Below are 72,089 nucleotides of genomic sequence, written 5' to 3'. Positions count from 1 at the left end.
CATCGATTGGTTCACTCTGGATGAGTAAGCTGTCGTTATTCATAATAGCATCATGAGTGAGGTATGAACACCTCACATTACATATTAAAAATAGTGAGGTCAAACATTTTTAATTTGCCTTTGTCGCACGTAAGTTTTCAACCTAGCAGTATACTGGAATTTTAATGCAAACAAAATATATTCGTAAACAATTCTAACCATATTACAAATACGAAGTACGGTAGTCACAAAAATATTTTAGGTTTTTTTTCTGAAATAATGTTTTTTTATATATTTAAGCCAATGTAGTTATTACATGTGATCATTTTGAGGTCTCGATATACTTATATATTACAATCATCACAGAAAACCTTGGTTTTGCGGTCTTTACATCTCGAGAGGCTTTCTACCCTGAGATCTAGAGGGCCACAGAGTTGGAGCGCCGACTATACTTTCTTTCCCTGGATACGCAGCAAATTTTGTTTTGATACTTCTTGATAATGTTTCGATCCGGAAACATTTTTCCATCTGTAAAACCATCAAATACTCTACTAATTTCAACAAAAATCTATTCTTTTGCTGACATTTGACGTTCTGATTGTAAGCTGTGGCGAAGGAGGATGTAGCCATTCAGACATTCTGGAATATCCAGGGAAGATATTACGTTGTTGAGTGCGACCTTGTTTAGAGCGTGTCCTGCTAGACGTTCTATGCCCATTTTTACCTCTCAGATTTATGGGTTCAGAAAAAAATACTGTGTAATTTTATTGCTGGATACAGGTATACTTACCGACAAAAGGTCTTCGTGTGATGAATTTTCTGCGTCCATCTCTGTGGGATAGTGGTTAGTGTGATTAGATGCCACCACTAGATCCCACGAAGTTTGAAAAGTGGTACGAGGGCTGGTACGGGGTTCACTCAGCCTCGGGAGGTCAACTAAGTAGAAGAGAGTTCGATTCCTTCCTTATCCATCCTCGAAGTGGTTTTCCGTGGTTTTCCAGTTCTCCACCAGGCAAATACCGGAATGGTACCTAACTTAAGACCACGGCCGCTTCCTTCCCTCTTCCTTATCTATTACTTCCAATCTTGCCATCCCCCCGTATTGTCCCTGTTCAGTATAGCAAGGTGAGGCCGCCTTGGTGAGGTACTGGTCCTCCTTCCCAGTTGTATCTCCAACTCACAAAGTCTCACTCTCCAGGACACTGCCCTTGAGGCGCTAGAGGTGGGATCCCTCACAGAGTCCGAGGGGCAAACCAACTATGGACGGTAAACATATTAAGAAACGAAGAAAAGAATGATCTGCACTTAGTTTTTTATTTCTACAGTGCATGTGTCCCATTACCAGAGGATGGTTGCCTAGTTGTACTTCCTCTTAAAACAATAATCACCACCACCACCACCATCCCATTACCATTACTATAATATCCTTCTGTTCTGAATAAGCTAAATTGGTATCCGATTCATCGTGCACATTACTAAAAATACCATCTTCAAATTCTTTTGCCAATAAATCGTTTATCCCAGAGTCAAAAGTTTTGCTTGACCACTGTATACCATCATTCTCTTGTTCAAGTAATTAAATATGTCATGGCATTCCGCATTGTCCCCTACATTTTTGAATAATTATTATTTTCAGAAGTGATTTGTATCCTTTTAAGAATACTGAATCTCTGAACTACTCTATTTCAAATTCATCTTGACCATGAGAATTGCTTGGATGAGATGGGTAATTTCGTTTGACTTGGGAAAACATCCTAGAGTCACTGTCGTGCCGGACGTTGACACGGAGACAAAACTGAAAACTGGTACCCTCCCGGCCAAATCGGGTCATCTTGTCACCTTATACCATATCATTAGTCCGGCTCCATGGTTAAATGGTTAGCGTGCTGGCATTTGGCCACAAGGGTCCCGGATTCGATTCCAGGTAGGGTCGGGAATTTTAACCATCATTCGTTAATTTTGCTGGCACGAAGGCTGGGTGTATGTGTCGTCTTCATCATCATTTCATCATCACGACGCGTAGGTCACCTACGGGAGTCAAATCAAAAGACCTGCACCTGGCGAGCCCAAAAATGTCCTCGGACACTCCCGGCACTAAAAGCCATACGCCATTTCATTTCATACCATACCATTAACAACCCAAACTTAATACGGTCAACTCGTACAGTACATTCCTATACATTTCTCCACCAAATATGAATGATTCTGGTGAATTTCACAGAACAGTGGTGTGACCTTCTAACTGAGTCGATCCAGCGCGACCCGACTGTAGAACTCAGTCACTGAAGCACTCCGCCAACAACAAAACAAAGACACCATGAACTTCCAAGCCTTTGTATACAAGGACAGAGATTTGGATGTGAGAAAATTTGATGCTCTGGTGCTTTTAAAATTTTGCTACTGTTGAAATTGAATGTCAGATTGCTGATACGAAGCTAGAACAGGTCGATAATTTCAAGTATTTAGGTTGTGTGTTCTCCTAGGATGGTAATATAGTAAGTGAGATTGAATCAAGGTGCAGTAGAGCTAATGCAGTGAGCTCGCAGTTGCGATCGACAGTATTCTGTAAGAAGGAAGTCAGATTCCGGACGAAACTATATTTACATCGGTCTGTCTTCAGACCAACTTTGCTTTACGGGAGCGAAAGCTGGGTGGACTCAGGAGATCTTATTCATAAGTTAAAAGTAACAGACATGTTAGTAGCGAGAATGATTGATGGTTCAAACAGGTGGGAACAATGGCAGGAGGGTACTCGGAATGAGGAGATAAAGGCTAATTTAGAAATGAACTTGATGGATGAAGCTGTACGCATAAACCGGCTTCGGTGGTGGGGTCATGTGAGGCGAATGGAGGAGGATAGGTTACCTAGGAGAATAATGGTCTCTGTTATGGAGGGTAAGAGAAGTAGAGGTAGACCAAGACGACGATGGTTAGTCTCAGTTTCTAACGATTTAAAGATAAGAGGTATAGAACTAAATGAGGCCACAACACTAGGTGCAAATAGATGATTGTGGCGACGTTTAGTAAATCCACAGAGGCTTGCAGACTGAACGCTGAAAGGCATAACAGTCTATAATGATAATATATGTATGTATGTATGTATGTATGTATGTATGTATGTATGTATGTATGTATGTATGAAATACTTCAGTGTTTTTAATCCATTCATGTGCTTCCTTTTATGACAATGAAAACATATCTTAAGGGTACAAGTCATTGCACACTATGCAGCAAAACGAACGGTACTGAATTTACAAACATGATCTGAACGTCAAAATACGTCATTAGGGTATGACATACAAGGTGATGACAGCAACACGTATCTGATTGTGTTGGTACAGCATATGTTCAAAATGGCACCCTAACGTCTCATGCATAGTTCATAATGGTCCTGTAAATTGTCGAACATGTTGATGAACGTAGGTTGTCACAAAGGCACAACAATTACTATATGCTCTCATAATTCGGGAACATTCCTAGGTGGGTTATTTGACCGGAAAACGGGTTCTTTCAGCATGCACCATATGTAGGCATCAGGAGGAGTGAGATCCGGGAAGTGGGAAGGATACAGGAAATTAAGCGATCTCCGAAGTGTTGTTGCAGAAGGGCAAGTTATCTCCTCGCGGTGTGGACTGTAGCTCCATCTTGCTTCATCCATTGTCGTTGCAGTGGCAGGTGTTTGGCGACTGTGTGATATTCAGATCATGTTCTTAATATCAGTACTGTTAGTTTTGCCACATACTGCATAATCAAATAAAAATAACACATTAATTATATAAAAAACCTTGTATCATTTTATTGCTCATTTGTTCGTGTGACAAAAGTAGTTCTGATCATTGATAATGAAGTAATATAGATGAAATGTGGTCATGGGGAGTCTTACTTCACCCTTACCTAATAAAATACTACAAACTATGTTCATGAATCAGTCAGCTCTCTACATGTCATATTGGAGGCCGTGAATCACGTTGAATCTGGTCTCTGTCTCCATCTTTGTATGTCATGAATTTTAGGAAAAGGAAGGAGACTTCATTTCAGTGGTAGACTAAGCAAATGCTTTCGCGGTTTTTACTATCTCTTAGTCAAGTCACTTAAAATTTTACTAAGGAAGGTAATACACTAGACGAATTTCAATGTTGATCGCAGCAGCGAAAAGTGACAAGCTGCCAATTTCTTGTGACAAACTTTGTTTTAATTTCTTTCTCTCAGTTTCTTCACTGTTTGTCTCCCGCTTTGCCACTCTGGGATAGCACGAGGAATATGGCTAAGTTACGTATCACCTGATATGAGAGTAAACATAACAGATCTTGAGGAGAGGTTCATATTTAGTGCTATTATTAACGTACGAGGGAGCCTCCGTGGCTCAGACGGCAGCGCGTCGGCCTCTCACCGCTGGATACCGTGGTTCAAATCCCGGTCACTCCATGTGAGATTTGTGCTGGACAAAGCGGAGGCGGGACAGGTTTTTCTCCATTATCATTTCATAGCATTTATCACTCATTAATAAATCACCTTGGGAGTGGCGACCCCATTGTAATAACAGCCTGTATATCTTTCATTCATTACATCAATGACTGGAAAACAGGTTGTAGGTTTTCATTAACGTACGAGGTTGGTTTGCATCGTTACGAATTCGTAAGTTGAGATTAGGGGGCAGGCTGATACTAAGTCAGTACTCCCCACGGGCTAGACCTCTCGACTACCTTCCACCATATTTTAATAACATAGTTCATTCCTCGACGGACTAAGTGGCTCAGGGTTTTCTGAGCCCAAATTCACGGGTTCGATCCCTGCTCAGTCCGGAGGTATTTCAAGGTGTACAAGTACGCTACCCTCGTGTTGGTAGACTTACTTATGCTTAAGAGAACTTCTGCGGGACATAATTCCGACAACTGGGCATTTCCACATACTGTTATATTATTATTATTATTATTATTATTATTATTATTGTACCGGGCGGTACACCTCTACCCCGTTTATTTAAAAGTTGCGCCTGTTGAAACTCCTCTTCTGGAGGAAGGTTGAACTTTATCTATTCTATTAATTCTCTACTTTCTCAGAAGATGTCACCACGTGGAAAATTTTGAGTTTTTGAACTGTGTCACTTTTGATGTGTTTTTGTTTCGCTTGAAGTAAGAAGTGTGAACTTTCTCTTCTAGAGGACACTACTGAAGATCAACAATAGTGCGACCTAGTGCGAAATCAAAGAACTATTTTGTTGGAGAAATTTTTATTTCAAGAGTTTGTTCTTTGTTAAATTTCCTTCTGTCATGGTTTAAGTTGGCTGTATACCCCTCTTTTTCCCCTTAGTTTGGATCTAGCCAATCCCGAATTTCTTTAATTAATTTTCCACCAATAATGTGTTTCTTTTTCCTCTATGTAGGGGTTTCTTTTCCCGAACCAATAAAAAGTTTGAGGGAGGGTGTTTTCTTTCCCCTAACGACTAGAATCTTCCGCGAGGGTATTTAAACTGCTGATTTTAGGGTCTCCAGGCCACTTTTGTTCCATCTCTCAGTGTGTAAAGTACATAGCAGGAGGCGGGAAGCGCCTCTTTCTTCACCAGCTGTTCAACTTCAGGTAATGGCCTCTTAATAACATCTTTTCTAGCTAGAGTTGGCAGTTTAACTCTCGCGGCGGGTTCTAGGTCTTCCACCATGTAACTTTCCTTTCAAATGTAAAAGCAACTGGTATCTATTCTATCTTTCAAACTACATATCGGGATAGAGAGTGCTTAACCCTCTCGAGCTCCCACTCACATTGTTTTGAGGTGAACTTATTTTTCGCAACCTATTCTTCAGTAATGTAATGTAAGTTTGTGTTTTTTTTTAAGTCACCTCAGTAGTATGGGATTAGCCCTTGCATCAGCGGCCTAAGAGCCAACGTAGGTCTTAGAAACAAAGTGTATTAAGGAGTGCAAGTTCGCCTCCTCTCAAATTGTGATTTTAGAGGTCACGTAATTAACCTTCTTTTCATTTATTAGACCTCAGTAGATTGGGTATTTCTCCCCTGTGTTTTGGTCCGTTGAGGACAGCTTGAAGGTAGAGTTTGGTGTGGCCTTTGAGAGGCTTAAATTTTGAGAGCGTGGGGCTCTTTTGAAAATCGAGTGTCATATGCCTCGTGGAGGCTTTTTAGTGTAATTTGGAGCAAGGGCTCCGAGGTATGAATGGGGTTTTCTGCCCCTCTGTTGAAACTAGCGTCTTTGAGGTAAAACTGGGCTGATTGCCCAAGCATTGTGTTTTCGGGGCTCGAAGCCCAAATCCTGTAAATATTGTGACTCCCCGTTGATTTGCTACATTGTACCTGCCATGTCTGTTATTGCTTGGTTTTTGAAAAGAAAATATAACCTTGTTAAATTTTGAAATTAATTTCTCTTTAGTAGCTTGAGATCCATTCACCACCCAGCACCTTTTTTCACGCCTACCTACCACAAAAACACGGTAACAAGTGGTAGCAGAGCGTGGTTGAATGGGTCTCGATTTAGCCCCTTTTGACGGCTAAACATTGCTTTGATTCGAACTCTAACAATTTTCTCAGTTGCTGGAATTTTTTGAGTTTTTCAAAATTGTTCTGTCATCATGCCCGGCCCTCGCGATGTTCTCCTCCTTAACTACTTGCGCAAAGAGGAGTTGATATATGAGTTAACTATCAGAAACGTTCAATCTGGAGGCACGGTTGCAATAGACACTAACAAGCTTAGAGAGTCCCTTGATTTGCCCATTTCCATCCCCAATTTGGGAGAGAAAGAAATTGATGACTCTCTTTCCACGATTGTCGAGAATATTACTGGGCTTGCATCGGTAGTCAGCTTTTTTGATGAAAACGATCCATCTCCTAATCAAATTAAGCGTGTGCAAGGCAGGCTGTATCACTTTGCAAATAGAGTTAATGATCTGTTGTCTCTAAAGGTGAATGACGTTCAGAGGAAGCAAGCTAATACGCTCCTTGAAACTATTTCTGAATTGTCTAAAAAGGTCACTCAATTGCTAACCGGCGAAGCTCCTCCCAAAACTGATCAACCCGCCACGGTGAATGTAGGTAACGAGGAAGAGCCTCCTCAGGGAGAAGTCAATAGGATAACCGTTGCTGCTCAAACTATCTCTGCCCCATCGAACAACGAATCTGAACATCGTGCATCATTGAGTAACATCCGTTCTGAATTGACTTCCTTGCCATTGAAACCTTTACCTACTATGTCACCCGGATTTAGTAGCTTGCCTCATCCATTGGCAATGTTGCTTAGAGGTATCTCTAAGTTTTCCGTAAACACCACCAGTGACGTAATTTCATTTTTAAGATTTCTAGTGGAATTTCAGGATCATGCCCTTGTGTTTTCTCTCTCCCCATGTCAAATTTTGCAAATTATCTATCCTTATGCTATTGGTGTTCTATCTGACAAAATAGTTAGAGCCATTGCCGAGCAATCATCTATTGAGGATTTCCATGCCCATTTGCTAGCTAACTTCATCCCGGCTAGGGCCAGGTCCTCCCTTATTCAGAAGTACTATTACCGTGTACAACGCTTGGATGAAAACTTGGCTGATTTCATACAGGACATTAAGTTTTATACTAGGGTGTTTGCTCTTCACTTCCCTGAGGATCAAATTGTACAGGCTATTGTAGAAGGTATTTCGCCATCCTATAGGTCATACTTGTGTTTTGCGGCGTGCCCGCAAACTTTCTCTGAACTTGAAGCATTGGCCGTTTCAGCGGAAGGAGTTAGATACGCCGATTCTTTGCGTGTCGCGAAAGAACCCCCGCCTTCCTTTAGTAACACTCGGCCTCCACCTCGCCGACCAGTCAATCCCCGTAAATGTTATGCTTGCGGGTCGCCTGAACATCTGCGGAATAAGTGTCCTCTGATCAAGTCAAGTGGGACAAGGAATGGAGCAGGGTCATCACAAGGCTGTTTTAAGTGTGGGGCCTTCTCACATATCGCCAAGAATTGCCCAAACTCAAATAGCACCCCCTCCTGCTCAACTTCTGGTGCAAATTCCAGCTATGCCAATAATAAAAAGTGACTAGTGGCGTCGGCTGAGCCGACTAATCCATCTTCCCGAGACTCAGCCCCTAGTAAACAGATTGTAAATGCAGAGAACGATCAGCCTTCAAGTTCATCTTTTGAATGCCCTAAAGAATGTCTTAGGATTGCGGCGGATACCCCCGCACCTGTTCCTTTTCTTAAGATTGAGGTAAATAACGAGCCTATAACAGCTCTCTTAGATTCAGGCAGTGTTTGTTCCATTATTTCGGCTGATTGGTATTCTAAATTGAAATCTGTTTGTAAACTCCCTGACTATGACTCATCTCCTGTTAAATATGTTTCGGCTAATTCATCTCCATTAGAAATTCTAGGTTCCTTACATGTCAAAATTCGGGTTTTTAAGTTTACATGGAAAATTAAATTGTTTGTGGCCAAGCAATTGTCTTGCCCCATTATATTGGGAGCTGACTTTATCTCTCACATTGGTCTTGTGCTCGATCTCAAGTCTAGGTCGTGCACATTCAAATTTGCTTCTAGTTGTAAAATACCACTATTAAAGTGTAATTCTGTGTCATGTTCTTCTATTTCGCCTACCCAGGATGAGATGTTGTTAGACCTTAGACATCTACCTGAGGAGCAGGCTGATAGTATTCGCAAACTGTGTCAGTCGTTTCCCGAGGTGTTCTCTGATACTCTTGGTGTTACTGACCTTATTGAATACAAAATTGAGGTTACGGATTCGATTCCTGTCCGTTTTCCACCGTATAGGCTATCTCCACCTAAAATGAAGGCTCTGAAGGAAATCATCGATCAGATGTTGAAGGACGGTATTATTAGGCCCTCTAAGTCAGCGTATTCTTCGCCTATTTTTCTAGTACCGAAACCCCAAGGAGGCTTCAGGCCTGTCATTGATTACAGGGCTCTCAATCGGAAGGTGGTGTTACAATCTGTGCCCCTTCCCGACCTTCATTCTTGTTTTTCATGGTTTCGTAAGGCCAAGTTCTTCACCATCTTGGACTTAAATCAGGCCTATAATCAAATTCCCCTTGCCGAAGAGTCTAAACACCTTACAGCGTTTGCCACGGACTGGAATTTATATGAATACAACCGCGTGCCTTTCGGGCTCCCCACGGGGGCAGCTGTGCTCACTAGGCTACTAGATAGGGTCTTTTCCGACATTAAATTTGAGTACTTATATCACTACTTAGATGATGTCGTCGTATTTTCAGAGACCTTTGAAGAACATCTAGATCATCTGCGAGAAGTTCTCAATCGCCTTCGTAAGGCTGGGTTAACTGTTAAGTTGTCCAAGGTTGCCTTTGCTAAGCCCTCTATGTCATTCCTAGGGCATATTGTGTCACCTGATGGTGTAGCTGTCGATCATTCTAGAACACAGGCCATCCGTGATTTTAAACCTCCTAAGGACATCAAAGGTATCGCTAGATTCATTGGTATGGTGAATTTCTTCAGGAAGTTTATTCCTAACTTCGCTAATAGAGCGGTGCCCTTAAACCTTCTTCGTAGGAAAGGCATCAAATTCGAGTGGGGACCTTCTCAACAAGCCGCTTTCGAAGATCTTAAATTAGCTCTCTGTAATGCCCCTGTACTTGCTATGCCTGATTTCTCGAAGAAATTCATCGTCCAAACGGACGCGTCGTCGTCAGCTGTAGCTGCAGTCCTTCTTCAAGAGACTGAACTAGGGAGGCGTCCCATCGCCTATGCATCTAGGACTCTATCGGCTCAAGAAGCCAAGTACTCCATATATGAGCTTGAAGGTTTGGCAGTCTTATTCGCCTTAGAAAAGTTCCGTCTCTATCTGGAACACGTCAAATTCGATCTGGAGACAGATAATCAAGCCTTAAGCTGGGTCTTAGGTAGGCCGCGTCGTACAGGTCGTATAGCCCGTTGGGCCATCCGTATTTCTGCCTTCCAATTCGATGTACGGCATATCAGAGGTACTGAAAATGTTGTTGCCGATGGACTCAGCCGTATGTTTCATAACGACGTAGAGACCCACGAACCGGTCGACAGTTCATCACCTTCTGAGTCCATACTATCTGGTGTTAATGCCATCTTAACAGATGCTCCCATGCTTTTTAGGGATATTGAGAAATACCAACGTGAAGATCCGACGCTGGCTCCGATAATGGAAACCCTTTCTTCTGGGGAACATGCTGTCCCTTATGTCCTAAGGAATGGTGTCCTATGTTGCCCTTCGAGGCATGATAAGTTGATGAAAGTTGTTGTTCCAGCGGTTCTTGTACCTATGATCTTCAAATACTATCATGAGGCCCCATTGGGAGGGCATCTTGGAATCTTTAAAACCCGTGAAAAAATTCGTGAAATGTTCATTTGGAAAGGTATGGACGGTGAAATCCGTGAACTTGTAAAAGCTTGTAAATCTTGTTTGCTTAGTAAACCCACCATGTCCACCAAGGTAGGCCTTTTGTCTTCGCATCAAGCGTCGCGCCCCATGGAACGCCTGTATATCGATTATGTGGGACCCTTCCCCCAGTCAAAGGGTAATGCCAACAAGTTCATCTTTGTGTGTGTAGATGGTTTTACAAGATTTTCCTGGTTATTTCCGACTAAGCTGGCTACCGCTCAGTCCACCATTACTTGCCTAAATTCTATTTTTGCTTCTTTTGGTCCGTGCCAATACATTGTATCTGATAATGCTAAAGCTTTTACATCAAATCTGTTTCGTAAATTCTGTTTTGACTTGTCCATCTCTCATGTAACTACATCTGCTTATTACCCTCAACCATCTCTGGCTGAACGGGTTAACCGTAATCTCAGGTCCGCACTTATTGCCTATCATCATGAAGATCATTCTAGGTGGGACACGTCCCTGCATTGGTTAGCTTTTGCTTTGAATTCGGCGGTTCATGAATCTCACAATTTTACTCCAGCTTCTTTGATGTTTAAGTTCGTTCCCAACACGCCGCTCTCTAACCTCTGGTCTCTGAATGACATTCTGCCCGAGACAATAGATCCGGACAACATTAAAGATCTTTGGAAGAAGGCTAAAGCCAATCTTAAAGTGTCTCATGAAAAGGCTAGGGAAAGGTATGATCGTGGACGGAGACCCACCACTTTGAAGGTAGGTGACCAGGTTATGGTCAAAAATTTTGTTCCCGCGGGCAAGCTTGCCCCCAGATTTCATGGGCCTTGTATCATTCTCGATTTTCTTACGCCGGTTACCTTATTGCTAAGTAATCCAGCCACCGAGAGGATATTTAGAGTTCACCTGTCCCAGGTGAAATCGGTGTAATTTCTGTGTTAACTTGCTTCATATTATTTTGAAAGGATATGAAGGTTATATTTTTTTTGAGTTTCACTTTTAAGGCATTCTGCCCCTTCTGTAATATTTTGGTTTTAGATGTAAGCCTTGTGTAAAACCTGCCCCGACCCGTTAAACTGCCATCCTGTTCTTGCCACGGCCATTACCACGCTCCCGTCTCCTGCTCCACCTTACACTGTGGCTTTATAATAGTAAATGCCATGGATATCTACACGCCGCTGGCCCCTCAACCTCTCCACAAGCCTGTACCCTCAAAGGAAATGATTGTCCAACACAATTCTGCCGCCTAGCTTTAATGTTTCAGCGCCCCCGCAGCCGCGCAGCGCCGTGCAGCGACTGGGGAGGGGGATGGGCCCCCTCCTCTCCAGCGAGGACGACATGTGCACGGCGAGCCGGAGCTCACCTCCCGGCCAAGGCTGATGTGCGGCGCACGACCTGCTACACGCCCGCAGCCTGTATCTGTTCACCGCGGGCGCGGCGTACTTCAACACCTCTGCTCCCCTCATAGTGCGGGCGAGCGGTATCTCAGGGTACTTGAGGGGTCCGAGCGGCCTCCCTTGGTCGCAAGCCGCAACGGCCGGTCTGGCCATCCGACTCAATCTACATCAACTACATGGACAGTCACCATAAGCAATAATTACATTTGGGAATTTAACAACAATATTTGGTGGACATTGCAAAACTTTTCTTCACTTTTAAGCATTAAAGGTTTATCTTCAGAAATTCAACTACTACAACAGAAAGACTTTCATTCACCTGCAACAACAATATTTTGAAACTGAATTAAGAAATCTTGTAAATGCTTCTGCTATCTATCTTCGTATCAACATCATTACTTGGACTTTGTTTCAAACTGATTTCATGTGTCACCCCTGGAGGAACTTTTGGGGGGGGAGGTCTGTACCGGGCGGTACACCTCTACCCCGTTTATTTAAAAGTTGCGCCTGTTGAAACTCCTCTTCTGGAGGAAGGTTGAACTTTATCTATTCTATTAATTCTCTACTTTCTCAGAAGATGTCACCACGTGGAAAATTTTGAGTTTTTGAACTGTGTCACTTTTGATGTGTTTTTGTTTTGCTTGAAGTAAGAAGTGTGAACTTTCTCTTCTAGAGGACACTACTGAAGATCAACAATAGTGCGACCTAGTGCGAAATCAAAGAACTATTTTGTTGGAGAAATTTTTATTTCAAGAGTTTGTTCTTTGTTAAATTTCCTTCTGTCATGGTTTAAGTTGGCTGTATACCCCTCTTTTTCCCCTTAGTTTGGATCTAGCCAATCCCGAATTTCTTTAATTAATTTTCCACCAATAATGTGTTTCTTTTTCCTCTATGTAGGGGTTTCTTTTCCCGAACCAATAAAAAGTTTGAGGGAGGGTGTTTTCTTTCCCCTAACGACTAGAATCTTCCGCGAGGGTATTTAAACTGCTGATTTTAGGGTCTCCAGGCCACTTTTGTTCCATCTCTCAGTGTGTAAAGTACATAGCAGGAGGCGGGAAGCGCCTCTTTCTTCACCAGCTGTTCAACTTCAGGTAATGGCCTCTTAATAACATCTTTTCTAGCTAGAGTTGGCAGTTTAACTCTCGCGGCGGGTTCTAGGTCTTCCACCATGTAACTTTCCTTTCAAATGTAAAAGCAACTGGTATCTATTCTATCTTTCAAACTACATATCGGGATAGAGAGTGCTTAACCCTCTCGAGCTCCCACTCACATTGTTTTGAGGTGAACTTATTTTTCGCAACCTATTCTTCAGTAATGTAATGTAAGTTTGTGTTTTTTTTTAAGTCACCTCAGTAGTATGGGATTAGCCCTTGCATCAGCGGCCTAAGAGCCAACGTAGGTCTTAGAAACAAAGTGTATTAAGGAGTGCAAGTTCGCCTCCTCTCAAATTGTGATTTTAGAGGTCACGTAATTAACCTTCTTTTCATTTATTAGACCTCAGTAGATTGGGTATTTCTCCCCTGTGTTTTGGTCCGTTGAGGACAGCTTGAAGGTAGAGTTTGGTGTGGCCTTTGAGAGGCTTAAATTTTGAGAGCGTGGGGCTCTTTTGAAAATCGAGTGTCATATGCCTCGTGGAGGCTTTTTAGTGTAATTTGGAGCAAGGGCTCCGAGGTATGAATGGGGTTTTCTGCCCCTCTGTTGAAACTAGCGTCTTTGAGGTAAAACTGGGCTGATTGCCCAAGCATTGTGTTTTCGGGGCTCGAAGCCCAAATCCTGTAAATATTGTGACTCCCCGTTGATTTGCTACATTGTACCTGCCATGTCTGTTATTGCTTGGTTTTTGAAAAGAAAATATAACCTTGTTAAATTTTGAAATTAATTTCTCTTTAGTAGCTTGAGATCCATTCACCACCCAGCACCTTCTTTCACGCCTACCTACCACAAAAACACGGTAACAATTATTATTATTATTATTATTATTATTATTATTATTATTATTATTATTATTATTATTATAGTTGTTTATTGTTCATGTTTTAAGAGGAAGCACAAATAGGCAACCATCTGCTCTTACAACTAATCAGAGGAAAATATGGACCGAGCAAAGTGGCTGCGCAGTTCGAGTCACATAGCTGAGCTTCTATCCAAGAGATTGTGGTTTAGAGCCGTACTGTCGACAGCCCTGAAGAGGGTTTTCCATTTTAACACCAGGCAATTGCTGGGACTGTAACTTAATTAAGGCCAATGTGCTTTTTTCTCACTCCTAGCCCTGTCTTATTCAATCGTTGCCATAAGACCTGTCTGAATCGCTACTACTAAAGAGTTCCGACCATTTCAAGACTGAGTTCGTCAGGAAAAGAAAGGGAAAGGCCAATAAGGGCGTGAAAATAAAACTCTTCCTAAGCCTCGTACGAAGGAAAAAAAGACTCCTTCGGGATAAAATTCTGAAAATCAGTGGGAGCTAAAACCAATACGGAACATTAACAATTTTTCTGACTTGAAAAAATTTCTGAGTGTTTGTCAGGGATTCTTTCTTCGTATTTAATACAGTTTTTAACGTTCTTCTTGAGGTTCATGAAGAAGTCCACTGTGTAGCAGACGGAGGAAGTAACCGTCGTATTGATATAATTGCCTTCAGTCGGAGACAAAACAATGCTGAAATCATTGACCCTACAATAAGGTTTGAAGACTCTTTTCCAGTCAGATGACGTAGATGAAGGGAAACAGGATATATATGCACTAAGAATAGCCTACTTTCAGAGAGCCTACAGCGCCAGTGCTTCTGGGTGCTAGAGGGACCATCCCAGGAAATTGTGTCGAATGGTGGCAGTCGTACAGACTGGACAGAAATATTGAAGACAAAATTGTTATCACAGTTATAAAATTCTCAGTGGCAATAATGCGGAACCTTTTGTATGGAAAACATAGTATTTAATTTCCTCCCGGAAGCACAGAGATGTTCATATTCTTGAATAGATTGATTACGAAACCAGCAATTCAATTATTTTTTCAAAGAACTTGTGAACTATTCTGTGTCCTTTGGCAAACACATATTGGTGTCAGAATGAATAAAAAAAAATCAAGTGATTAATGCAAAATGTCGCTTTGAATGTATTCTCTTCTTATGTCAAATTCGAAGTGGCCATATTCTGGCAAGAAGGCTAACTATGAATGATAAAATCGCAATAGTACATCACCAACTTTCCATTCCCAATTCAAATCAATTACGTTGCCAAAGCAATTAAGTTAGTGCTTTTAACGAACACCAGTTCTGGAGTGAGTTATTAAAAAAATATGAATGGTGTTTAGCGAGTGTTTCATGAACACAAAATGACATTTATTGTTGTAAATAGGAAGCGGGGAGGAAATACTATGTTCGGAAGTGCCTTCAGCAATCCATGTCCCTTACCTTGCTTGCATTTGCAGTAATATCGTGGTGTTATTAATGTGGCCTAATTCAAGAGTTCTTCGCATAATAAAGATGTTTGCTATTGTACGTCTTTATCTCCGAACAATAAGGTTTCTATCTATTTGCATAAGACTTTTCTTTGTGCTGAGTGTTCGGAGACGTTAGCCCTTCCTGTCTCACTTTCTCGTGCCCTCTTCGTTACGTAATGCGAAGAGGGACGACCTTCACGTTTGCTTTAGAAAGCAAATTGCCGCGCGTTTTGTAACAAGTCACAGCTAATAGAGGAATGAATTAACGAGCAGATTTCCTGTCCTGTAACATTTCCAATTTGTTGCTCCTTTCCTCTCATCTGTGAACCTAACTTTCAAATAGCAAGTGTCGTTCCCTACCCATCAGATATTTCATTATGTAATAATGCTTATTATTCGATCTATAGAGATTTACTTTCATAACATTGTCGTTTAGAACTGCCATACAAGTGACTATAGGTGAATATGTCATTGTAATTTTCCTCATTCTATTATCATAAACTTCCCACCCACCCATGGAATTGTGTATTTATGGTGGTCTTTCTTTAAAGGCGATATTATTTATTTTCCTTGTAATCCATGTACGTAGTTCCGCACGACAATTTTTCAAGGCACTTCTGACCGGCTTCCTGACAGTTCACTTGTTTCTTCCCAAGCAATTAATAGCCTACTAATTAAAACCATTCACGCACTATTACTAACACGACGTCCGACTCGTTGGCTGAATGGTCAGCGTACTGGCCTTCGGTTCAGAGGGTCCCGGGTTCGATTCCCGGCCGGGTCGGGGATTTTAACCTTCATTGGTTAATTCCAGTGGCCCGGGGGCTGGGTGTTTGTGATGTCCTCAACATCCCTGCAACTCACACACCACACATAACACTATCCTCCACCACAATAACACGCAGTTTCCTACACATGGCAGATGCCGGCCACCCTCATCGGAGGGTCTGCCTTACAAGGGCTGCACTCGGCTAGAAATAGCCACACGAAATTATTATTATTACTAACACGACAATAACTCCAAAACTATTATGCAAATTATATACTTCAAAAGATTGTGATCTTATTAAGGATGTCCGGCACCTTCACTCAGTTGTTAGCGCAGTGGCCTTAGTAAAGAGGGCCCTGGGTTAGATTACCGACGGAGTCAGGGATATTAATCATAAATGAGCGAGGACCGCCCTAAGTATCCCTGCAACTCATACAGAAAACACACAATATTATCTTTCACCACAATAAGACTCAATTTTACGTACACGGTAGATGCAGTCTACCCTCATTACTCGTGGAGAGACTGCCTTTCAAGGGGTGCACCAAGGTAACAATAGCTACACGAAATTATTATTAATTTTATTGAGATTATATTTAGGGAAATAAAAAATGTATTTCGTTAAGTATTACGTAGTTAATATCAAAGCATGGTTTCTAATTATAAGGTTTATTGTTTACTGGATAAGCCTCCATGACTCAGGTGGCAACGCGCCGGCCTCTCACCGCTGGATTCCGCGGTTCAAATCTCGGTCACTCCATGTAAGATTTGTGCTGGACAAAGCGGAAGCTGGACAGGTTTTTCTCCGGGTACTCCGATTTTTCCTGTCATCTTTCATTCCAGCAACACTCTCCATTAACATTTCATCTGTCAGTCATTAATCATTGCCCCAGAGGAGTGCGACAGGCTTAGGTAGCCGGCACATTTCGTATCCTTGCCGCTAGATGGGGGCTTCATTCATTCCTTTCCTGACCAGGTCGAATGACTGGAAACAGGCAGCGAATTTTCATTATTTACTGGAAACTGTAACACAAAAAACGCTTATTCAGTAATATATTTTAACGATAGGTAAACATTATCACTGGCTATTTTGTAGAGTTTATGCTCAACAATTTTTCCACACATACCGATGAGTATTTGGCCGTTTTGGTCGTTTTCTTTGACTCTTCGCCAAAATCATCACTTATTGAATTCGTTTTGGTGCGGACTAATGTTTTGCACACCTAGACCTTCTTCAATAAATGTTATACACAGTAGCAGAAACCACATCAAAAGCCATTCTTCGATTGTTTTAGATGTTAGCCCACAGAAACACGGACACCAACTAGGGACATTAATTATATTTATAGACGATATTTTAGATTTAATTATGAGGAAAATGACAGGAATGTACTCAGTTTCTACAACTAAACATCATCATCTTGAATTATTTATAGTCTTCGGCCGGGTCTGTTGGGAAAATGTCAAAATTCACAATTAAAAAGAAAATTACATTCAAATAATGTCGACTAATATAAAGTGTTATACCGTGCCAACGTGTGGGATAGGTTGTTGGAGTATTTAGTTTGTTCTTCAGTTTCTGTTAAATGTCGCCTCTCCTCTTCCCCCAGAGAGCACAGTTTGTGATTGTGATACCTGAGGGCGTCCGGTTGACGGACGAAACATTTCATTTTGTGCTTAAGAACATTTTTATTTTCAGTCTTATGACATATTGTTTGTATTATAAATTGGAAATTTTGTTAGCACTATTAACAATTCAAACAGAAAAATATGATTTCTAATCAAACATAAGTAGATACGTTGCTTCTAAGAAGAAACAAAAATGAAAGGGGTGGAAAGCGATCATTCTGATAATATAATATATGTTCAAGTAACTTGTTCTGATTTAACGTACACTTACTGTATTCTTCATTATACACTGACTGACAGAGCAAATGCAACACCAAGAAGGAGTGGTCAGAACTTTATGCCAGTTGCAGGGTAGACTGACGTCACTGAGGTATGCTCATGATGTGAAATGCGCCGCTGTGCTGCGCACGTAGCGAACGATAAATGGGACACGGCGTTGGCGAATGGCCCACTTCGTACCGTGATTTCTCAGCCGACAGTCATTGTAGAACGTGTTGTCGTGTGCCACAGGACACGTGTATAGCTAAGAATGCCAGGCCGCCGTCAACGGAGGCATTTCCAGCAGACAGACGACTTTACGAGGGGTATGGTGATCGGGCTGAGAAGGGCAGGTTGGTCGCTTCGTCAAATCGCAGCCGATACCCATAGGGATGTGTCCACGGTGCAGCGCCTGTGGCGAAGATGGTTGGCGCAGGGACATGTGGCACGTGCGAGGGGTCCAGGCGCAGCCCGAGTGACGTCAGCACGCGAGGATCGGCGCATCCGCCGCCAAGCGGTGGCAGCCCCGCACGCCACGTCAACCGCCATTCTTCAGCATGTGCAAGACACCCTGGCTGTTCCAATATCGACCAGAACAATTTCCCGTCGATTGGTTGAAGGAGGCCTGCACTCCCGGCGTCCGCTCAGAAGACTACCATTGACTCCACAGCATAGACGTGCACGCCTGGCATGGTGCCGGGCTAGAGCGACTTGGATCAGGGAATGGCGGAACGTCGTGTTCTCCGATGAGTCACGCTTCTGTTCTGTCAGTGATAGTCACCGCAGACGAGTGTGGCGTCGGCGTGGAGAAAGGTCAAATCCGGCAGTAACTGTGGAGCGCCCTACCGATAGACAACGCGGCATCATGGTTTGGGGCGCTATTGCGTGTGATTCCACGTCACCTCTAGTGCGTATTCAAGGCACGTTAAATGCCCACCGCTACGTGCAGCATGTGCTGCGGCCGGTGGCACTCCCGTACCTTCAGGGGCTACCCAATGCTCTGTTTCAGCAGGATAATGCCCGCCCACACACTGCTCGCATCTCCCAACAGGCTCTACGAGGTGTACAGATGCTTCCGTGGCCAGCGTACTCTCCGGATCTCTCACCAATCGAACACGTGTGGGATCTCATTGGACGCCGTTTGCAAACTCTGCCCCAGCCTCGTACGGACGACCAACTGTGGCAAATGGTTGACAGAGAATGGAGAACCATCCCTCAGGACACCATCCGCACTCTTATTGACTCTGTACCTCGACGTGTTTCTGCGTGCATCGCCGCTCGCGGTGGTCCTACATCCTACTGAGTCGATGCCGTGCGCATTGTGTAACCTGCATATCGGTTTGAAATAAACATCAATTATTCGTCCGTGCCGTCTCTGTTTTTTCCCCAACTTTCATCCCTTTCGACCCACTCCTTCTTGGTGTTGCATTTGCTCTGTCAGTCAGTGTATTATGCATATTAACCTACCGAGAGTGGGTGACTTGGACAAAGTGTAGAGAAGAAAATAAGCTCATGAACATGGCATAACAAGTTGATAGAAATAGTTAAAGGGTCTAGAAAAATCTGGGTTCAATTCTACATCGGATCAGGGATTGTAACCATGTCGGATTAATTCCTCTGTTTCATGGACTGAATGATCGCTTTCCATTTTAATACACTCCTTATTTACAGTAAATACACCACACTGCCAACGAAAACAGAACCACGTAATAATGAATACATCCTTCCTTGCAGGGAAGGCCATACATTCGATAAAACTGGGCCAGATCAGCGTGTATTACCAACCTGAATTAGTTGGAAACAAATGACATGAAAAAGGGATTATCAGAATTTTAAGAAATGGGCTGTCAAACCGAGGTGGAAAAAGCAAGCTCAGTTCACCTGGATGGACGTGTGTTCGATTCCCTGATAGGTTGATAGTATTACTTCCACTTCTAGAGAGGTAGGTGGCTCTGAGGTCATTAATCGCACATCACAAGTGAGTACCAGGTTAACTGATGGGGGGCAAAGTTGGCCAGGAAATGAGCTAACCACTCTATTCCACCAAGTAGTGAGGTTAAAATTATCGTTCATTCCTCCAAGGGCCATCATGGATTGTACTGTACAGAAGTCTATAAGAATTATAAGGAAGTATCATTTTGCCATCAGCTGCAACCACCCTGGAGTTTATGGAATGGGCCTGCAGTGAACCTCTGTCTTCACTACTATATTTTGTTCTCTTCATCAATATCAGATTACAGTGTATTTGTAGGTAATATTAATTACCAGAGGAAATATATCAATATACTTTGTAGTTATAAGGAAACTACAGAGCAGAGAGGTAATGAGTACTTCTGGAGAAAATTCGATGTTTCCGTAGTTATGCCACTAAATATCCTTCTCTGGGACATAGATCTTAATTTCATAAAATGGAGATCTGTAATAAAGGATTTTTCTAGAAATGAAATACTATATTTTACTTGACTAAATACTAAAATGAGCAAACTTATTTTCAAAAAATAAACATTTTGACACGACTTGTTCCTCTTTGTAGCAGACGAATTAACAGGTTCCCTTCTGTGCATGTATGTTCGTTTCAGGTTGCGCATCAAGATAAACCTGGTGCAAATAAGAACCGATGTATCTCCTATCTAGAAGATCAATCGACAACATTTATAGGATAATACACAGTACTGTAGTTATAGAGCATTCTATACTTGATTATAGTACGAACGTATGACACATTGTCGAGTTTCTACCAACTCCATGCCGTACATAAATTCATTTATCTCACTGAACGAATTAACAGATATATATACCATTTCTTTGGATCGAATCACCCTGCGGGCTAAATTCCTACGTTCTTCATTACAGACAGACGAGATGTTTTTGAAGGTGACAGGAAGAAATATTGTACAATGATGAAATAATTAATTACCCACACGCTGTAGAGGGCAGATTTCTCCGGAAACTACTATATTCTACTATTAGACATCGTAAGTTGCTCTAAAACTTACGGTTGCAATTTTCAAACATTAAATCCAAAATCCACTTAGACTTCCAGAACGGAGAGAAATAAATGCCTGAATATGCCACGCAAATTTATAGGGGGGATATGAGAAATTACTGCACTACAAAAAAAAAAGTTCTTCAAATCGCGTAAGTGAGTTACTGTTCAAAGGCGTTTAGTAAAAGTAGCTATTGTGGCTTTGCTGGTAAAATAAGAGTGAGATAAATTAATAGTCATCAGCCTGTGATAAACAGGGCTGATAATGGTCTGTCTGTATATACTTTCTACTTATTTCATTCATACCATTATTATCCTTGTTTCCAACAGGCTGATGAGCATTAATGGTCAATACGGATCTAATAGGAACCGAAAATGGTCAAGTTCATTGATAAATCAGTGAGAACGGAAAATTATGCTCATGTAAGAATTCACGCTGTCATCTACTATAGCGAAGTGCAAGTAGTGTATTACATCATCATCATTTATCCCCTCCAGCAAGGCGAGTGCGGTTGTGTACAAACCTCCTCCAGTTTGTCCTGTCCATCCACAGATGTTGTTCGTATATGTGACGCCAGTTCACATCTCTAATTTCAAGGTCCTTGAAAATCTGCTTCTCCCAAACATCACGAGGTCTTCCTCTTGGTCTCTTTCCAGGAACACTGTTGTCAAAATATGCTCTAGGAGTCCCGTGGGGATCTACTCTTTTCATATGACCATACTGTTGCAACCTCTTCACTTCTAGGCTGTCCAGAAAGCAAAGTTATATTTTCGTCATTTGAGCGTGGGTTTGAGTTGTGAACCTGTATGGCATATTTGATATCTAATAGTGCTTCTCCTTGAACTACGGTGATCTAACGGTTAAAGCACTGATCTCCTGAATGGAGGAAATGAGATTAAGTTTCTGGTAACAGGAGAGGGTTTGTCCTCCATTATCTCTAATGACATCTGTTCAACTCACCTTGCTACAAAAGCGAGTATTAGATTATTTCTTCTATTAAATAACTCCCTGTGAGTCAAAACTTGATACCAACGACATTACACGAGTTCTGGAAACTCCGAAGTCTCAATATCTAAGATCTCCATAGACTACTTGCTCAAAAGGGGTGCTTTATCTTTCCTTACCTACCAATTGTTTATTAAAAAATTACGGTTGCAATTTTCAGACAATAAATCGACAATCCATTTCGATTTCTAGAACGGAGAGGAACAAATACCTGAATATGCCACGCACATTTATAGGAGAAATGTAAGAAAAATGCTACATAGCAGCACGATTAAATGTTCTGCAAATCGCAAAATGTGAAAGTTTACGATAGTGTAGCCTCTTGGTTTTCTCTGTCAGATAACAAACAGTGAACGGAATATTTCAGATATAAATCCATGTAAGAAAGAATATTACATAATATAACATGGCTAACTGTTCTGCAAATCTTGACATCAAACGTCATCATTTATACTACTATAGCATCGGAGCATTTCAGATATAAAATTCTGTCAATGTCTTTAAAGAAATATTATATTACTTAAAAACAAATTTATTAACATAACAGATCATTTATATCTTGTTGTGTCACAAGTAATATTTGTACAGTCTGTGTGAATGTCTCTATGACAGTAACAGTGTCCACTACGATTTGATGGACCTTGCTACCTTCTGCGACTCCCCAACACCAAAATCACTGACGGCGTATGCACTCTCGTATTCTGGTTCCTTGTCATCATAGTAGGCATAGTCATAAGCAGCATCTGCCTTCTTAGGCGTTGGGCCACCCTTTACCTCGGCCCTAACAGGCTGCGACGTCGTAGAGGCGGTGAAACCTTGAGAGGCGGTCGGAGCTGGTCTTGATGTAGTCACAGCGGGCACCGTTGTGAAGAGTTTGGACGTGGGTGTGCTGTAGAACTTGTTGGCGACATTTGGAGAGTAATTTGCTTGCTGAGACCCAGTGTTGTATGATCTTGGAGTCACATTGTTGGCAGCCGCTGTGTAGTTCTTCGCCGCAGTTGTTGTTGGTTTGTTGTAGTTATTATTATTCTGGTATGAGTTGAAGTTGCTTGGCCTGTAGTTGTTGCTAGGGGCTGTTTTCAAAGACTCTCCATTGTTTCTCTCATTGTCGACATACTCTCCATTGTTGCCTGATGTCCTCCGGTAGTCATACTTGTCCCCACGGTAGTTGTTGTACTCTTCACTGCTACCTGTCTGGTAGTCGAGGGAGGTAGGCGCCCTCTCAGTGGTTGATGGTTGGCCACCTACTTTCCTCTGATAGTTGTTGTTGTACTGGAAATTCGCGGGTGCAGCAGTAGTCGAGGGATTGTACACTGTGGTTTGTGAGTTTGCGTTAAAAGCAAAGTTGTTATTGCTACTGAAATCATTGTTGTTGGTTTGGTACGAAGTTGTGGAAGGAGTTGGACTGATACTTGCTGGGGAAGATTTGTAATTGCTGCTAAATCTCTGATTGTTTGGGTTCCTTGCCAAGTTACTTCTCCTGTTGTTGTTGTTGTTGTTGTTGTTATTGGCTGACGTATATGTAGTAGGAGCTGGAGTTGATGATGGGGAATTGTAAGACGCAGCAGCTGTTGTTCTCTGAACGAAGTTGCTGTTTCTCTGGTTGTTGAACGCACTGGATTCCTGGTACGTGCTGCTGTAGTCTCCATTATTTGAGGTAGACGGAGCTAGTGTTGTCGAACTAGGGCTAACACTTCTCTGGATAGTGTTGTAGCGAGGAAGGTAAGCGTTACTGTTTCTGGAAGTTGGAGGAAGGGCGGTTGTGGAGGGAATGTTGTAACTGCTGGAGGCAGAGGGACTATCGTAGGTGCTTGGCGAAGAGGCAGAAGCAAAGCTTGTGGACACTGAAGGACTGTTGTATATGCTGGGAGAAGAGGGGTTGTTGTACGTGCTAGGAGAGGAAGGGTTGTTGTATGTGCTGGGAGAGGAGGGATTGTTGTATGTGCTAGGAGAGGAAGGGTTGTTGTATGTGCTATCAGAAGATGGACTGTTATAGGTACTTGGAGAAGATGGGCTGTTGTAAGTACTTGGTGAAGGCGCGTTGGTGTAAGTGTTTGCTCCTGCGAAGTTATTATTTCTGTTGTTATAGTTGTTGTTAATGTTGTTGTTGCGGTTGGTGTTATAGTTATTATTGCTATACGTGGAGGGTGGAGCTGAAGTGGTGCCTTCGGAAGTACTGACGTCATTATACTGTTGCTGAGGACGTTTGCGGAACTTGCGCACAGCTAACTTCTTCTTGTTGGCAGCAGACTGTGGAATGGTCTTCGGGCGTTCTTCCTCATCCTCGTTCTTGTTTGTGAAGAAGTTGCCGCTACTGCTGCTCCTATTACATTGCATAATCATACATTAGATATTTTACAAAATATATTCTTTCAAAATGGTTAAGGAGTTTTACAATACAATCGACTGGACATGATTGAAGTTACTGGGATTTACACAAACACTTTACCATCTTTTATTCATTGAGGACTTAACGTATACAATTGACTGATTACAGTCCTACTGATTACACATTTCTTCACATCATTTTCAGTCTGTCCAAGCATGGGATTGGGATTGTCATTCCTGTTTTAGAACATTATCTTGCATTTGCAACTTTCATATGTAAGTATAAGAGAAGTAATAAGGTTACACTTAAGAAAATGGATATTGCAACACCATGAAGGCATTGGTCGTTTGTGTTGATTTTTAAGGTATGGAACGATGCCATGTAGGTATGTAAACGATCAAAGTTTCAGATCCATTGGATTGTTGCTACAGGTCTCCCCACGTGATTTGTCGCGGAGGAATCAACTCCAGTATACGGACTCTGGTATAGCGTAGTTGACTTGCAGTCTGTGCAGTGAAGTGTTCCCCGTCAAACATGCCTCGACGACAGAGAATAGCACGCTATCAACCACTGTCGCCGTTTGAGAGGGCTCGGATAATTGGGCTGTGTGAGGCTGGATTATCGCTAAGGACTGTCGCTGCACGTATTGGCCGACAGGCATCTACGGTACAACGTGTATGGCAGCAGTGGTCAAATGAAGGTACCCACACTCGTAGACCTGGCACAGGTCCAGCGCGACAGATAACTGTGAGAGAGAATCGCCGCATCATTCGGATGGCCCGGATAGAACCCCATGCAACAGCAGCGCAAATTCGAGCAGCTGTGGCACCCCACGTTACACAACAAACAGTTGGTAATCGCCTCCGTGCAGCTGACTAACGAGCCCGTGTCCCTGCAGAAAGTATTCCATTTACCTCACAACAGCGACGTGTAAGGCTGGCCTGGTGTCGAGAAAGATCGACGTGGGTCGACGAATAGCATAGGGTCGTCTTTAGTGATGAATCGCGCTTCTGTCTTGCCCACAGTGATCGCCGGAATCGTGTGCGCCGACGTACCGGGGAGAGGGGCCGCCCAGATCATATTGTCGAGAGGCACACAGGGCTAACACCAAGCATTATGGTCTGGGGAGCTATTGGCTTTAATGTGAAATCACAATTAGTGCTTGTTGAGGGTACTATGGCTGCTCGACAGTACGTTGATAGGGTACTCAATCCAGTGGTTGTCCCTATGATGGCGAACATTGCTAATGGGATGTTTCAGCAGGACAATGCCTGGGTTTACATTGCACGCATCTCCAGAGAAGCTCTCCACGACATCACAACCTTAGAATGGCCCGTCAGATCCCCGGATTTCAGTCCTATTGAGCATGGGTGGGACATGATGGGTCGACAACTGGCCAACCGTCCTCAGCCACCCACAACTCTGGAACAACTGACCCGTGCAGTGCAGCAAGCATGGGCCACAATTCCTCAGGAAGCGATCCAGGGCCTTATTGACTCCATGCCTCGACGAATTCATCAATGTATTGCAGCTCGTGGTGGGCACATCCTGTATTGATTGTTGTCCAAACTTGCGGTCAGAGGGACCTGAAAGTTTATCAATCGAATCACAACCGAACACTCGTCCTGCATGTTCAATTGCAGCAATGTAGCGCCACTCCTTCTGGGTGTTGCAATTTCCATTTCGTTCAGTGTATGTGTTCAACGTTCGTTCTGTCAGTACGTTTATGTCCGTAGTGGAGTTGGGTGGTTGTTGTCCTTCTGTTCTCAAGATAGAGTATTCAATCCTGGCTGATGTGAGTGACATTTGAGGGTGTGCAACTCTATGTCATAGATCTCTAGTGTGTTAAAATAACTCAGAAATGGCAAAATTCTGACTTTGTGGGATCTCTTAACTCTTATACGACCACCAGATGATGTCCCGAATCGTGAATTTCCACCCTTGAGTAATATCGACAGATGAATAATGGCAGTAGTTACAATAGCTATAAAGACCAGCAGGCTATGGATGGATGGAATAAACACGGACACTTTTAAATACTTCTGGTATTCAAAGGCCTTTTTTGTTTTTTCTGTGAAACAAAATTATCGTTTTAAAATCACGAAGAAATTACACTCTGTGTTATGGATTTATGAAAGAAGAACTACAACACAATAAGTCACAAATACCTTAGTCGTTTTCCCTACACCACCTGATAAACAGCTGGTTATGTTTAGGCACATTCTTTTTAAATTTTCGCGGTTCCAGAATGATTAAAATCCATAGGAAATAAAGGAATTCCTTCTTCTTCGCCTTATTATTTATTATTATTATTATTATTATTATTATTATTATTATTATTATTATTATTGGCCTATTTTACTGTTACTTGGGATTGTCACTACCAGTGAATTAAGTCCATTTTAAAGGCCGGGTGCCTTTCCTAATGCCATCCTTACTTGCGTGTTTCTATGGTGGTTGTTAGTGTACTGTGTTGTATGTACAGTGTACGAAGATGTGTGAATTAAGACGAACATAACTATCCAGTCACTGAGCCAGACGAGTTAACCATACGTTAACCCTGTTTCTCTCCGGAATTAAATTCCGGGTCCTCTGGACGGAAGGTCACTACGTGGACTATTCAGGTAGGAAGGCGGGCATTTACAATTAAAGGAATGTTAAATAAAATACCGTCAAATGGAGCCGTATATCAGCAATTTTGGATAATATGAGTTTTTCACTCCATTTGATTGATCTCTGCAAGGAAAATGCATACACTGTGATGATTCAAAACAAACAGTCCATCAGTTTAGAATGAATCCTGTAATCCCCGAGGAATATTGTGAATTTCACTGCAGGGTTTTCCCCCAAAGATTACTGGTACAAAATGTTTCTTCACAACTCTTTCAGATTTAGGACAGCCAGTAACATATGTAGATTAGGAACTACGTATTAATACCATCGAAATGGTTCATAAAATTTTGATTAATTGGTCAGTAGTAACTAAAATATTTTATGTAACACAGGTGAAGTCAACAATATTGTATTTCTTTGTCACGATACTATAAAACATTGCATTAAAATTCAATGCTGATAGGTTTTATTGCTTGCTCTATCCGTCAGGGATGTATCCTGTCGCCATTACTTTTCAATCTTTATGGTGAATATACTATGATAACTACACTTTATGTCTGGGATAAAGCATTTTCCATTGGGGAATGCAAGCTCAAAAACTTGAGATTTGCTGCTGACACTACCTTGACAGCATCACCCGAGGAGGAGTTGACAGAGTTGAACAAAAGAGTGGAGGAAAACAAGCTTAGAAATTTGATTACGGATACATTGGAACGGAATTTAAACACATTCACATGTCATTCATCTCCGCTAATATCAAACCTGCTATCCTATGAACAGAAGACCAACTGACTACATAAAAATTGTGAAGTAATTTTCTCGGTGATGACAAACTCCTAGAAACTGTGTAAACTCCTACAGGATGACTATGTAAACTAATAAAACTTTTTGTTGCCGACCTTGTAAAACGGTCCAGTTATTCCGCATTTACTACAATGTAATCTCCGAGGAACATTATGAATTGCACTACAGAGTTTTTCCACAAAGGTTATTGGTACAAAATCGTTCTTCACAACTCTTTCAGGTTCAGAACAGCCAGTAATACTCGTATATATATAGATTAGATACTACTCATTAACACAAACGAATCAATACATAAAATTATGATTAAATGGTCAGTACTTGAATATAACACACGTGAAGCTAACATTGCTGTATTTCTTTGTCGTGATAGGATAACGCATTATTTTAAAAATACAATACTGACAGTGTTTTTTGCCTGCCGGAATGAGACATTCTATTCACATACGAAAATTGATTTACGGAATTCCTCTTATGTTTTTCCAACCCGGTATTTGTCGCGTCACATTTCATTTTCGGATGAGACGATCGTCTAAGAAGGGCCGGTCTGGGAGAAGTTCTCATTTTAATACACGTATCAGTTTGTAGTTATTTAAAATGTGTCTACACATATATAAACATTAGAATGACTGCATATGAATTCCGTTTTATTATTAACATTCCTTTGCTGATTAACAAGAGGTAGGAGTTTACGTACCGATGATGATACACATTTCTAGGAATTGACATGAACACTTCATCTCATAATTTATGAACCTCGGACAATTTCTAGGAGTTTGTACACGTCCAATTTCCTGTAACTTATTTGGTGATGTGAGAACGTACCTCAAATCGGCCTGTGACTGCTGCTGCTGCTGCTGCTGCTGCTGTTGTAGTCGGCGATCTCCTGTTTCGCTGCGCTGCAGGAAGTAATCTTCCTCCTCTTCAACCACCGGAGGGCGAGCTCGTGGTCTGTTGGCAGAGGGGCGCACAGGAGGTCGTGCGGTTGAAGGACCCAGAGGAATGGCTGTAGCTTTGCTCACGGGCAAGTTTGAAACACCGGGTTCATAGCCTGAAACAAGAGTTTCATTTCCAATCAGTCGCTGCAAGTTGATTTATGAAGATACGAGCAATATAATATTTAGTTATGATTGAGTGATGGTTTAGTTAACACTCACGTACTCATAATATCCATATGAGGTCCTTAACACGTGTCCTACTCAAAGTTCCATGTAAGAATGTATGCAAAATAATGACCCAACACTTTACTTTAGATCTCATGCCAGGTGTGTTACTAGTTCCACTTGAATCCAAGTCATGGAGACAGCAAACGCTGTGCTAGATATACAAATGGGCATCTAATTTGGATATTGCTGAATTAAACATTCCTACAGAAGTCGTCGTACTAAATCTCAATCAGATCGGTGACTTACAGATGAAAGGGTTTCCTTGTAAGATAGTCTAGTGTACAAAAATTAAAACAACGATCTTGTATGCCGGAATTTTGGCCACATGTTCCCTGAATGCCACTCCCATACTGAATGAATAACACTATAAGCGATCCTTTTTCACCAAGTTCCAACAGTATCTTTCGAAGGTGAAGGAACTCGGGAAGGTTTTCCAACGAGATGTCATTTTTAATAAGTGGGAGAAAAAATCAGAAATAACTTCAGAAGGGCAATATTGAAATCTACTTTATCAAGGATAAGATCACAGGAAATAAGAGAAAATTGGATTTATAAAGAACTGATGAAAAAGGATTTTAACCAGAGCGGACTCGAGATATAAGGATTGCCCGAATAAAGTGGCTGAGATGAAGACAATCTTAGATACTGGTCTATTAAATAAGAATAGAATAATACAAATAAGAATACGATGTAGAAGAATTAGAATAACAATAATTCAAAGAGGAAAAAGAAGAAGACTGCAGAGTGGGAGGAGTTGAAGGAGAAGACAAAGAAGAGTAATAAGGAAGAGGAAGAAGACATGAAAAAGAAGTATGAGGTTATTTTCTATGTTAACGTAAAAACTTCCTATAGAAAGAGCTAAAGATACCTTACAGTTTAACCTGTAAATATCTGATAATCTGCTCACTGATAAAGTGCCTTTCCAATGGAACCTGATAATAACTACAGAAATTTTGTATAGATATTTGGAATTTCGGTGAAAAATCTGCGCTTATTCCTGGTCATGAGAAATCAGCTTAAATTCTTCGCAAATGTGCAGTATATTTTACCTTTGACAATCTAATGACAGTTTATATACAACTATTACCATAATTCCCTAGTGGCTTCATGTGTGACTGGTGTCTTAGGTACGCTCATTGCTGTTTGAAATGAGATATTCTTAGATATTGGTGATATTAGAATAATTACCATAGTTTAAAATCTATGATATTCCGTCTCGAGTCCTGCGGGCATACAGTATAATACAATATTATCCGTTCAATCATATTAGACTATCAAATCAGAAAATTCAGTGATTAACAGCTGACTGTAAAGTTCTGAAAGTTCGGCAATTGTGAAGTTTAATAATTTCTAACAGTACCCACCAATACGATAGAGGTCGAAGTTGTCGCTGTAGTAGAGAGTGGCGGCTTCGCAGTCCACATCGTACCAGTCAGCACAGATCTGATTTTCCTGGTCAAAGGCGGTGTCGTTGGGACACAAGAATCTATAGTTCTGCACCTGTTTACAAGAAAAATACCTCACTAAGTAAACAAAACAGTAACGAAATGTGATACCTGAAATTCAAAGATGATTTACAAGAGAAAGATAATTAAAAAATCAGTACCTGCCCTGTAACCTTTCGGTTACTGCTTCATAATTAATTTTAAAGTACACTAATTAATTATAACTCTTGTCTCAGTCTGGGTAAAATACATGAAGGTATTTTACTAAGTGCAATTACATCTATCCTTAGAAGGAAGTATTGATTGCTCTTCGATGTAACTGTACAGATGATGGATCAGAATTGCCAACGAACTTTGTAGTATATGTAAAGGCTTTCTGGGCTGAAAAATCTGGAGGGTACCGGGCATGTGGCACAGGGTTCCTGACTCTAACCTATAGGATCCAGATTTCAGAATCATTCAATAATTCTAGTCGTTGGAATATGGTTAATTCAGCCTTTGATGTATGACATGGAAGATAAGGAACCTGGTTCAAAACGCTAGAGTGCCGTGAGAGACGACGTACATTTAATGTTATACCAGTATTAGATCGTAAATAATTTGTGTTGGCTGTTTCGGACTATGAAGTGCTCACGTAGCAGCACCTTTCAGTACAGTGTATTCAAGGCCACCCATCCAGTAGCAAGGGTGGAGGTGATTGTTAGAATAAAGCAATAGTGACTCTTAAATTTCCTTTGTTAGTGTCTTGGAACTGAGAAATGTATTAAAAGGATGGAAAACTACAAGAAGGCGAATATTTAATAAATTAAGTCTAAATTTCCACCAATTACCATGATTTGAAAATAAAAATTACAAGATACAAGACTGGAAACTTCTCTAAGAACGGTCGACGGGTTGGGTTCAAGATCAGTCATGGGTCATTTTATGCATAACTTGACAGCACTTCTCTTCATAGTGTATTTGTGTGTGATACGTAAAGAGTAGTCAAGATATATCCCAGTGAGTTGACCAACAGATGCTGTCAACTGAACATCATACTACGTAACTTGTTCTCCCCACGGCTGTAGAGCTTCTATTAAGTCATAAACTCACCCCGACACCTGGCACTTTCACGCACACGTGGAACATTTGGCAATCCGTCTCTATGTCAGCATAATAACCTCCCAAGATCTTGTCTCTACAGTCAAAGCTGGTAATGGGCATGTCATCCTGGCTGTAGTTGGGAGGTCGGCGTTGGGCCGTAGCTGTCGTGGCTAGGACACCTGTGAACAGAGATAACATAAGTATTATACAACAGCTATCTACGTAAAAAGATAAAGATGCGAATTAAATGTTGTGTATTATTTCTGTAATCTCTAGAAAATAAAACATTTATCATATTTAGTTACTGGAGTGTCATCCTGTTCAGGTGATCCTTTTTGTTAACAGGAACATCAGGAACTGAGTTGGTTCACTCACAGGAGAACAACTGAAGAGCTACCTCACAATACGGGTAGAGAATTTGGTCATGCTATGTATTTATAGCCAGACAGGGAAAGCAATGTTATTTCCTTAGGAAAGGCAACTTATTCTACAACTCACCACTATGGTACCAAAGGACAGTTACGTAAGATTCAATGCAATTTAAGAAGTCAAAACACCCACTGTTAGTGTCAAATATCATGACCAAATATGCCCTGCTGCTTCATTTAGCACTGGAAATAGCAGAATAGAAGCATATGACACATGTACTTGGCTGTGTTTATTCCATGATGACGTAAATACCTTAATTTAGATTATTTTCTAATTTCAATTTCTGTCTGAAGAGCAAGGAGGCTCCTATCTTATAAGGGTGGAGGTGGGGATGTGGCACGTGACCCTATGCACTTGAAGGAAGACCGCCACTGTACTTATATATCTATCTGGTGTATTTTTAACATCACAAAAACAAACAAAATAAAAAACCTATGCCGCAACAGCCATTAGTGCCTTGGTTTGTCAATCAACTTGTTGTCCACCATGATGGTATCATCAAAATTGAAGTTAATTGGATGCTGGTCTCGCCAGCAACAAAGGCGCCCGAATTCTACCGTTTATTTATATAATTCCTCAATTGACAATTCTAAACATTACTGTCGTAAAGACGTAACGGGAGTTCAGGTTACCCTGACCTTTATTAAACATCAGATGTGTTAACGCAGTTGGCAAAGACCTGCGATAGGTTCGGTCCTTGAACTGTATGCAACCCGCATAACTAATGCGTAAAAGCAGTTGCCTGTACAGTTTATGTCACGGCGCTCGCTGTTTCAGGTTGCCAAGAAATATACCGAAGGTGACGCGACTATTACTCTTCAGTCATAAGCCACGGACTATACGATTTTCCATTTCGAAATTTCACTAGCATTTACTAGAATTCGAATCAAGGCCACCTTAAGGAGAGGTCACTCATCTATCACTCTTCTTAGAGAAATGTTGACCTGCCTTTACAGGTACGTGCATATTGACCTGATCATGATGTTTCATTTCTTCCGAGCGTGAGTTCCCCGGTTAATTTTCCAGTCTATCGAACTATCCAGAGTCGCCTTCCCAAATATTACAGCGAAGGATCATAGAGTTATTTAAAGTTAATTTTGTGAATACTCTAGTCATCTTCTTCTTCTTTTCCTACCGCTTGTCCCACACGTGTGGGGTCACGGGTGCGAACTGCGTCGCACATGTTGATTTGGCCCTGTTTTACGGCCGGATGTCCTTCCTTTCGCCAACCCTGTATGGAAGGATGTAATCACTATTGTGTGTTTCTGTGGTGGTTGGTAGTGTAGTGTGTTGTGTTGTGTGAATATGAAGAAGAGAGTGTTGGGACGGACAGAAACACCAAATCCCCGAGACAGAAGAATTAATCAGAAGCGATTAAAATCCACGACCTGGCCAGGATTCGAACCCGGGACCCTCTGAACCGAAGGCCAGTACGCTGACCATTCATCCAACGAGTAGGACTGAATACTCTAGTCATCTTATCAAAACTGTTTACATCCCATCCTCCTCATCACCACTATAATAATTTCCGGCATACATATTGGTCAAAGCGGTCTCAGGTTCTATTTCCGGCTCGGTTAGGGATTATAATTTTCATTGGTTAATTCGTCTAGCTCGGGGACTGTGTATGTGTGTCTGTGTGTGTTTCGTCTTCAACATTAGATTTCATCCTATGTAGGACGCTGTCCTCACACACGAGCGGATTGTTAATGACTAATGAGCTTCAACTCGAAAGACGCGCACCAGACCTCTCTGGAGGCCATACACAATTAATTTTATCATAATCATAATTGTTATTATTAGTATTGTATAGTAGCTCTAATATTTTCATTCTTCAGTTTATTCAAAATTATTATTTGTAAAAATATATGAAATCTTGTATTTTTTGACTAGTTGGAAGTGAAGGCTTAATGGCCTTAATATTGTCAACAAAAATAATCTAATTTAAAGTGTTCTAGCACACTCCTGCAACTGTGAGCTTTCATTCGGGAGATAGTGGGTTCGAACCCTACTGTCGGCGGTCCTGAAGTTGGTTTTCCGTGGTTTCCCATTTTAACAACAGGCAAATGAAGGCTGTACCTTAATTAAGGCAACGGCCGCTTCCTTCCCACTGCTAGCCTTTTCCTATCCCTTTGTCGCTATGAAACCTATCTTCGCGGTGTGACGTACAGCCAGTTGTAAAAAAAAGAATGTGAAGTAAAGCAAAGCCGAACAAATCCGAAATCCCTGAGAAGAACGGAAGGTAGAGGCTTGCACTATCCGCAACCTTAGCACTAGGTTGGCTCTAGGTTCAATCACCCTTGTTACCAAGAAGTAGCCAGGTACTCATTTTTGTTGTAGGCTGAGTGGACCTCTCCAGAAGTGGGAATCCCATTTTTGAATTTTCGAATCCCTTATGGGAATTGAACCAGTTCCCTTCAGATGACGCAAGGAGGCGTCTATCTCCGCCGCTAAGCAGCCTTAGACAAGCCAAAGAGTGTCTAGGTGAGTGTCTGCTTTTGTTTCCGTGTTCTAGTGGTTTACACTTAGACTGTACGTACCGGTACTGTATAGGATAATGTATTATTTCGCATCACTCAATAGTTTAATATCGCATAACACATTTATATTATTAATACTCAAATGAGACATGCTGGACTACCTATGGTCGTTTCTACAGAAAATTACGGACTGAAAACTGAACTGTATAACAGTCTTGCGTTAATGAAACCATCTTCCTATGACTATTTGTGATCAGTTAGAAACGGTGCTATGCTGTTAAAACAACACCGTGGTATGCCTGCCTCTTACCTGGAGCCTCCATGTTGAAGTCCAGGTCAATCCAGCAATTTGAATTCTGGACTGAAGGCTGGAACGGAGTTTTCTAAGACTCGTGAGACTAACTGAGGAGTTGACTGGGATGAGAGGCAGCGGACTCGGGAAAGAAATAGTTCTGAGGATGTCGTCACGCTGACCACGTTGTTCTACAGTATTTTTAAACCATAATGCTGGACGGCAAGTGGATTGTTAAACCAAGGCACTAATGGCTGTTGCGGCATAGGTTTTCTATTTTATTTGCTTTTGTTATGCTGTTAAAAGAAAATATATCAGATAGATCAGGGGTTTCCAAATGGCGGCCCGCGAAGCCATTTTTGCGGCCCGCGAGAGCACTGTAAGAAATAATGTGTAGAAAAGTCACAAAAATATGTATTACCTCGTTCAGAAATGTGTTAATTTTTATACACATTATAGACCCAAGTCAGAACTAATTATTTTTTAATACTAGTTCTCCTTGTTCTAAACAGATTATTTTTGATTTTGCCACATTTAAAATCCAAATTTCAAGTAATAATGTTATTATTTTTGCGTCCCACTGACTACTTTTAACGGTTTTCGGAGATGCCGTTGTGTCGAAATTTTGTCCCACAGGAGATCTTTTACTTGCCAATAAATCTACTGGCACGAGGCTGTCGTATTTGAGCACCTTCAAATACCACCGAACTGAGCCAGAATCGAACCTGCCAAGCTGGGGTCAGAAGGCCAGTGCCTCGACCGTCTGAGCCGCTCAGCCCGGCTCCAAATTTCACTCTTTTATGCAATTTTAAAATAATGATTTAAGCAAATAAAATAATCAAACCCTCATTTCAATTGAATTATTCATATCATTTCATAATGGTGCCTCTGTACTATTTGCAGAATTTTACGAAAATTGGCCTAGTCAAGTGCGGCCCGCGAACATGACTAAGGTTTGCAAAATGGCCCTCGAGCCCTTACAAATTGGAAACCCCTGAGATAGATCAATAAATACAGCGGCGGCTGTCCTTTAAAGGCACAGGGTCACGTACCCCACCCCACCTAAACCCGCTTACAAGATATGAGCCTCCTTGCTTTTCAGGCAGAAGTTAAAATTAGAAAATAATCGAAATTAAGATATTTACGTCATCATGGAATAAACACAGCCAAGTACATGTGTCATATGCTTCTATTCTGCTATTTCCAGTGCTAAATGAAGCAGCCGGGCATAACTCCACTATGCTGCCTTACAAGGTCGGCCGCTAATGGAATGGTGAGAAAGCTGCGCTGTCATCTGGTAGGGATGGTTGGGGGATTCTTACGGGTCGCACGGATAGGGCCGGTCGTGTCATCAATGGGAGGGCGGTCTTTTTCTCACCAGGGATGATGACATGGCCGGACAGCAGTAGTAGTAGGACGATATTTTTTTTGTTATTTGTTTATTTATTTTATTTGTTTTATATCCAGCGGGGTCAATGGACGTGGCATATAGGAACTGAGGATGACTGCTGTGGTGATCCTCCCTAGGGAGTGTCACGTTTCCGGAGTATCTGATGGACCTCATGGCATGCCCAAAGAGTCTCGTGTTGTTTTTCCCTTTTTTCTGTTTTTGTAAGTTGTTTTCATTGTGAACATGTATTTGGGGCTCAACGCCTGTTATGTTCAAGAATCAATACAAATACAAAATAACTCGATTGTGACTGAAGAAGCAATATATAAGGAAACTTTTCCGGTATTTTGCCGCTGGGCATGTGGACACGGGAGAACACTTCAAACATTACAGGGGACTCGGTCACAAGCTCGATGTGCCCGGAGCTTACCGCTGGCACTGTGCGGGACGCGGGATTGGGGGGGTTCTAACGGTACTATCTTTTCACCCCGGAGTGCTGTTCGAAGGCTGCAAACTTGCTGTTGTAGTCAGTGTGTTAGTAAAGTGATAGCGGAAGCAAGTGCGAATGTGGTGTGTAATACTTATAAATCCAACAATTTAATCTTCATATTTAGTAGCTTCTTCGTAAGGATGAAAGCAGTCTGAATGATGTTGCTCTCTTTAATTCAGTGTTCATTATTTACTATAGGCCCACAATATGCTCTATTATATGCATTCCAATTCACTTTTCTGTGTATTCAAAACACTGTTGTAAAGTTAAACGATCCAGATAATAAATAATAATAATAATAATAATAATAATAATAATAATAATAATAATAATAATAATAATAATAATAATAATAATAATAATAATAATAATATCAGACTGAGTATTTCAGTCAGCAGAGTGCTGGCCTTATGAGCTCAAGATGACACTTTCTATCCCGGCTCAGTCCGATAATACTCGAAGGAGCTCAAATACGTCTGAAAATTTACTAGCGTGTAAAATAACTCCTTCAGGAGAAAATTCTGGCACTTTGGCGTCTCTGAAAACCGTAAATGTTCAGTGGAACCGTGTGAGGTATAAATTTGTTTAATTTAGTTTAGTTTAGTCGTCCGTGTGACCCCTTCAATTCATATCTCACGAGCAGCCACTGTATAAATGTATAAATAAGTAAATTCCAATTTTTGTAACTGAAGTACATCATACGTATTCTATACAAGCTCGTATTGTACATTCAGGCTGCAGGAGCTTCAAAGCCATGACCGCATTCTTAAGTTGGATCACAGCCGTAAAATACGATGGACCGGCTAGCCCATAGCGATGTTACGCAACCTGACGCTCGACCAACTGGCTGATGTGTATGACCTCCTTACAGGTGTCTTGAGAGGAGAAGAGACTGATCATCTTAGGGTACGGCGATATGGAAGGGGCATCAATACTGGTCATTACTAGGTCACAGGTAATCAATCTTGAGCACTGCAAAATTGCTCCATACAATGTAGAGCTGCTGACATACAGTACTGCAAATTTATAGGAAGTATATAATCAATAGAAGATAAGAGAAAACAACAAATATTAATGTCTAAAATGTTCTAATCGTCATATTTTAACAAAATTGAGTTAAATGAGTTAATTTCATGTAATGTACGCAGGTGACTCAATAGTTTGGGTTCTTAGATGAATGGTCAGCGTACTGGCGATCGCTTCTGAGGGCCTCGGGTTCAATTTCCGGTCGGGCCGAGGATTTTAACTGTGTAAGGTTAATTCCTCAGAACATAGGGACTGGGTGTTTGTGTTCGTCTTGGCATATTCCTCTTCATCTACATAGAACATACAGGAGTGTTAAAATACGTTAAGTACCTTTTTAAGGTGTTGAGGCATAGTAAAGATCCACTACCTTATACCAGAGAAATAAATAGATTAAGAAGGAGGTGCAGGTTAGAAAGAAACAAAGTTAGAAATGACTGTGGATGTAAGGAGGGACTGAAGGAGATTATTATTATTATTATTATTATTATTATTATTATTATTATTATTATTATTATTATTATTACTATATATTCATATTTATCCAACAACTTCATTCTTAAACGGAATTAGAAATATCTATTTCTCTTTGCTAAGGTGCAGATAACTTTGATTTAAACGATCTTAGAGAAAAACTTTTCTAGATGATCAGTTGTTGAGAAATAAGGTAATTATCGGCACAAAATTACTTTTAATAATAATAATAATAATAATAATAATAATAATAATAATAATAATAATAATAATAATAATAATAATAATCGTATGGCCCCAGCTACCGTGTGCAAGTGTTTTAATTTGACGCCATCTGGCTGCTTACTTGTCAATTTCGACATTCCGTTTTACTCTAAGCCTACTAGATGGCAGAGTTAGGAGAATCTGTTTTGTGCGTCTTTGGCTGAGTTTTAATTAAATTCGTCGGGTGAACATCAAATTTTTTGTTACCAGAGATCTTTTATATGGCGACATTTTACAACATGGAGTATCGAATGGACTTTTTTCCGCCCTTCAAAATCTACTTCTGCTGGGTTTGAACCCGCTATCTCGGGATCCAAAGGCTGACACTCTACCACTGATCCACAAAGTTATATCAAATGATTCATGCAACCGAAAAGGTGCTTGCTTGAATTTATTTCCGAAGGGACTATACATATAAAGTGAAAGCTGTGATAAGTATTTTGGCGGTGCTCGGTTTAGGAAATCTGACGTGACTCAGATGCTGCTTGTGGCGGTGGTTCCTGGACACAACTGGAGATATTTTGGTAATACTGTTGACCTCTTCTAACTGTATATCACCTACGCCCTTGTCAAAGTTAACTGGCTCTAGAGAGAGCGTACAGCAAGGTACGGTAGTTTCCGGGGTCAGAAGGTCATCTTAAGCAGTGAAAGTCGAGGCATCTTCAAATTATTGCTGCTACCTAAGTGAGAAGGTCGTGGGTACTGGATAGCCTTTAGGACAGAATATCACCCGCAGCGCACGAAACGCTGATTTCTACAGAGGGTCACCATGACGTAAGACATCTAGTGACCTTCATACTGTAAGTCTTGTGTAATTAAAGATGAGAAGTACCATGGATGGTGAAGTATCTATGAGTGGAAAGCTGTCTATTATTATCTGATACCCAAGGTTGAAACATTTTGAAACAATTACATTTGAGTATTGTGAGTAGCCAGGTAAAGTAAGAACTATCCTTCAAAATATAATTCCTCAGTAGACATGGTAAAGGAACTGTGAACGTGAACAACCACTCTGTGAAACAGAGTGCTGGCCTAACTTACACATAGTCCCACTGCGAATATTCATCCTAACTGTTCTAGTGTGTATGTAGAGTCCTCGGCCGGTTGAACTCTCAACAGATTCACCAGAGGTTGTCACTGGAGAAGACAAAATGCCTCTTGTTTACATGAGCTGCGGTACGTAAATTTCTCTTCATCATCTCTTCATCTGATGTGCTTATTTTGTAAAAATAATTCTTTGCACACACATTTTTTATTATTTTTGTACAAGCATCTAAGTAAGAGAAAGGTGTTACTTCGCATTTGTTTAAAAACTTCAGTGTACTTCTGGATGGCTGACATTGAAAAATCTTTTTTCTATGGAATGACTTGCAGTTTTTTTGCAGTATGTCAAATTGATTATGATAGTTCTGCTCACATTACAAGAAGAAATCTTGTGACTTCTGGTATATGGATCTCCAGTCCGGCTAAATGGCTAAATGGTTAGCGTGCTGGCCTTTGGTCACAGGGGTCCCGGGTTCGAATCCCGTCATCATCATTTCATCCTCATCATGACGCGCAGGTCGCCTACGAGTGTTAAATCGAAAAACCTGCATCTGGCGAGCCGAACTTGTCATCGGACACTCCCGGCACTAAAAGTCGTACGCCATTTCATTTCATTTATGGATCTCCAGATAGTAGTTGGTGAATTCTCATATTCCTTCGTAGTTTGGTTGAAATGCCATTATATCTAAGAAACATTCACCAATATCTTCAAGTTGCAGAAAGGGAAGCCATAAAAAATTACTTAAGACTCAATATAAAATGTTTAGTCCCAGAGCTTGAATTTTTCGATAACAACTCTGCATTATAGGAAGTCAACATACCTATTTCGGGACAAACTGCTTTCACAGCACTGTGAAGAGAAAATTCAAACCGTACGTACTGATCAAAGTAACTTTAAATTGTGTTTCTTCTTTCTTTCTTTCTTTCTTTCTTTCTTTCTTAATCCGTTTACCCTACGGGGTTGGTTTTTCCCTCGGATTCAGCGAGGGATCTCACCTCAACCACTTCAAGGGCAGTGTCCTGGAATGCGAGACTTTGGGTCGGGATACAAGTGGTGAGGAGGACCAATACCTCGCCTAGGATGCCTCACCTGCTATGCTGAACAGGTGCTTTGTGAGGGGATGGGAAGATCGGAAGGGATAGAGAAGGAAGAGGGAAGGAAGCGATCGTAACTTTAAGTTAGGTACCATCCCGGAATTTGCCTGGAGGTAGTGGATTCGAACCCCACTGTCGGCAGACCTGAAGATGGTTTGCCGTGGTTTCCAATTTTCACAACAGGTAAATGCTGGGATTGTATCTTAATTAAGGCCACGGTCGCTTCCTTCCCACTTCTATCCCTTTCCTATTCCATCTTCACCTATCTTTTTCGGTGCGACATAAAGCAAATTGTAATAATAATAATAATAATAATAATAATAATAATAATAATAATAATAATAATAATAATAATAATAATAATAATAATGTCCGCCTCTGTGGTGTAGTGGTTAGCGTGATTAGCTGCCACCTCCGGAGGCCCGGGTTCGATTCCCGGCTCTGCCACGAAATTTGAAAAGTGGTACGAGGGCTGGAACGGGGTCCACTCAGCCTCGGGAGGTCAACTGAGTAGAGATGGGTTCGATTCCCACCTCAGCCATCCTGGAAGTGGTTTTCCGTGGTTTCCCACTTCTCCTCCAGGCGAATGCCGGGATGGTACCTAACTTAAGGCCACGGCCGCTTCCTTCTCTCTTCCTTGCCTATCCCTTCCACTCTTCCCATCCCTCCACAAGGCCCCTGTTCAGCATAGCAGGTGAGGCCGCCTGGGCGAGGTACTGGTCATCCTCCCCAGTTGTATCCCCCGACCAAGAGTCTGAAGCTCCAGGATACTGCCCTTGAGGCGGTAGAGGTGGGATCCCTCGCTAAGTCCGAGGGAAAAACCGAACCTGGAGGGTAAACAGATGAATAATAATAATAATAATAATAATAATAATAATAATAATAATAATAATAATAATAATAATAATAATAATAATAATAATATAATATTTAGAAATTTAGAAAATGTTCGCAAAGCTCACAAATATTTCACATTTTTTCACGTACCTAATAAAATTCTCTTACGAATATTATTTCACAGATCGATAGATCTCGCGCTGATGAAGTGAACGACACCTCATGGTACGTGCTATCAAGTCCCACCCATGTGCTGGCCACGCCTAATATTGCTTAACTGAGGAGTCCTCAAGGAATCCAGTGTTTCAAAATGGCTATACGTTGGCATTTCGTTCCCAAAACCGATTAATGAGAGACATAAATATTGTAGGGAAACGTATGCCGCACGAGGTAGTTCTTTTACGTGCCAATAAATCTACCGACACGCGGAACCATCGAATACTATCGGACTGAGCCACGATCGAACCTGCCAAGTTGGGCTCAGAAGATCAGCGCTTTGCCGCCTGAGCTATTCAGCCCAACCCACACAACTTCTCACACGCGTTGAAACATACAGAACTATACGTGAAGCAACACCAAGAGAATGTCAGAAGGGTAGACATGTAAGATGATCAGTTTTTGTGTACTTTCTTACATTACATAACAGTTCTTATGTGATGAGTGCAGCAGGTTCAAACAGGTATAATGGGTGGCTGTCAGCCTCTCAGAGACACACAAATAATGTGGTATTGTTTGAGCAACCTGCCGGTGGACTAGTTACATAGGTAATGGACCAAACAGGAAGCCAAGTGAAGAGTTAGTTTCACTTTCAAGGCTAACTCGTGCGCGCCACTTGAGACACTCTAGCGTCGGTATGGAGTGACTGGTTATACGTTTTGGAAGCGCGCGGAAGGAAGCGTCACCAGTATTGCTCCACAACCCGGGAGCAGCATTGAATGGAATCCTCTAGTAATACAGTATCATGTCAAGGCTCCAAAACATTACAGACTGGAGTTGAATTAACAACACCGAACGATTCTGGAATGTTAGCTAAAGAACGGGGTGTTTTCTCCAGGGCGATCACCAACGTCTGGGGACCAGGTATGGCACTTGAATAAGAATTATAATAGGAATAAGAAGAATACGGTCCGCCTCTGTGGTGTAGTGGTTAATGTGATCAGCTGCCACCCCCGGAGGCCCGGGTTCGATTCCCGGCTCTGCCACGAAATTTGAAAAGTGGTACGAGGGCTAGAACGGGGTACACTCAGCCTCGGGCGGTCAAGTGAGTAGAGGTGGATTCGATTTCCACCTCAGCCATCCTGGAAGTGGTTTTCCGTGGTTGCACACTTCTCCTCCAGGTAAATTCCGGGATGTTACCTAACTTAAGGCCACGGCCTCTTCCTTGTCTCCCTTCCAATCTTCCCATCCCCCCGCAAGGCCCCTGTTCAGCATAGCAGTTTAGGCCGCCTGGGCGAGGTATTGGTCATCCTCCCCAGTTGTATCCTCCGGCCCAATGTCTGAAGCTCCAGGACACTGCCCTCGAGACGGTAGAGGTGGGGTCCCACGCTGAGTCCGAGGGAAAAACCAACCCTGGAGGGTAAACAGATTAAGAAAGAAAGATCAGAAGAATACGAAGAGGAAATGATATAAGGGAGAAGACGCTCATATACTCGGTTCACGTTGTGGCCACAATAGAGCATGGTTCCAGTGTATGAGGCTTTCACCAGTATTACTTGATTTGAGAACGAAATAAAAAAAACCAGTATGATTTGTTACGGGTGATTTCGGACAAAAGACTGTGTTACGAAAATGTTTCAAACTTTGAGCTGGGAAGATTTGGGAGAAAGGAGACGAGCTGCTCGACTGCACGGTATGTTCCGAGCTATCAGCGGAGGGATTTCGTGGGATGACATTAAGAGACGAATTATGTTGAGTGGTGGTTTTAAAAGTAGGTAAGATCACAACATGAACCTAAAGTTTGAGTTTAAGAGGACAAATTTGGGCAAATATTCGTTTATAGAAAGAGAAGTTAGTTATTGGAATAATTTACCAAGAGAGATGTGCGATAAATTTCCATCATCTTTGAAATTACTTAAGAAACGTATAATTGGTTTTTACGATCTGCCAACTACTTTTACGGTTTTCAGAGACGCCGAGAAGCCGGAATTTTTCCTACAGGAGTTATTTTACGTACCAATAAATCTACCGACAAGAGGCTGACCTATCTGAGCACCTTCAAATACCACCGGACTGAGCCAGGATCGAACCTGCCAAGTTAGGGTCCGAAGGCCAGCGCCTCGAACAGTCTGATTTAAAACCACTAGGTGAACAACTGATACGGAATCTGCCACCTGGGTGACTGCCCTAAATGTAGATCGGTGGTGATTGATTGATTGATTAATTAATTAATTAATTAATTAATTGATTGATTGATTGATTGATTGATTGATTGATTGATTGATTGATTGATTGATTGATTGATTTATCTTTCATTATAAAACATGTCTCGTCTTAAAGACAAAGTCATCTCCGTACAGGCCATGAAGGCCCTTGGAGGGGTGGAAGGTAAAGGCGTCCACCATTCGTAACCTCGGAACGTGAAGGGGTAGAGTGTTTATCTCTACGCTCGGCCATCTTTGCCCCCAGGAATTAACCTGATACTCATGTTCGGTGTAGGCTGAGTGAACCTCAGGGCAATATGCACCTCCGGAAGTGGAAATTTCGTTTCTTAAAACTTACGACTTCCGGGCGGGGATTCGAACCCACGTCATTCCGGGCGAACCGATGTCCTGTCTTAGTAAATATTTATCTTACACACTTCGCCGATAAACGTCCATAGTTCTGTTATATTACGAAAGTGAAAAGCAATGTTCAGAGAAATTTGTAACGATTGTTATGATTTAACCTTCCTTTAAACGCAAAGAAGTCTACAAGTTCATCCCATTATCGGCAAAATGTAGATAAACCTCTATACATTAAATACTAACGATATCTCGACGATAATATGCTCTTCTCTTCAGACGTTCTTGTACTCAGGGGCTTAGACATTTTGAAACACTTTTTCGTGTGTCAGGAATTTTCATATCCCCAAACTTGTTGAGTGGTAAGAATTATAGAAAGTTGCTTAAGGAATAAAAAATACCCATCTAAGCCAAGAAGGTTGGACTGATTTAAACCCTATGTTCTCAACACCACTGCACTTCACTATGATATGTTGTCGGAAGAGACGTATCACAATATTCCATCTAATCATTTACAATAAATAAGTTGTATAGATATATAAAGCAAACTCAGCAGTACCCACCTATAAAAAACAGCACCACGTACATGGTGTAGCTGCGTTCTCGCTGTGGTACTTGGTTCACTTGCTTCTTTCTGGAAAGACATCAGACAATATATTACTAAACAATAATAATAATAATAATAATAATAATAATAATAATAATAATAATAATAATAATAATAATAATAATAATAATAATAATGTCTGGGAAATGTGATTGCAAGGTTCAATGAAATTCTGGAAGAGAGAATAACCATGCAGAAAACAGAAAACGATTAAGTATGAGACAAATGAGGAAATTAAAATTGTTGCCGTGAAAAACTGTCCGCCTCTGTGGTGTAGTGGCTAGTGTGATTAGCTGCCACCCCCAGAAGCCAGGGTTCGATTCCAGGCTCTGCCACGAAATTTGAAAAGTGGTACGAGGGCTGGAACGGGGTCCACTCAGCCTCGGGAGGTCAACTGAGTAGCGGGGGCTTCGATTCCCACCTCAGCCATCCTGGAAGTGGTTTTTCGTGGTTTCTCACTTCTCCTCCAGGCGAATGCCGGGATGGTACCTAACTTAAGGCCACGGCCGCTTCCTTCTCTCTTCCGTGTCTATCTCTTCCAAACTTCCCATCCCCCCACACGACCCCTGTTCAGCATAGCAGGTGAGGCTGCCTGGGCGAGGTACTGGTCATCCTCCCCAGTTGTATACCCCGACCCAGGGTCTGGCGTTCCAGAACATTGCCCTTGAGGTGGTAGAGGTGGGATCCCTCGCTGAGTCCGAGGGAAAAACCGACCCTGGGGGGTAAACATATTACGAACAAACGAACGAACGAAAAACCAAAGTAAGAATTTTGCTATTTGTTTACGTCGCTCCGATACAGACAGGTCTTGCTACGCCGTTGAAATAGGAAAGGGCTGGGACTAGAAAGGAATCAATCCTGGCCTTAATTTAAGTAAAACCGCAGTATTTGCTTTGTGTATAATTGGAAAACCACTGAAAACCATCTTCAGGGCTAGCAGCGGTGAGGATCGAGCCCTTTATTTTCAGAATGCAAGCTCACGGCTATGTGATCCGAACCGTATAGCTAATTCACTCGGTACCAAAGTAAGATTATTCAAAACCGAGATGGTACAAGCGTGTTCAGTTCACTCAGAAGGACGTGGGTTCGATTGCTCATCAAGAATTAGAAACATTTAGAAACGAGAATTCGACTTCTAGAAAGGAACGTAGTCCTAAGGTCTCAAAAAAATAGTAGTATGTAAATTACAGGAAGCAAATGATGGCCAGAGATGACTTTGTTAGTACAATAATTAGTAATATATAACTCATAACTGAGGACTCCTACAAAAAAAAACCGCAGTAAGTACTTTGTATTTTAGAACAGTGCGTTAGGGACTTCGAAAGTAGCTATGAGGTACACTTACATGAATCGCTTAGTAGAGAAGCATTTGTTTTCCAAAATCAAAATCAACAGGATAATATTAATTGGTACACCAATTAGTGTATTTCTAAGCTAAAATTGACTGTATATTGTATGACCTACTGATAGTTTCTAACGGATGAAAGCTGATCTCTTAATCGTGGTAACCTTTACACTCGCTCCGACATGAATAATGGGAGAAAGTTACTTGAGAGCCCCTTAAGATATACAGCCCGTCTTCGTCTTCTGCCTCTTCATTGGTAACTTATGTTAACAAGGTTCATAATGTGATAGACTTGAGGCTCGCTGTATTTAGGTGGGAGCGGAAGAATTGTTTACACCCGTCCATATAACACCCATGTCGAATCACTCTGCTTTCTAATTATGGGGTTACGTTCATTATGAGGCGAACATTGTCTGATAGCCTAAGGCAGGGCCTCTCAGGGTGCATGCGCGTGGTGCATGCACTGTGCACGGTGCAAAAGACGACTTCGCTTGGTTGACCAGAGTGCAGACCCCCCACTCCTCTCTCCCTACACCTGTCTCCCCGTTCGGCCTCTCTCCGCGTTCCTCACCTTCACTGCTGTTTCTCCCCCACTGCGAAATGTTTACGTGTGGTGAGCGGAGACGCACAGTTGTATGGGACAATGTTACCAGTGTTATTAAAAAAATTAAAAAAGTGAATTAGAAATACACATACATGTTTGAAAGGAATGTAAACATAATTTAAAAAATGCAGAACCTGTAACCAAAATGAAAATGCTACAGTACTGGAACAAACCTCATTTGTGGATATAGAATGCTCTTCTTCAAGCTGTTTCAACTTCCTTAATTCTTTCTCTCTGACGTCTCCTATGATTTCACAATAATTTTCCGAATGTAGTCTGTTGTAGTGTCTTTCAATAGACGATTTTCTTACGCACGTAATTATCGTCCCACAGATTAAGCATTTGGCGTTATCGTCACGACAAACAAACAAAAAAAAATACGAAAGTTCCCAGTTCGATTGAAATGGACTTTCGGAAGTCTTTGCTTTCTTCGAAACAGGTTGCTCCATTATTATGTTGTAGTCGTGCGCTTATCTATTTCACTGATAAACACGTCGTCTACCATCAAACGCTTCGTCGCTCTCAGCACACTACACCATCCGAGTCAAGCCGAGTTGAGGCGAAGCGTACCGATGCACAGTGCACAGAGCCTATGCACCTCACTCTGCACGCGTGAGAGTTTGGGCGTTTGAGAGGCCCTGGCCTAAGGAAGTGCTAATCGAACTCTTCAACCTTTCTAACATAAGAGAGCTGAAAGTTGACTGCAGTGTGGAATCGAACCCGAATCCTTCACGGGATTTCAGGAGGTTTGGTCCAACAGAACGAGTCCATATTGAGAAAGGGTCTATTCGGAAACATCTAAACAGGTTGTATTCATTCTATACGGTCCAGAGATGTTTTGTCTAATCTACAGTGTGATTCAGCAGCCCCTTCCAATATCGTTTGCTGCAGCCCAGCTAACGTGCACATGGTTATAGGGGTGCTATTCCCCGGCAAGAGTATTGAATCTTCAGTGAGCACATTTTGCACACGATTCTGAACCCCAGAGAAATGTTATATCATCTGTTCGCAAAACATGACTCCTTGAAATCATCTAGCAAACTCCTTTTACCATGTAACTATCTTAATGTGTCATGCTACGTGATCGGGTGTAAGGAAGAGGGGCATCAATGCACGATCAGTCAGAACCGGATGGCGTATGTACGCTGCTCTCGTCATACGACCAGTATGTTTCCAGCAGTGTAGCGTAGCGGATGTGGTTAGACGTTCGCCTAGAAATCGGCGGACCGAGCTCGATAGCTGCAGTCGCTTAAGTGCGGCCAGTATCCAGTAATCGGGAGATAGTGGGTTCGAGTCCCACTGTCGGCAGCCTTGAAGATGGTTTTCCGTGGTTTCCCATTTTCACACCAGGCAAATTCCGGGGCTGTACGATAATTGAGGCCACGACCGCTTCCTTCCAACTCCTAGGCCTTTCCTATTCCATCGTCGCCGTAAGACCTATCTGTATCAGTGCGACGTAAAGCAAATAGAAAAAAAAATCGGCGGAATGTGCCAGTGGCGGTTCGAATCCTGCATCATTCAAATATTTTTCCATCGGCATGATGTTTGAATACGTAAACACAGACCCACGTTTGTCACACGCTGTTATTCATTTCCTACCCTGTGCATACTCTGCTGGTTAGGGCCTGAATGTACTGTAATCTCTGCTGTCATTCGACATTTTTTCGACAGAGGAATACGTTGACATGATCCTCATTTATGGGAAGCGAGGAAAACGCGTGCGAGGTACTACGTCTGTACCAGGAACGGTATCCCGACAGGCGACACCCGGCTGTTACGACATTCCGCCGCGTTGAAAGACGCCTAAGGACAACAGGCGTGATTTCCAACCAGTCACCAGTCCACGATAGGCCCGTTACATCGGATGAAACAGAAGAGACCGTTCTAGAGGTAGCTTGTAATAATCGACACATCAGTACAAGGGCGATTGCACGACAGATCAACACCAGCCAGCCGTACGTCTGGCGAATAGTGCATAAATATAAATTTCACCCATACCGTCTTGAGCTACACCAAGGGCTCCATGGGTGGGATTTCGAAGCTCGAATGGAGTTCTGTCGGTGGCTATTAGGCAGGCCGGGAAATGATGCAGCATTCGCATCGCATATCTTGTTCTCGGACGAATCACGCTTCCATAATAATGGGAACGTCAATCGCCTCAACATGCACTATTTGAGTCCGGACAATCCTTACTGGATGCGACAGGCGGCCCATTAAATACGACGGGGAGTGAATGTTTGGTGTGGAATCTTGGGGGATCGCCTGATTGGACCTTATTTCTTTGAGGGCCATTGAACGGGCCTACGCTACCTGCATTTTCTGCGTCAGGAACTCCCACTGCCACCCGATTTGCATGAAAGCGGGTTTGAACTTACATTACGTGCGGTACGTATTGAACAAATATTTGAAAAAGTCGTTATCTACGCCCCGGACTCGAACCTCCCACCTGACACGCAAGCTCGCTCCGCCACGCCTTTACCAGCTACACTATAGTTCCGTTCCGCAAACACATTCATTCACACCCAATTTGCATGAAAGCGGGTTTGAACTTACATTGCGTGCGGTACGTATTGAACAAATATTTGAAAAAGTCGTTATCTTCGCCCCGGGCTCGAACCTCCCACCTGCACAATCGTTTGACGATGTGGTTGCAACAGGATGGAGCTCCACCACATTCGACCTTGGCCGTTCGTAACCACCTGGACGAGGAACTGCCAGGTAAATGGACAGGACGAGGAGGCCCTGTTTCTTTGTCTGCCAGATCACCAGCTTTAACGCCGTTAGACTTCTTCTTGTGGGTACATTTGAAGAATGTCGTTTACACTCAAGCGCCGGAAAACTCCTTCCAGCTCCGGCAACTCTTCACGGATGCCTGCCAAGCAATTACAGCTGGAATGCTTCAGCGCGCAAGACGATCTATTGGACATCGGGCCCGAATATGCATAAGCCAAAACGGTCATCATATAGAGCATTTGCTGCGACAAAACCTTGTCAGGGCAGTTGTGTTCCTATTATTTCTGGTCTGTATGTATTCGGCCTGCTAACTAATCGGCCCTTCTTAGGGCCTCAAACACATTCACACCCAATTTACATGAAAGCGGGTTTGAACTTACATTGCGTGCGGTACGTATTGAACAAATATTTGAAAAAGTCGTTATCTTCGCCCCGGACTCGAACCTCCCACCTGACACGCAAGCCCGCTCCGCCACGCCTTTACCAGCTACACTACAGTTCCGTTCCGCACACTGGGCAGCTTATAGCAAGTAGCCCTATTAGGTTTACTGCGGTCACAATATCAATTGAGTGTTTCGCCGGTGTGTCAGGTTCATATGATCTAGAAGGCACACGCATGTCTTCCAGTGTTTAATACGAGTATAACATTATGGCGTCCTATCTTGGTGAGGCGGTAAATACCAAGATATCCGGTTGTGTTGTCTGAGCATACCGGCAGGGCAGATACTTTCAGAACGGAATGCATATTGTGGGTTGCATAAAACTACATTGGAAGGGGCGGATGAATCACGCTGTATAGAAATGTCTAAAGGTAATGCAAACTATCCCGTGAGTTAAATTATTCAGTGTATGGTAAACTCCACTGAAAAAATATCATATTTCTAGCCAAATGTATCAACCGAGAGTTAAAATGTTAAATTAAAGTTGGCAAACAGGCTGATTAATTTTAACGTTGCCCAGTTTCGTCATAAAATTTTCTATTACTACACAATAATCGGAACCGATGGCTACAACTATACTACCACTAAAAAAAATTATACCAGGACAATTTATATCATTACCGTATCACTGAGTCCACCTCTGTGGTGTAGTTGTTAGCGTAATTAGCTTCCACCCCCGGAGGTCCGGGATCAATTCCCGGCTCTGCAACGAAATTTGAAAAGTGGTACGAGGGCTGGAACGGGGTTCACTCAGCCTCGGTAGGTCAACTGAGTAGAGATGGGTTCGATTCTCACCTCAACCATCCTGGAAGTGGTTTACCGTGGTTTTCCACTTCTCCTCCAGGCAAATGCCGGGATGGTACCTAAATTAAGGCCACGGCGGCTTCCTTCCCTCTTCCTTGTCTATCCCTTCCAATCTTTCCACCCCCCCCCCCGCAAGGCCCCTGTTCAGCATAGCAGGTGAGTCCGCCTGGGCGAGGTACTGGTCCTCCTCCCCAGTTTCATCTCCCGATCCAATGTCTCAAGCTTCAGGGCACTGCCCTTGAGGCGGTAGAGGTGGGATCCCTCGCTGAGTCCGAGGGAAAAGCCAACCCTGGAGGGTAAACAGATTAGGAAGAAGAAGAGCGTATCACTGAAAGAACGTTCGTTCAACATCTGCGTATTGGCGTGGTTTTGATCGTAAAATGTGGAATACCCGGTGCACAATAAATGTTCAATTATTATGATTTCTTAATTTATAAAATGATTTGCATTAACCTGAGTGAATAAATATTTCTATTTCCTTAAACTGTTTTTGAAAACTTTTCGAACTTGAAGACATTTTGGTTTCTCTACCTTATCCGTTACCACCTTGGAACATTTTAAACTATTTGCCCACAATTTGAAGAGGACAGTTAGGGTATGGACATTTTCTATGTGGACATTCTGTGTGCTAGGACATTTTCGAGTATTAAATCATCATGTGCTATGGATATTTAGGTAGACTGGAATTTTTCGTTCTCTGATTTTGAATAAACAGTCTAAAGTCATGCATGAATTATCTTCGAATTACTGAACCATGCTCAGATCACAATCTCCCGTTCAAGCCAGAAATTAACTAAATTTTTATACTTAAAATTTGAACTCTTACAAGAAACAAGGCCGAAGAAGCAGCTTATACACCACCGGACGGAGCCGGGATCGAACCCGCCAACTTGAACTAAGAAGACCAGAGATCTACCAAATGACCTACTCAGCCCGGTACTTATGATAAAAAATTTAGATCAGCGTTACCTTTTTTTTTCAACTTGCTTCATATCGCACCGACACAGATAGGTCCTATGACGACAATGGGATAGGAAATGCCTAGGAGTGGGAAGGAATCGGCTGGCCTTAATTAAGGAACAGCCCCAGCATTCGTCTGGTGTGAAAATGGAAAACCACGGAAAATCACCTTCAGGGCTGCCGACAGTGGGGCTCGAACCCACTATCTCCCGCATCCAAACTCACAGCTGCGCGCTGCACGGCCAACTCGCCCGGTGCTTTAATTTTGGGTAGTGCGAAAATCGTCTCTTAAGTTTCACTAAGTGGTCATCATCATAGTTTACAAAATAATTAAATAAGACTTCTACTTTGCACTATGAACAGCGAATGAAGAACTAGTCACTACGCTATTAATAAAAGTTTACTCCAGTTAAATGAAAATTAACTCCTTCGATATAAAAAAACCATACAAAATAAACTTATTTGTATAGCGTGGTGATTCTATATCATTCAAGTGTGCATACACATCTAATCGTCCTCTTCGCTACTGTCTGTATAAACATTACGAATCTATGCTGCACGCGTCAATATGAAGCAATCGACACTGCAACTAGCAAATTAGGTTGCATAAGACCAGAGCCAATTCTTCTCAAAACTGTAGTCCTCCAAATACAGTGCAACGCCAAACAGTGTCCCGAGGATAGGGAAAGTAGTATTCGCATTACCAAAACTCTCTAACAGAAATAAAGGTAGAGGCGAATTTATATTAAAAACACAACAATAAAGGTTTGGTTCAGAGAAACTTGACGCAATATATCACAAATTTCACGTCTCAAAGAGATCAGCTGCAAGACAAGGCATGTGACAAACATGTGTCTTGTTCACTAATCCGTAACTGTGTGAAGGACATGGGTAAAAACATTTCTGTCTTTCGTGTGACAGAGTCGTTGAAGCGTTTTGTGAAATTATAAATAGTTAATGATAATAAAAATATGTTTGTGATAATACATTTTTGAACTGTTTTAATGAAAACAATGCCTAGAACACGTTTGTATGACAATTAAAGAACACAAACACGTAAATGACAAACTGTATTTATAATATTTCATTATCTGACTTTACTAACTCCATTTTAGAGAAACTTTCACTTATCCCAAGTGTCCCAAGTGATTAACTCTGTGTAACTATTTATATTATTATTATTTTCTTCTAGTAGACGATTATTATTTACTCTAACAGTGCTCAAAATGCTTAACTAGATAAGCGAAACATGTAATATACCGTATAAATAGGCTTATTTATCACACTCTGAAGTTACACGCCAGTATGGTTTATGGTAACTATTACCGGGACAGAGTATAAGCATGCGCTATACGCCTGTTGATAATGCCATCCATGTGCCGCTTTTGAGAAAGCACGTTCTTTGAAACAGCGCATTCGACGTTAATAATATTGGTTAATTGATAATCACTTCAGTCACTGTATTTATAATAGTCACCAGGCTGTTGCGATTTTGTCGCACAGGAGATTTTAAGAGTCACTAGGGTGTCGCAATTTTTTCAGACAGGAGATGTTAACAGTCACCAGAGAGTCGCATTTTTTTAGCACAGGAGATGTTAACAGTCACAAGGGTGTAGCAATTTTTTCAGACAGGAGATGTTAACAGTCACCAGGGTGTAGCAATTTTTTCAGACAGGAGATGTTAACAGTCACCAGGGTGTCGCAATTTTTTCATACAGGAGATGTTAACAGTCACCAGAGAGTCGCATTTTTTTTAGCACAGGAGATGTTAACAGTCACCAGGGTGTCGCAATTTTTTCATACAGGAGATGTTAACAGTCACCAGGGTGTCGCAATTTTTTCAGACAGGAGATGTTAACAGTCACCAGAGAGTCGCATTTTTTTAGCACAGGAGATGTTAACAGTCACAAGGGTGTCGCAATTTTTTCAGACAGGAGATGTTAACAGTCACCAGAGAGTCGCATTTTTTTAGCACAGGAGATGTTAACAGTCACCAGGGTGTCGCAATTTTTTCATACAGGAGATGTTAACAGTCACCAGAGAGTCGCATTTTTTTAGCACAGGAGTTTTTAAGTGTCACGAATTTCAGTTTTGTCTTACATGAGATTTTAATAGTCACCAGAGTGTCGAATTTTGTCGCACAAGGTAATTTTAAGAGTCATCAGAGTGTCGCAGTTTTACTACACAGGAAATTTTAATAGTCACCAGGGTGTTTGTAATTTTGTCACGCAGGATATTTTAGTAGTCATCAGGGTGTCTGCCGTTTTGTCACACCTGGTATTTTAATAGTCACCAGGGTGTCGCAAGTTTGTAGCACCGGAGACTTTAATAGTCACCAGGGTGTGGCAGTTTTGTCACACAGGAGATATTAATAGTCACCATGGTGTTGCAGTTTTGTTGCACAGGAGATTTGAATAGTCACTAGGGTGTTTGTAATTTTGTCGCACAAGAGATTTTAAGTCATGAAGATGTCACAGTTTTGTCATACAGGAGATTATAGTAGTCAACAGGGTGTCACAATTTTGTCGCAAAAAAGATTTTAAGTCACCGGGGTGTCACAATTTTGTCGACAGGAGATGTTAAGAGTCGCAATTTTGTCGCACAGGGGATTTTCAGAGTCATCAGGGTGTCGCACTTTTGTTGAAAGGAGATTCTTGACGCAAAATACGTCTATAGCTTCTGTACCGTTCTTGGGTGAGGGTTAAAAAACATGAAAGTTTTGAAATAGAAATAATTTCTAGACAACACATGTGAAGACAGTGAACAGTATCTCATTCTTAAGAAGAAGTACCAGCGTTCCTATGAACAAGAGTTTGATCCTGGTGTGAGGTGGTGGTAGTGATGGTGTTGGTGGTGGGGGGGTGGTAGTGGTGGTAGTGGTTATTGTTTTAAGAGGAAGTAGTCGTCATTAAGTGATAAAATAGCACCGCAATCTTGACGATTAAAATCACCATGCGGTTTGGCTATCAATTAGTATAGCTCTGGACTTCGACACGATAGCAAATCGTTGATATGTCGCTTGATTCATAGCAGCAAGCTCGACAAATACACGGCGAAGAAAGGATCAAGTATTCGAAATTCGACAAAATTGTTGTGCGAACGAGTGCGGGAAACTTATTTCCGAAAATGCCGTCTCATATGGAAAGTAAATGTGTTCAGAATCTTCAGAATGACAGAATGCAGACGATGAAGCGAATTCTGAAATGTGCAAATCACCATTGTCGACCATCTAGAGGCTTATGTCTCAAAGTTAAGGCGGCCGAGCGTCTCGTGAGATGAGTTCGACGCTAACCAACACAGCACATCTCCTCCATACATTATCTGCCCATTGAAGAAGTTCCCTCAATTCTCGGTGGTATAAATATATATTTAACTTTCACCCGTAAAATCGACGTCCACATAGGGTTGTGTCTGGTAAAGCACCCGGGCGGAAATGTGTACTTAATCTACTGTACATTAGTGCCGACTCCGACCTGGATGTGCAAATCTCTTGTGTTGCGGATGTTCTGGATATATCCTGATCGTGCAAGAATCTGTAATAATCCGGTTCGAGTCACGAACTTATATTCACCAGATCTCAATTAAATTATACCCGGGCATCTTTAAAACAGTCTCCAAGGACAACTATACTTAATATAGGCTATTGTGTCTGCTTTTTCGAATAGAAATAATTATTATAAAAATAATAGTAACAAAACCATGTCATTTTCCCACACTCCGGGGGGGTCAGGGGTGCGAACTGCGTCGCATATATGGATTTGCCATTGATTTACGATCAGATGCCCTACGTCAAGAGATGTAAGCTATTCTCTGTTGCTTGCTTCTGTGGTGGTTGGTAGTGTGGTGGGCTTTGCGTGCATCAAGAAGAGTGTGATGTGACAAACCAAACACCCAGTTCCCGAATCAAAGGAATTAATCAGACGCGATTTAACTCTCCGACCCACAGGAGAATCAAACCCCGGTCCCTCTGATTTGAAGACTTCATTTCTGACCATTCATTCAAGGAACATAATAATAATAATAATAATAATAATAATAATAATAATAATAATAATAATAATAATAATAATAATAATAATCCTGAAGGGACACTACTCTCCGAAATAGAAAAGAAAGGAAATCTTTATAAGGAAGATCCTGGGACTCACAAAATGTAAAAAAAAAAAAAAAACTAATTAAAACTCCGTTTGTGACTAAATTATGACCTATACGAATGATTCAAGGAGATTTCGACCATAATGAAGTAAAGCCAAATGGCTCTGGACCGCTCATAAGTATAGAACCAGAAAGGATAGCAAAGAAGATCCTCGCTTTCCAAGTCCAAAATATTAAAGAAAATTTGTTGTGTTTGAAAACTATGGCCACGAAAATGACTTACGTATCTTATACAATAAAGAACCTTTTCTTCATCGTATGTAATACTGGCGTATGCCATACTTCTAGCAGAAACCGTTAGATGGTAGCTGTAAGCAGAGGCACTAACTGCTATCCCAGTTCGCACCAAAACAACACTGGCCTTCATCAGCAGTTTCAATTGCATATCAATAGAAGGTCATTAACTAATCAGAAAAAGAAAATGTTGGCTGTATTGTAGTTCATACTACCCAGTCACAATGACAAACTGTGAGGAAGACATGGGTCCACTTCAAGTATACTGCGGTGAAGATAATAAGTAAGATGAAAGTTTTCCAGACGCTTGCTTTAAAACTTCGGTTAGTTAATTTAAATACATTTTCCCTCGTTATTACAATCCCAAATAAAGATGTTTGGGGTTAACATTGTTCGTACATGAGCGTTGATTGTTTATTTTTATAATCTGCTTTACGTCACACCGAGACAGATAGGTCTTATGGCAACAAAGGGACAGGAAAGGCCTAGGAAGAAGAAGGAAGCGGCCGTGGCCTTAATTAAGGCACAGCCCGAGTTTTTCCCTGGTATGAAAATGGGAAACCACGAAAACCATATTCAGGGCTGCCGACAGTGGGATTCGAACTCAATATCTCCAGGATGCAATCTCACATATGTGCACCCCTAACCGTACAGCCAACTCGCTCGGTAGAGTTGATTGTAATGACATGTTTCTTTAATTATTTTCATTGACTCATATTGAGTTGTATTTTATTAGAGTATGGAATTTCTGCTATTAACTTTCCAAATTGAACGACGCCTTACCAAATTCATGTTATAATCATGATATTATTATTATTGTTATTGATTGTTGTTATTATTATTATACTATGGTATAAATGACGTGTGGCCTCCGGAGAGGCCTGGTGCAAGTCTTTTGATTTAACTCCCGTAGGCAAGCTGCACGCCTTGATGAGGATGGAATGATGATGAAGACGACACATACACCAAGTCCCCGTGCCAGAGGAATTAACCAATTATGGTTAAAATTACCGACACTGCTGGGAATCGAACCCGGGACCACTGTGACCAAAGGCCAGCACGCTAACCATTTAGCCATGGAGCCGGGTAATATCATGGAGATTCTTGTTTATTAATATCAAAATAAAGAGGGAAAATTTTAAAGGATTCATAAGTTATGTAATTCAATATTAAGATAAAAATAATATACTAAGGGAACCTGTGGATTGATACAATTCAACAATGCTTACCATAACCTATGAAAAATCCATCCTTTCTTAACCTAATAACACTGTAAGTGGTGATTTAACATTTCACTGGAGTTTTCATTTCTTCTAAACTCAAAACATTAAGTACTTCGGATGTTACCATTCATGACTCACGCCATTCATGCTTTCAACCCCTCGTATGTCTTCGTACTGTGTGTTTTTTATAAGTTGAATTCTGGTCGTTAATTTCTTCTTTGATCTAAATACTGTAACTTGTACACCATATTATTGAATTTTAGGGGAAATTTATGGGTGTGTTTTGAAGTAAACAGACACGTGACTAGATAATTCAAAGTTACCGTATTAGAAAATTCAGGCTACAACATATAAATTTCATCTTCCCGTATTGACAGCTAAACTAATAATATTTAAATCACTATAACTATGATTTATTATTAAACAGTACCCTCCTTATTCAATACATTATGGTATAATGTGAATTTAAAAATCTTAAATTTTACATTTGTTACATCTAGACTATACTGTACCTGTTTCGATCCTAATTGGATCATCTTCAGTAGATTGATAAAAGATTGGCACATATAATAGTTAAAAACATTTAAAAGTGAAGAAATAATCATGTTGTGAATGTCAAAATGTTCTTATTAAGAAAAACGTTCAATATTAAGATAAAATATACCACAGAATCTTGGATTCATACAGTTCAATGATTACCATAACCTACGAAAAATCCATCCTTTCTTAACCTAATAACATTGTAAGTGGAACATGTATACCCTAGATATGACAAATGTGAAATTTAAGATTTTTAAATTCACATTATACCATAATGTATTGAATAAGGAGGGTACTGTTTAATAATAAATCATAGTTATAGTGATTTTTTTGCTAGTTGCTTTAGGTCGCACCGACACACATAAGTCTTATAGCGACGATGGGAGAGTAAAGGCCTAGGAATGGGAGGGAAGCGGCCGTGGCCTTGATTAAGGTACAGCCCCAGCATTTGGTTATAGTGATTTAAATATTATTAGTAAAATTCAAGCTTCCAGTTTGATGGGGTTGTTTCCCTAGCCATAGGACCTGCAATTTTACGTGGAATATATAGAATATCCCACAAGCATTGACCGGAATTCAAACCGCGGTCACCTTGTTGAGAAGTTAGTCACAGTCACTCTCGGTCATCACGCCCGTACATACCGAGCTTTAGATTCAGACAGCCATCGTTTCCGTAGTAGAGCTATGATTCGCGGAAAAGAACAAAGTCCATTTTTAGTGCGTGAATGAAATGCTATCGATTTGTTTCGGATAGCATCAGTAAAAGAGAAACGTTCCGAGCCTTCTAGAAGTGCGAGTGTGAACATTGCGCCGTAAGTGAAACGTTCGGAATTAAGTGGCTAATTAGGCCAGGTTCTCAGGGCCTGTGAGAAGAAGCAGCATGACAACACCACGAGTGGATATGCAGAGCAGCTCCTGGGAGAACTCGATTGCTCAAGCGCTCCAAGTACGAGGAACCTTTCGGTTAGGAAGGCTAAGGTTCCATGTCACTCACTCGTAATTTGGATATTGAGAGAGGATGGCAAGACTTCCATGTTAAGACTTGCACTCATAACTAGGATAATGATAGTAGAGGACAAGTGGTCGATGTGAGTATTTATACTCATTGGTAGGATACTGAGAGTGAGAGTGGAGGAGAGGAGTTCGATGTTAGGACAATATTGTGGAGTGCCTGTTCAAAAGCACTGTTTCCACTTCCAAAATATAAATCACTATTTCATCCAAGTACATTACAGTAGTTGAATATTATCGATTGCCATGAGCAAACCAGACAAGAAAAGATTTCGTCTCTTGCGCTTTTCCCACAACCTTCTTAAGATGGAAATAGCACATTTTGAACAGACTATCCCTCAATTATAGCTAGGGTACCAAGTGTGGAACACAAGACTTGGATGTTAGGATTGACACTCATAGCTAAGATGATGATGACCTTTTTCATAGCTTAGCCCTTGCCGTTTGTGCCAGGAGTGTCCGAGGACATGTTCGGCTCACTATCTGTTTGATACCCATGGATGACCTGCCCGTCTGATAGTGGAGACGATGATGACAATGAGGAAGAGAGAGGGAGAAATCCAATGCTTGCACGTAGCCTACACCTGTCCAATAACACCTAGGGATCTGCTCAATTCTTAAGGTCCTCATCTGAACCCCTCAGTGTAGTGGGGGCGATAGAATAACGCCCACGGTATCCCCTGCCTGTCGCAAGAGGTTCCGAGGGCTCTGAATTTTGGAGCGTGACCACAGGTACTTAGCTGAGTTCTGGCATTGCTTCCACTTACTTGTGTCAGGCTCCTCACTTTCATCCATGAGACTTCCTTGGTCACCGCTTGTTTTCTCCGACCTCGACTCTATGAGAGCATTCGAGGGCTAGGGAATCTTTCATTTTCACTTTCTTTGTGGCCCTTGTCTTTCTTTGGCCGATATCTTCATTTTCCAAGTGTAGAATCCCTTCCATTTTTCCTCTCTGATTATTATTCCTCCTAAGAGAATAATCACCGCCAACACCTCTCCATCCGACGGATGAATTACCATCAACAGCGTAACACATCAACATCAATACATAAACACGGCGGAGAGGTTTGGAATTTAATCCAGACTTTTGACATGCAATCTATTGATTAGAAATATATACCAACCACCACCTCTCCTAACCGGCTGGTGAACATTCTGATGGTGAAAATTTTTCCACTAACAGTACTCGAAGCAGCTAACCATGGCGTCTGACCATTGAAATCTTGACGGCTTACGGAACAAGGCAGCAGACGGGTTGAATGTTTATGGTGACGACGACGACGACGACGACGACGACGATGATGATGATGATGATGATGATGATAATCGCATGCCCTTAGCTACCGTGGCCGGCCTGAGTAGCTCGGACGATAGAGCGCTGGCCTTCTGAACCCAGCTTGGCAGGTTCGATCCTGGCTCAGTCCGGTGCTATTTGAAGGTGTCAGCCTCCTGTCGGTAGATTTACTGGCACGTTAAAGAACTCCTGCGGGACAAAATTCCGGCACCTCGGTATATCCTAAAACCGCAAAAGTAGTTAGTGGCGCGTAGAATTAATAACATTATTATTATCAGCTACCATGTGCGGACCCTCTGATTTCACGCCGTTTAGGCTGCCTGAATGTCAATTTCGATGTTCCATTTTCCATTACCTGACGGCAAAGAAACCAGAAATATATCTGGGCGGCCCATGGCTTAGTTAAAATTTATCAGATAAACACCAAATATGTCACCAGAGATCTTTTACATGCCGACATCGTACGACATGGAGTGACGATTGGCCTCTTTTCCAACTTTAAAATGTCCGACTATCTCTCTTATGTTTGAACCCATAAGTTTTGGATCAGTGATACAACAGAGGAAGTTAGCTGAGATCATGAGAATAGAGGACAAGAGTTCGGTGTCAGGGCACTCGCTCATTACATAAACTATTATACAAGTGGGTGACATGAATGCTGCGCTAGTAGGAGATCTTGAGTTCGTATCAAAGTGTCTGCAGTACATGTCCTAGGAATAGTGAAAAATGAAAATCCTCAGCCTGTTTCCAGTCATTACACCGGGCCAGGAATGGAATGAATGAAGCCCCCATCTTGCGGCGAGGACAGGAATTGTGCACTCCCCTCGGGCAATGATTAATGACTGACAGATGGAATGAAATGATAATGGAGAGTGTTGCTGGAATGGAAGGTGACAGGGAAAACCGGAGTACCCGGCCAAGAAACCTGTCCCGCCTCTGCTTTGTCCAGCATAAATCTCACATGGAACGACCGGGATTTGAATCAGGAATCCAGCGGTGAGAGGCCGGTGCGTTGCCGCCTGAAACACAGAGGCTCTGTCCTAGGAATAGTATTCCCCACAATATTTCACACACGAATACCGATTAGTGAAACTACTCAGTATTAGACACATACTGCGCGCTAATTTACAAACACCTACATAACCACGGAGTACACAGCAGAACAGCTCATTAGACAGTTTATACATGAAGAAGTAGTAATAGATTTTGACAAACTACATGTTCCAGGTCAGACAAATAAATAATAATAATAATAATAATAATAATAATAATAATAATAATAATAATAATTTTTCCCAAATTATCTGAGGTCAGTACTAAATGAGATTACGTCCAGTTTCACAGCCGGATACCCTTCCCTACACCAATCCTATGAGAAGGGGAGTGGGTTCAATGCGCAGTACGATTGATGTAGTTTTAAGTTGGCATTCGGGGTTTGTGGGTTTGAACTGCATCGTTGGCAATCCCAAAGATAGTTTTCCGTGATTTGCCTTTCTCACACCTTCTTCTTCTTCCTAATCTGGTTACCCTCCAGGGTCGGTTTTTCCCTCCGACTCAGGAGGGATCCCACCTCTACCGCCTCAAGGGCAGTGTTCTGGAGCTTCAGACTTTGGGTCGGGGGATACAACTGGGGAGAATGACCAGTACCTCTCCCAGGTGGCCTCACCTGCTACGCTGAACAGGGGCCTTGCGGGGGATAGGAAGATTGGAAGGGATACACAAGGAAGAGGGAAGGAAGTGGTCGTGGCCTTAGGTTAGTAGAAGTGGGAAACCACGGAAAACCACTTCCAGGATGGCTGAGGTGGGAATCTAACCCACCTCTACTCAGTTGACCTCCCGAGGCTGAGTGGACCCTGTTCCAGCCCTCGTACCACTTTTCAAATTTCGTGGCAGAATCGGGAATCGAACCCGGGCCTCCGGGATGGCAGCTAATCACACTAACCACTACACCACAGAGGTGGACGTAAATTTCATATCTTTAAAAACTTTGAAAATTCTGAATTTTAAATTAGACGTGAATTGGGAAATTTTCAGCAAACATATTTATGGTAGCAAAGTTTTATTTGAAATGAATAAATCTCATTTCAGCATGATACTTAAAAAGCTGTGAAGTAATGGAAAAGAAACACTGATGTTCCTCGGGACTAGACGGAACAAACTGAGCGACCCTTAATTTTCTCATGTCCATTTCAAACGAAGTCCAAGTGCAATTATGAATATGAGCTTCATCCAAAGTAGCTGACATGAACTTCCAGTCGATGGAGCGAACTGGTCTTTACCACGGCCGTCTATCATATCTCTTATTCTATTGGAAATAATGTGAATCACAAAATGAATAGACCGGGCGAGTTGGCCATGCAGTTAGGGGCGCGCAGCTGTGAGCTTGCATCCGGGGGGTAGTGGGTTCGAGCCCCACTGTCGGCAGCCCTGAATATAGTTTTCCGTGGTTTCCCATTTTTCACACCAGTCAAATTATGGGGCTGTACCTTAATTAAGGCCACGGCCGCTTCCTCCCGACTCCTAGGTCTTTCCTATCCCAACGTCGCCATAAGACCTACCTGTGTCGCTGCGACGTAAAACAAATTCTAAAAGAAAAAATGAATACGCTTATTCCTGTGATGGTCATTCATTGAAAGTAGAGTAATGTGAATATTCCGTGATCATCAAACGCGGAATCTGCAGTTACACCTAGAATCCGAACCAAAGAGATGAGAAACTTCAATTTAGTAAATTTCTCGGTCAGCTTGGTGGGAGTGTAGTAATGATGTTTCTTCTTTCCAAGGAATTTCCCGATTATTTAGACTCGGAATTAAATGTGAATTAAACCCAGTTTTTACGGTCAGATGACCCTCATGATGCCAACCCAATGTATTCGTTATTGTGTAATGATGTGAGTTGTGGGTAAATTGAGATATGTGAACTGAAACGGTTCCCGAAACATAGAACTTGACCAGATGTGGCAAAAATACCAGGGGCAGCCTAGTCGAGGCTGTTAAGGCAATTTCCTGAAGGACATGAGTTCGACTACTTGTCAATAGGTCGAGTAATGTAGAAACGATATTTCCCCTTCTGGAAAGGAACACGGCCATACAATTCACCCAGCCTACGCAAGAAATGTGAGTACCAGGTTAATTCCTGGGGATAAATGGCGGCTAGGTGTAGAGCTAACCACTCCATTACACTAATTGCTGAGTTTAAGGATATTCGAAATATTTACTTTACACTGCTCCAGGGAGGCCAATAGCCTATACAGAGATGGCTTTGCTCTTGGTTAAAATATACCCAACTCGACTGGGAATCGAAGCGGAAGGCCAATACACCGACAATACAGCCAAGTAACCAGACGGGTATCCCTGGACTAATGAGCCCGTCGTTCATGAGACTTTTAGCATACTAATATCCATGTGTAATAAGCAATGGTTTTATTGTATTTATTACACTTATCTGAAGAGAGCAGATGATGACCCCATTGTTTTACCTCTTTAAAACAACAATAGCCATCACTAGTCTTAAAAAGACGCCATAGTGCCGGAATTTTATAGTGAAAAATGACAATAAAATGACAAATTTCGCCCATTTAAACGCCGCTCTATACCAATCAAGAGTGTCTGCAACTAACCAACTGAGCTACGTTACAATCACACTCATTTCTTTTCCTTATAGAAAGAAATTATCTTCTTACCCACCGACCTCAGTGGTGCAGGTAGTTGTCTTTCGTTGTCCTTTCATTCCAAATATAACGAGTTCCAAACCGACTAAGGTACTGGCATTAAAGGATGTTCAAATGTAACAACTCGCGTCTGTTATGTTCAGGAGCAACTGGGAAAAAGAATTCTGACGTCCTAGCGTCTCTTAAAACCTACAGTATTTGAAAGGACTTTCACCAGATAAATATATTATTATTATTATTATTATTATTATTATTATTATCATCATCATCATCATCTGTTTACCCTCCAGGTTCGGTTTTTCCCTCGGACTTAGCGAGGGATCCCACCTCTACCGCCTCAAGGGCAGTGTCCTGGAGCTTCAGACTCTTGGTCGGGGGATACAACTGGGGAGTATGACCAGTACCTCGCCCAGGCGGCCTCACCTGCTATGCTGAACAGGGGCCTTGTGGAGGGATGGGAAGATTGGAAGGGATAGGCAAAGAAGAGGGAAGGAAGCGGCCGTGGCCTTAAGTTAGGTACCATCCCGGCATTCGCCTGGAGGAGAAGTGGGAAACCACGGAAAACCACTTCCAGGATGGCTGAGGTGGGAATCGAACCCACCTCTACTCAGTTGACCTCCCGAGGCTGAGTGGACCCCGTTCCAGCCCTCGTACCACTTTTCAAATTTCGTGGCAGAGCCGGGAATCGAACCCGGACCTCCGGGGTTGGCAGCTAATCACGCTAACCACTACACCACAGAGGCGGACTATTATTATTATTATTATTATTATTATTATAAGAATGGATGACAAACGGCTGACCAAAAGGATCTTGAAATACATCATGGGATTAAAGGTCACCTACAAGTGGGTAGAAGGGGTCAACAGGGATGTGGAAGAAGTTGGAATTCCACTACAGATTATCCACAATAGAAGAGAGTAGAGAAGAAGAGTAGACAGTCTAAAATCATTTGAAGAGAAACCACTAAACGGAGGCCCGGACGGGTCATTTCCGCTGAGGAGAGAAAGATGACAAGCGAAAGAATGTAGAGGCCCTGGGAGGAGAAGAAAGGCCAAGAAACCTTAAGTTCTATGCGGTCCATAGATGGCCAAATTCAAAAAAATGTTATTATTATTATTATTATTATTATTATTATTATTATTATTATTATTATTATTATTATTATTATTATTATTATTATTATTATTATTATTATTATTATTATTATATTGACCTATTTATTTTTTCTGCTTAAATTTTGTGGATGTGACTGTTTTTATTCCCAAATAAATGTAAAAGCCCTCTTGTACATGTACGCGACTGCCGATACTGTTGTTATTATAGAGATCGGCATCGCAGTGAAGTAATGCTTTATTTCAAAAATTCTTATTCCCTTGCCGAGATTCGAATAACGACCTCCATGATGAATGAGAAGCCACTGACGTTGCCACTTACTATCCCACCCCATACCCACTAAAATTAGTGTAAAACTGTGCTACTCCTGTTCAAGTTTACGGTGCAAACATTGAAGTTCTCCAACAGGGTTGGACTATTCCCATCCATAAATCATCACTCTACTCAGTTCTGTATTCATTTAGAATTTTAAAATTTGACGACAGTTTTCGAATACTTAATGGCCCGTTCATTCCTTAGTTGACAAAATACTAAGGTAAAGTTTTTTGGATGCCTTAAAAGTTAATAAATACTGTAATAAATTAAATAATAGTACATTACTCCCTACAATTTACTATACCATAGTGCGTGTCCTATATTACATTGTTATGAGATATAAAAATGTTGAGAGAAAATCAATAGCACAGATTCAATATTTCTTGAAGATAAGAAGACTTGAGGTACTTACCTCTGGAGAAGCGACTGTTGTGCTCGTGTAGCGGACGCAGACTGACGCTTCGGTCGCTCTCCGTGTGAGCTGGTGCTGTGGAGTTCTTAGTGATGCAACTCCTCATACATACACCCCCCCTCCCTGGTGTTAGTGAAAGGCCGCATCATCTTCATCACTTTCCCTCTCCGGAACAACGCAGCCTCCGACTCAACAGCTAAACTTCCGTTTAGCCTCCGTCCTAGCTACTCCCGATGAAGGTCAGGCAGACGACTGTTCTTGGTCTAACAGCGTCACACCGTTTAACTAAGAGGAAATGCATACGCAGGTATTCTTCAGGTTCTGAAGTGTAGAAAACGAATGTTTGACATTAGTCCGGTTACTCCTCTTGGTCGAAGTTCGGGAATTTTGCTTTAAAAGAAATTCACTAACGTGCCATCTACCGACCGGGACTTCTCATTTTCATCGTAGACCTGTTATGCCTTTCAGCGTTCACTCTGTAAGCCGATATAAATTAACTATGCGCCTCCACAATCCTCTATTTCCAGCTAGTCGCGTGGTCTTGTTTACTTCTACACAGCCTGTGGCCTGCAAAGAGTCCTGATGCAAGTCTTTTGAGTTCACGCCGTATAGATGCCTTCTGAACCTGTGAGAATAGGGCCTTACGTATGATATATTCTAATGACGAAGACGGCACAAACACCAAGCTCCAGAGCCATTGAATTAACCAATCAAGGCTAAAATCCAGGACCCAGCCAGGAATCAAACCCAGGACCTCCTGGACCATAGGCCAGCACGCTAACCATTCAAACATGGAGTCGTACTCTTCGCCACTAATTAATTCATTTCGTGTGGCTATTTCTAGCCGGGTACGGCTCTTGTAAGGCAGACCTTCCGATGAGGGTGGGCGGCATCTGCCATATTTAGGTAACGGCGTGTTATTGTGGTGGAGGATAGTATTATGTGTGGTGTGTGAGTTGCAGGGATGTTGGGGACAGCACAACTAACCAGCCCCCGAGCCAATGGAATTAACCAATGAAGGTTAAAACCCCCGACCCGGCCGGGATTCGAACCTGGAACCGTCTGAACCGAAGGCCAGTACGCTGACCATTCAACCAACGAGTCTGACACTACGCCACTTATTTTAATAATTAAAATCTGAGTCTAACCATGGGCGTCCTGTTCTTTCTCTCTACTTACCTTACCCTCCACAGCCGAGTACACTGTTCTCGTAGGTAATATATGCCTCTCCATTTGCCTCACATAACCATACAAGCGAAGCCAATTCATGAACATCTTAATTCCGAACCTTCCTACGATTGTTCCCACCTGCGTGTGTCAGCAATCATTCTCGCTACATTCATGTCTCTTACTTTCAATTTATGAATAACATATCCTGTACCGGGCGAGTTGGCCATGCGCGTAGAGGCGCGCGGCTGTGAGCTTGCATCCGGGAGATAGTAGGTTCGAATCCCACTATCGGCAGCCCTGAAGATGGTTTTCCGAGGTTTCCCATTTTCACACCAGGCAAATGCTGGGGCTGTACCTTAATTAAGGCCACGGCCGCTTCCTTCCAACTCCTAGGCCTTTCCTATCCCATCGTCGCCATAAGACCTATCTGTGTCGGTGCGACGTAAAGCCCCTAGCAAAAAAACAAAACATATCCTGAGTCTATCCAGCTTTCACTCCCGCACAGCGAAGTGCGTCTGAATACAGACCAATGTAAAAATATCTTCCGAGAACTCAGTTCTTCTTTACAAGATACCGTTGATCATAGCTCACTGCATTAGTCTTGTTATACCTTAATTTTGTTTTTCTGATTTTTACCATCTGGTTTATGTCCCACCGACACAGTTAGTTCTTATGGCGACGATGGCAGGGGAATGGGCTAGGAGTGGGAAGGAAGTGAACGTGGCCTTATTTAAGTTACAGACCCAGCACTTGCCTGGTGTGAAAATGGGAAACCACGGAAAGCAATTTTCAGGACTGCCGACAGTGGGGTTCCTGAATGCAAGCTCAGAGCTGCGTGACCCTAACCGCACGGCCAACTCGGCTGGTCCACTCATAAGACAAAATGTTTCAAGAATGTGAGGAAGATCCGTAAGTGTTGGTGGTAGAGATTATTGTTTTAAGAGGAAGTACAACTAGGCAACCATCCTCTATATAACATTAACTACTACTACGACTACCACTACCACTACTACTACTACTACTACTACTACTACTACTACCTTTTTCTCTGATTGATATCGAGGAATCGAAACCTCGAGTAGTTGATCAAGAAATCAAGAAAGCTTAAAGGAATTCTGACACTGAATTTACGATTTCGTCAGGAAAAGTCACCCTGCGGTATCTTAAAATTAAATATTATCGAAAGAAGTTAATTCACATAACATTAGTTTACTAATTGCTTTAAAATAACAAAGATAATAATAATAAGAATAATAATAACCTTATTGGCTTTACGTGAGGGTAAATGTACCGACATGAAGCTGCCCGTATTTCAGCATCTTCAAATTCCACCAGATGAAACCAGAATCGAACGTGCCATCCTGGTACTGGAGTCTGAGCCACTCAGCTCTGTATTATTATTATTATTATTATTATTATTATTATTATTATTATTATTATTATTATTATTATTATTATTATCCACTCTCCTTTTTCAGTCACAAGCCTCTCACACCCCTCTTGAAGCAGAGTATCTGACAATGGAAGATGACATAATGCCGTGCGTACGAAATTGCATATAGCTATAGTAGAGAATAGTGTTCTGTGTGATGAGTGAGTTTCAGGACATAACAAACACCCAGTCTCCTAACCAAAGGAATTAAACGTTCACGGTTAAAAGCCCAAGGTCCACCATGACCCTCAGGGAGGGCCGAAATTCGTGTCCTCATTTTCCTAAATGTGATACAGTTTTTACAGACAATCCCCAGTGGGAGGTGAGTTCTACGTACCATTTAATCCACATACCAGCCGCGCTGGCAGTTTCAAATATTTGACCTGACCGAGAATCGAACCATGGCCTCTGAGGTCGGTGGAAGATAGCGATGACCATTGCTCTACGGAGGTGAACAATGAGCAGGCGGCCAAGATGTTAGTGCTCTTTAAACTGAGTTAGATTTTTTTTTTTTTTTGTAGTAGAATATGCAAGGTGAGGAGTTCGATGTTCTCATGTCTTTTAAGTTCAATTTATTTTAATGTAATACTTGACGAATATTAAGTTTTCATCGAATGAGAGTTAAACAAGCGTACATATACAGTATCACGAAAGTATCGCAATAAATAACCAGCTGCACATAATGAGAAATGATTTCCAACCTTCTTGATGAAAAGCCAGTAGCAAAGCCAATGGATTAAGTAATGAGCTGTCTCGCTCTTAATGAGTTCATGGTTTCCTGCAGAAGCACACGCACTCGCTGTAAATAAGAATGTGCAGGCTGCACGTTGAGACTTGCTCGTTGGCAAGTAACAATAATCTTCAGTTATCTAATAAATACATTTAAAACGTCATGTGTACACTTCAAAACTTTTTTATTTAGGTTTACCTATGGAAAAGTAAAAAATAAATAAGTTGAGTCCAATTTTTTCCTGTATGTTTTTTGGTTTGTTAGGACATCATAGGTAAACAGCAAAACAGAATTTCTCGAAACTTATCGGGAATAGCCGGGTTGTGCACAAAGTTATATCGTCATTGCGCCTGCGAAAACTGTGCTAATATTGTAGGAGAAATACTCGTACTGACCCGCAACACGCCTGTCATCAAGAGCAATTTCTTCGACATTATTTATACAATATTGAACCTACAGTATATGAGAGAACTTTACCAACCAAAGAAGCTGAAATATTTAGTGTACAGTAGCGTAGCAATATCAGAAACAGGAAATGTGAAATTTCCCCATTAATATTAGCTGATTCAAAATATAATTTCCAATCTCTGATGTTTCATGTGTTTTAACCATATCAAGGAGGAGATAATCGTGATTAACAGATTTTTCACAAACGTTCAACTACCTTTATAAATATTAGTGAAAAGAATCGGCGTAAAAGCTACGCTTCTTGTTTTCATCTCGTGTATCGTGGTTGCAATAAGCATGTCCGGCTCCATGGCTAAACGGTTAGCGTGCTGGCCTTTGGTCCAAGGGGTTCTGATCGCGTCGGAAATTTTAACACAACTTGATTAATTCTGACGGTTCGGGGACTCGTCGTGTGCGCCGTCTAGGTCCGAATTTTCATAGACGAGGAGGTCGCCTATCAGGCGTCGGCTCGAAAGACCTGCACCAGGCCTCTCCGGACGCCACACGCCATTATTATTATTATTATTATTATTATTATTATTATTATTATTATTATTATTATTATTATTATTATTATTATTATTATTATTATTATTATTTGAGATTTACATAAATAAAATGTCCAATTACGCTCTTCTACCTGCGACTAAAAAACGACGTGGAAAAATGATATTTCCAATTTCTTATACAAACCATACTCCATGGCGCAACAACCTCCAAGGGCCATGGCCTAACAAGCGACCGCTGCTCTGCCCGAAGGCAGCAAATTATAAGGTGTCGTGTGGTCAGCACGACGAATTCTCTCGACCGTTACTCTTGGCTTTCTAAACCAGAGCGCCATCTCGCCGTCAGACAGCTCCTCAATTTTAATCACGTAGATTGAGTATTCCTCGAACCAGCCCTCAGATACAGGTAAAGGTATCCCTACCCTGACCGTGAATCGAAGCCGGGTAAGAGGCAGACACACTACCCCAACATCGCGGGGCCGGTTCCAATATCCTATGCTCAATACAATTTACCGTATCAGCTTTGATAACACGGATGTTAAGGAATTCAGATACTTGTTGTTAAGTCCTTCAACAATATGAATCGCTGACATGGAAATATCTATAATCCATCAGTGGTGGGTACTGCAGCTATTTTCGAATTAATTTCTGACCAATTCTTAGATCGAACGTCTGGTTTACTGTCAAAAATGACTAACAAAAACATGTTGGAATGTTTGATATTGATAAGCAAAGTTATTGGACCTCCTGAAATGTTCGGGGTTGGACAAACACTCGAACAAAGAAATAATGTAAAATTTCGCGATCGCCCGCAACCCCTACAACATAGCTTATAAAGTCGGGAGGTATGTAATTCTTTTAGCCATGAAGTCTTTTATCCTATGCACTTGTGAGATATGATGCCATTGTGTGATACCGTGTATGCCTAATTTACGACCCGTGTTTCGGATTGCAGCATCTATTCCTTGAGTAGTGGGATGCAAACCATGAGCCTTTTCATATTCTGATAAACACTAGCTGACTGATTAAAATAACGTTTGTTTGTTTGTTTGTTTGTTTGTTTGTTTGTTTGTTTGTTTGTTTGTTTGTTTGTTTGTTTGTTTGTATGCTAATACTATTGGTTTCAAGTCCCACTAACTACGGTTTTCGAAGTGCCGGAATTTTATCCCTCAAGTGTTCTACTACGTGCTGAAAAATCTACCGACACGAGGCTGGCATAGAGTATTATGGCCCTTAAAATATCATCGAGTCAAGCCGAGATCTAATCTGAAAATTTCGGCTCAGAAGGCTAGCGCTCTACCGTCTGAACCACTTAGCCCGAATAGTACGAAATAATGAGTTACTTCTAATACAAATCCTGGTAACTTCGGATATTACAGACCACTGCTGGATAAGCCTACTCTCTGCGACGAAGAAGCCGATGCCTTTTCCTTGTTGGTTAGGTTATGCGAGGTTTGACATAGGCCACCGAACATTGACGATGAAACTGAGACAGTCTGAGTGGTTATTGTCTAAATGCACAGCGGGTATAGTATTTAATTGTTCAATGGGTTAAACGATTTCTTGATGATGATTACGTAATAATATGCTGTGTACAACTACGGCTGTGCTTTATGCATATATGAGGATGCTTTCCGCTGATAAATCCAGTCTTTAGGGGCAATGTTTTTTCTGGTTGGACTGTATATGTCCGCCTCTGTGATGTAGTTAGTGTGATTAGCTGCCACCCCCGGAGGTCCGGGTTCGATTCCCGGCTCTGCCACGAAATTTGAAAAATGGTACGAGGGCTGGAACGGGGTCCACTCAGCCTCGGGAGGTCAACTGAGTAGAGGTGGGTTCGATTCCCACCTCAGCCATCCTGGAAGTGGTTTTCCGTGGTTTCCCACTTCTCCTCCAGGCAGATGCCGGGATGGTAACTAACCTAAGGCCACGGCCGCTTCCTTCCCTCTTCCTTGTCTATCCTTTCCAATCTTCCTATCCCCCGCAAGGCCCCTGTTCAGCATACCAGGTGAGGCCGCCTGGGCGAGGTACTGGTCATTCTCCCCAGTTGTATCCCCCGACCAAGAGTCTGAAGCTCCAGGACACTGCCCTTGAAGCGGTAGAGGTGGGATCCCTCGCTGAGTCCGAGGGAAAAACCAACTCTGGAGGGTAAACATGATGATGATGATGATGATGATGATGGACTGTACATTAAATGAAAGTTGATGATACTACTCATTATGCTAAATGTAGGTTTAATGAATACTTGAATCACCGCGCACCTGTTACACGCTCAACATCTCGAAACACAATGACCACAAAGAGGAGCACCATGAATAATATGGGCAGTGCCTTCTTAACGCTGTTTTGATGAATAGGAATCGGAACGTTATGCGGTGATATATTTCGCTATAGAATGTAGCAGAGTTGACTACGCGGTATGGCTGTTGTAGTCGTAAGCTTGGGTTCGGGAGAGAGTGAGTATGAAGCCTACAGCTTGTATCCTTGAAAGGGCTTTTCCAATGTTTCACGTTTTCACAAATGTTGGGGCTTTACCTTAAACAAGTCCTTGCCCTCTCCTATTCCATCGCCGCCGGGCTTA

The 72,089-nt window shown here is 41.8% G+C and overlaps 1 protein-coding gene across 1 annotated transcript; it reads right to left on the bottom strand.

Moving 5' to 3' along the window:
* Nucleotides 1-20,051: 20,051 nt before the first annotated feature.
* LOC136874774 (putative uncharacterized protein DDB_G0285119) lies at nucleotides 20,052-65,269 on the bottom strand. The gene is made up of 6 exons (XM_067148446.2): nucleotides 65,224-65,269; nucleotides 44,326-44,396; nucleotides 31,234-31,403; nucleotides 30,061-30,196; nucleotides 28,356-28,581; nucleotides 20,052-24,110 (listed from the first exon to the last, which is right to left on the bottom strand). The coding sequence occupies exons 2-6, from the start codon at nucleotides 44,348-44,350 to the stop codon at nucleotides 22,412-22,414; spliced, it is 2,256 nt and encodes a 751-aa protein (XP_067004547.2). The 5' UTR covers nucleotides 44,351-44,396; nucleotides 65,224-65,269; the 3' UTR covers nucleotides 20,052-22,411.
* Between the last annotated feature and the right edge of the window lie 6,820 nt (nucleotides 65,270-72,089).

Source organism: Anabrus simplex, chromosome 1 (assembly GCF_040414725.1).
Source record: "Anabrus simplex isolate iqAnaSimp1 chromosome 1, ASM4041472v1, whole genome shotgun sequence".
Taxonomy (NCBI): Eukaryota; Metazoa; Arthropoda; class Insecta; order Orthoptera; family Tettigoniidae; genus Anabrus; species Anabrus simplex.
This window is presented reverse-complemented; position numbering and strand designations above follow the sequence as displayed.

Excerpts from the sequence above, each read along its gene's own strand:
- LOC136874774 (XM_067148446.2), bottom strand. The coding sequence starts at position 44,350 with ATGTACGTGGTGCTGTTTTTTATAG. Across the intron at positions 31,404-44,325 it reads CGTGGTGCTGTTTTTTATAG|GTGTCCTAGCCACGACAGCT; the intron begins GTGGGTACTGCT and ends CTCTGTTCACAG. Across the intron at positions 24,111-28,355 it reads CAGTCACAGGCCGATTTGAG|GAGCAGCAGTAGCGGCAACT; the intron begins GTACGTTCTCAC and ends GCAATGTAATAG.